Below are 72,089 nucleotides of genomic sequence, written 5' to 3'. Positions count from 1 at the left end.
ATGCGATCAAATACTGAAGCCCGTTATTTTATTTTCTTGTCTTTAACTTCCTTTGTCTCCTCTGCCGAAGTGTGTTGGGATGAAGCTATCTCTTTTTTCTCTTTGATGAAAGTCAAATAGGCTCTGCCAAACTAAATACTAACCCAAACTTAGGAGTGGCGATGTAGTGCCCTTGCTTTCTCATCCTCATTTAGGACTCAGTAAGACTATGTATCTTTTCACCAATGACTTCATCTTTGAGTTCTCCATTATTGATGGATTTGAGAAGTCGTAACCATACTTTTCAAGTAGTATGAATGCCTTAGGATCAAAGTGCCTTTTTATTCCTTAGGATCAAAGTGCTTTTTTATTTTATCACCGTGGAGGTTGCCTTTAGTAGACTCACAAGTCACGGATGACATTTGTGCAACTGGGGCAGTCATATGCTCATTAAAATGTTGGATAGCTTTGTGACATATTTTCTTATTTGGAGTACATTCATGTAACAAAGGTTTCCCTTTCTTTTGAAGCTCACGCGAAATATAGCGAAAACCTAGATGCCCCTTAGCAGTCTTTGTCAGTATGTCACCTTCAGACGATGATAGCTTAATGGACACTTCTTCAGTTCTCTTTTTAGGCAGCTTGGCGGTAGTCCATTAAGCTTCATTTTCTTATTATAACTTGACATTATCTTCCTCGATTGATGATGGTCTCTTCACACTCGGTTCATAAGAATCTAGGTAGAATTTTGCATCTGCAAAGTATGACTCCGTCTTAGTGAAAAAATTGATGTTTTCATCAATTTTGACTATCTCTCCATCCTTTCTGTACTTTAGACATTGATGCAAAGTATAAAATACCACTCCATTCTCATGAATTCAAGGATGTCAACAAGTTGTATGATGTTTTACCATCTATGATGTGAATCAAGGTGTTTGACTTCATCTCACCAATGGATAATCCTATGCGGATCATGCCTATGGCTCGTTGTGCTCCTTGGTTGAAACCTTGGATTGTTAGGTTACTTTTGGATAGATCATCGATATACATCCCAAGATTTTTAGCACCATCTTAGGCATGATTTTGATAGCCAAACCATCATCAAGTAGTATGCGATTGAGATGTTGTTCCCGAATGGCCCTTACAACAAAAAAAGGTCTGTTATATGGCTTAGACCTCAGTAGCAAGTCATCATTTTTGAAGGAACTTGTTGCACAACATGTGACAACATTTTCGTTATCACGATGTTCTTCTATTTTCATTAGAGCAAGATCATCGTTGATTTCCTTTGTTTCATCAGTACTAGAAACTACATGAGTTGCACCTACGTGACCTCCATGAATGAATTTTCCAGGAAAGAATTCATGCAAAGTGATGGGCTTTCAGAACTTCAGCAATAAGTCACCGTTAATCTTCATGCTAATAGAAGATTTGATAATACTTGGTGGTTGTAGCGTAGCCATGTTGCTCATCATCGCTCTTGGCTTAGGAATTCGTAGCCTCAAAACTGCTTGATACTTACGCTTCTTGCGAGTGACTAGAGTCCACCCCTCGTTGTCATTGTCTTTGGAGTGAATGTCTAGCTCGAGTGAACCTTCAAGAGTTTCCCTTGGAATATCAACTTCAACAGGCTCAAAACTTCCAAGTTGTAAGAAGGCATTGGACATGTTCTGCAACCTTGAACGTTTCTTTTCCTTGGGCGCTACACTGGCATGTTTGCTTCTACTGTTTCACCCATATCTATGATGAATTTTCCTTTACTTACAAGAGCCATGATTTTCTCCTTTAAGACGAAGCATTTCTATATAGGGTAGCTAATGACGCGATGAAAATTGTAGTATTTTGGATTGCCAACTTTACCAATTTCCTTAGACCTTTTTGATTCAGGGATATCAATGACTTTCTTGGCCAGCAATTCATCAAGGATTGTGTGTACGTCTGAATTTGGAAATGGATAAACCTTCGCCTCCAATTCCTTCAAGGTTGGACGATGTTTCTCCTCTTTGGGATATTGACTCGGTGTCTTATCCTCCTTCACCTTTTGCATAGTCGTGACTCTCTTAGTCATGCCTTAGATATATCACATGCTTATACAACAAATTTTCATTTACACCTTAGGATCATTTACATACTTCTCACACTATCCACATGTGCTATTCAAGCTTATATAGCACTTATCAATTCAATGGTTCTTTACAGGTGTTAATTATTTTTAACACTTTTCTCGAATAAATTATGCTCATGGTAACATGTACTTATCCTATATTCCCATACCATTCGTTCAACAAGATACATGTGCCATCTTCTTAATATTCATGCCTTTGCCAATTGGTCATGCCATATGACAACATTACTTGAAATAGACGAAAGAGCGTTTAAACTTATCTTGAATCTCAACGTACGAGTTAGAAGACAATCTTATAGTCAAGCTTTATCGCACGATCTGGAGTGTTGAAGAAGGGTAACATTCCTAAATGTCCATGTAACCTCCAACTTATAGATGTGGTCGACTACACACCGATAAGAAGGACTCTACTAGACACGGCTCCAAGACATCCTAGGACACTTTAAAACCTTAGGCTCTAATACCAAGTTTGTCACGCCCTAAAATCGAGGAGCGCGACCAGTGCCTGTTAGATTTCATTCTACCCAAATTCATCCTTGAATAAAGAGGAGATATACTCCACTATTCAAACTCTGAAAATATTTCATTAACAACTTTCACTTTGGTTCTATTAGCAGTTTCAACCATAATATCCAAAATATGACAGTTTTTATAGATATGAAGGAAGACATATTTGCCAAATACCAATATTTCTAATTTAATTCCCGATACCAAACACCACCCACAACCTGTCTACAGATCCTTTAAATACAACTGATGAGTAATAAGGAAATGCCAGCAACAAGGCTCCGGCTATACCTCAAAATACAATGTATATGATAAACAATGGTACAGGACCCCGAAATGAAGTGGGGCTCACCAAGTCAGCTGAAAGGATGATGCGGCACTAGCTGCGACCAACACTACCTGCTATAGAAACACCTACATCCATTTAAAGACATAGCGCCCCCGGTAAAAGGGACGTTAGTGCCATCGAATAGCACTAGTATGTATAACTAAACACCATCTAGTTAGAAAGAACTTTCATACAAGAATAAAGAGGAAATCATGAAGACAACAAAGTTTCAAATAAGCACCATGTCAACAATATAAGGAGGTTTACATGATTTTCACATAGTTTCTGAAATTTTAGATTGGAGCATCCCACACTGTTGCATCATTATTCACTTTGCCACCGCTTTATTGAGCGGAGTCCGATCACGGCCCGATCGGCTAAGCTGTCTCCCGGAGACGTTACCACTATTTCATTCACACTTTCCAGTTTCAATCATCAATACATTACCACCATGTGTATATATCATGACGTCCGATCACGGCCCGATCGACTAAGCCTCCTCCCCGAGACGTTACCATTTTCCATTATTCCTCTCACTCCAATCTTTGGTTACACATGTATTAGTTTACCATCACTTGGGGCCACAATTTCCACATTCCATGATTCACGTTTCACATTGTTCCCATTTTCAATATTTACTTTGCCACTTAAGATCATAGGCGCATACAAAGGCAATTTAAATCATAAGCATAGAGAGGAATTCGTCAAGTTTGGCATATGAGTCCAAAAGTAACCTTGGCATGACATTTAGGCATTTAGAACATAGATCATGTTCTCCACACATCCTCCATTTACAATGAATAACATATTAAACGTATGAAGAAGTACCTACCACATACATTTTCACAACAATAATCCACTTAACATAACAAGTACTGCATCAATCACGTTTCGAACTTACAACATTTACACGAGCACCATGGAAGCTCAATTTCTAAGAGACGAGGGTTTTAGCCATACATACCTAAAATTTTCCCCTTAATGATACTACAATGATCCAATACACTTAAGCAACTTCAATCTACAATACAACATTCAATAGGGCCAATATTAGTAATAAATTCCATAACTTATGTCATTTAGGCATATTATCAAACACATTGTAGGTGTAGATCTTTACATCTCATAACCGTAGTATTAGTTCATCCAACTATAACTATTAACCAACAATTTATTCCACCATCATTCCTAACCAATTTATAACTTCCAACAACATATGTATGACCATCCATTCACACCCAACCATCAACCTCCATAATTAACCCATTTCACAATCTCTACAACACCAACACAACCTAGGTTAGGCACTTATGGCTTCCAATCACCATCCTATGAGTTCTAACGTATATATCATACATAAATAATCACCATAGAGTAGTTACAGGTGATAGACATACCTCTTGTAGTAAGAATCTTGAGAATCCCCACTTGTGGTGTTCTTGATTAATTTAGGGATTTGAATGGGAATCTATGGATTTCCAAGATCGATCCTTGTTAATATAAGTGTTTAGGAGTAGTAATCAACTCAAAATACTCTAAAAACCTTACCTTGGATCATAGAAGGGAAGTATGGGACGGATTCCCCTTGATAGAGCAAGCCTTAACTTAAAAAATGACTTAGAGACTGTCCATACCTGGTCTTGAGGTATTTAGAGATCTGCTACTAGCATGCCCACGCTAATGGCCGCTAAGGCCGCGCTCAGAGGCAGAATACTTTCCAATATACGTGGCCGCGCTTCCGCCGCGCACTTGGGCGCGTATATGACATATTCCCAATAAAATGGTCGTAACCTTCTGTATATACCTCCACATGACAAACGGTTTGATACGTCGAAAACTAGACTCAAAGAGATTTAATTTAATAGGTTGTGCATCACACAACTCCTTATATAACTGGAGATATGAATGTCCAAAATAAGGTCTTGTGCGTACTCATTCACAACTCTAGTCCATTATAAAATTTTCCAACTTGGCTTAGACTTAGGCCTCTCTTTAGACCCCAATTCACTTATAATATAACTTATACGCTTATTAAAATATCCAATTGATATCCATTATATCATGAATCCGTACTTGCACACAAAATAAAATAATTAGCCTACCTTGGCTCCACGAAATTTTAAATTACTTAGCAAAATTTTCTGGGGCTTTACATTCTCCCTCGCTTAGGATCATTCGTCCTCGAATGATAATTGGAGTCAATCCGCAATTACTTAGTATAACTTATCTCCTTTCTCACATATCTTTAACTCCCAATTTTTGACTAACTCCCAAATTTTTCAGAAATTTCGGCAGAGTTTCCCTTGTAACTAGGACTATCTACCTGTTAGAGAACCCTAGAAACGCATCCTATCAACATATAAATAACCCAAAGATGCAACATAATATAAAATGATGTCAACCGTGGCCCCATAAGCAATGCATTTCTAGAAAAGAAACACTATTATCATCAACTAACCATGTGATACATAATTCATAGAATTAAGCTTTCAATATCTTCATAGGACACAAATACTTAATTACATAGCTATCCAAACAAGTGGGGGGTACTTCTTCTTCATTTCTTCCTCGGCTTCCCAAGTGGCTTCCTCACTTTGCTGGTTTCGCCATAACACTTTCACGGAGGCAATCTCTTTTCTCAACTTTCAGACTTGCCTATCAAGGGTGGCAACTGGAATTTCTTCGTACGATAATTATTCATTAACCTCAATAGAATCAACTGGCACAATAATGGATAGATCTCCCACTACCTAACATAGACACATGGAAGACTAGGTGTACCAATGACATCTCGGGTGGCAGCTCCAGCTTGTATGCCACCTGACCAATCCTCTGAATGATTTTGTACTGTCCGGTATACCTCAGACTTAATTTTCCCTTCTTTCCAAACCTCATGATACTCTTCATAAGGGAAACCTTAAAAAAATACCCAATCATCTTCTTTGAACTCCAAGTCTCTGCGGCGAACGTTCGAATATGACTTTTGGCGACTCTGAGCAGTTTTTAACCTCTCTTTAATAATCTTGACTTTCTCTATAGCCTGATGCACGAGGTTTGGCCCTATCAATTCAGCCTCTCCAACCTTGAACCACCCAATGGGAGATCTACATCTCCTAACATACAACACCTCAAATGGTGCCATCTGGATACTAACATGAAAGCTGTTGTTGTAAGAAAATTCTATGAGTGGCAAATGGTCATCCCAACTACCTTTGAAATCCAGAGTACAAGAATGCAACATGTCCTCAAGCGTCTGAATAGTCCACTCTGCTTGCCCATCGGTTTGAGGATGGAAAGCTGTGCTAAGATTTACCTGCGTACCCAAACCTTGCTGAAATTTCTTCCAAAAGTTGGCAGTGAACTGAGCTCCTCGATCTGAAATGATTGAGACTGGAGTGCCATGCAACCTGACTATTTCTTTGATATACAACTGAGCATACCGTTCCGCTGTGTCAGTAGATCTAACTGGCAAGAAGTGTGCTAATTTTTTGAGTCGATCCACGATCACCCAAATTGAGTCGAACTTGCGTGGAGTATGCAGCAACCCTACCACAAAATCCATGTTGATCATCTCCCATTTCCACATTGGAATTTCTATGCTTTAAGCCAATCCACCAGGTCTTTGATGTTCAACCTTCACTTGCTGACAGTTCAGACATCTAGCCACAAAGTCCGCCACATCCCTTTTCATGTCATTCCACCAATAAACTTCCCTCAGATCATGATACATTTTTGTAGAACCTGGGTGCACGGAGTACCTGGAAGTGTGAACTTCTACCGTGATCCTTCCTCGAAGATCGTCAATATCCGGAACACATAGGCGGCCTTGGTACCGTAGGGTACCATCATCCATGCCAAGGGAAAAAGCTGCGGTCTTGTGTTTATGAATCCACTCTTTCAGTTGTGCTAGCAATGGATCGTTGAATTGCTTCTCTTTCACTTCCGCCACGAGCGATGATTCAGCCCTATTCTGCATAGTTACCCCTCCTTCATTAGAGTCCGCAAGGAGAACTCCCAAATTATCCAACTGGTGAACCTCCTTGGCCAACGACCTCTGATATGCCTCCAAATGAGCCAAACTTCCCATGGATTTTCGACTAAGAGCATCTGCCACAACATTGGCTTTTCCTGGCTGATAGAGAATATCAATGTCATAGTCCTTGAGTAACTCTAGCCATCTTCTTTGCCTGAGATTCAACTCTTTCTACTTGAAAATATATTGAAGGCTCTTATGATCCACGAATATATCCATATTGACCCCATACAAATAATCACACCAAATCTTCAATGCCAAAAACCACCGCCGCAAGTTCTAAGTCATATGTTGTATAGTTCTTTTCATAATTCTTGGGTTGCCTAGAGGCATAAACTATCACCTTAACATGTTGCATCATTAGTGGAACATCTTTATCACATTTCTCTTACATAAAACCTCCCACAAATCGAGTTCTACAATAATTTTCCTGATATGGTTACAATCTCCTGTGAATACTTGCAACTAACTCTTCCAAATTCTAAACAAAAGACATTACTGAATGAGTTTTCTTATAGAACCTTCTATTTCAAAGGAATAACATCTTCTAGCCTACACACACACACACCTTAATATCATCTTTATGCACGACATTGCATCAAATCTAATGTAACATTGTGCTCAGACCTTTCCTGGTCAACCTCTTTCCTCCTTGTGTGCCTTATAGGATTTAAGAAACCACTCCACTTTCTATTGTGAACATTCTCATGATCTCTCTTTACTGTTCAACACTTCCCAAAACACATATCAACACCCTTCATGCATATTTAATTCAGAAAGCACCACTGGCCCGAACAATATGCTGGTACCATCTTTTCTTTCTAACTGGAATATTCATTCCCATTCTATTTTGCTCATAGTGCATAATTGATGGTCTTATTTTGACACACACTTGTCTACCTCCCGTGAACTTGTAATATCATTGTGCCTGGTTTAATGAGTTTATCATACCACAACTTCACCACTATTAGTCTCACTTTCCATTATATGTAGACATGAACTATCTCTAGCTCCTTTAGTTACCATTCAGTGTCACCCAAGTTGGTAGCATTACGGTTAGTCCTTTATACCTTCTATTAACACTTATGCTCCAGGCGAGTCCACCATTCTGATATGAACTATTTTGCGATAACCATGGATATCTCAATTTATAGATTTTCTTCCCATTTCTTCTCACCTCATTATTCCTAGCTAGTGAATAACCACACACTCTTCCACATGTTACGTGGTATTTTTCCTTAATGTTTTTTCATCCAGCTCACCTCTTAACTCTTGTTAGGATATCCGTGGGAAAGTGTGTTCATCATCATATCACTTAACACTTCTTTGCTTGTAAGATTCTTTAGAGGCTCTCCATCAAGCCCAAATGCCCTCTTGGGTTATTATAGCATCACATTTATTTCTCCCACTCGTTCCACATTTCTTAACACCTTGGTACTTTGGTTAAATCACAGATCTATGATTAACCCATTCTAAAAACTCGCAACCTTCCACATTTGACCAATAGTACTTCCTTAGGTTCCATTGTTCCTGACCCTCTAATAAGTATAAAATCCCTTTACAAATATACTCTTAGTTTCTAGGATCGTTGACCCGATTATCCATATTTCCATGTATGAAGAATTTACCTTCCTTAACCTTCCACCCTTTTTTTGAGGGGGTACTAGTGGTCTATCATTAGCATATCCTTTCAGATAATCACGTTATCCATTATCACTTTTCTAACTACGCATATATTCAACAAAATATTCAAACATCATAGCTACATGGTCTTACTCTTGTTTCGTTGTATTTAAGTGGCCTTACTATGGACCTTCCTCCCCCATTTAGGGCGAATGTCCCGGATTTTGACACAAGTCTTGAATTTAGCAACTTCAGGGACATATGTTTCATTTCTCTATCCCTCACATATATGTTCGACTATTAGGGAGATTGAAGTCACAATTGTATTAATCTCGTAAGTTCTCTGCTCTTATTCAGCCACACGGGTTTGGGATTCCAATTCCTTATATCAATATCCTTTAGGAGTGTAATATCAGTTCGTACACTTCTGGATTTTTATAAAGTTTGGTGTACATGGGTCTTCTCATCGGGGGTTCAATTGACTCTCCTTTCATAACTTCTTGTCTCCCATAAGAGACCTACATGTTTTTCATTACTCTCTTAGTCATGCCTTAGATATATCACATGCTTATACAACAAATTTTCTGTTACACCTTAGGATCATTTACATACTTCTCACACTATCCACATGTGCTATTCAAGCTTATATAACACTTATCAATTCAATGTTCTTTAGAGGTGGTAATCATTTTTAACACTTTTCTCGAATAAATTATGCTCATGGTAACATGTACTTATCCTATATGCCCATACCATTCGTTCAACAAGATACATGTGCCATCTCCTTAATATTCATGCCTCTGCCAATTGGTCATGCCATATGACAACATTACTTGAAATAGACGAAAGAGCGTTTAAACTTATCTTGAATCTAAACGCACGAGTTAGAAGACAATCTTATAGTAAAGCTTTATCGCACGATCTGGAGTGTTGAAGAAGGGTAACATTCCTAAATGTCCATGTAGCCTCCAACTTATAGATGTGGTCGACTACACACCGATAAGAAGGACTCTACTAGACACGGCTCTGAGACATCCTAGGACAATTTAAAACCTTAGGCTCTAATACCAAGTTTGTCATGTCCCAAAACCGAGGAGCGCGACCGGATCTCAACCGAGTAAACCCGACTGAGCAAGCCTGTTAGATTTCATTCTACCCAAAGTCATCCTTGAATAAAGAGGAGATATACTCCATTATTCAAACTCTGAAAATATTTCATTAACAACTTTCACTTTGGTTCTATTAGCAGTTTCAACCATAGTATCCAAAATATGATAATTTTTATAGATATGAAGGAAGACATATTTTCCAAATACCAATATTTCTAATTTAATTCCCGGTACCAAACACCACCCACAACCTGTCTACGGAGCCTCTAAATACAACCGATGAGTAATATTGAAATGCCAGCAACAAGGATCTGGCTATACCTCAAAATACAAAGTACATGATAAACAATGGTACAAGACCCCGAAATGAAGTGGGGCTCACCAAGTCAGCTGAAAGGATGATGCGACACTAGTTGCGACCAACACTGCCTGCTATAGAAACACCTACATCCATTTAAAGACATAGCGCCCCCGGCAAAAGGAAGGTTCACCATCTAGTTAGAAATAACTTTCATACAAGAATAAAGAGGAAATTATAAAGACAACAAAGTTTCAAATAAGCACCATGTCAACAATATAAGGAGGTTCACATGATTTTCACACATTGTTGCATCATTATTCACTTTGCCACCGCTTCTTTGAGCGGAGTCCGATCACTGCCCGATTGGCTAAGCCATCTCCCGGAGACGTTATCATTATTTCATTCACACTTTCTAGTTTCAATCATCAATACATTACCACCATGTGTATATATCATGGCATCCGATCACGGCCCGATCGGCTAAGCCGCCTCCCCGAGTCGTTACCATTTTCCATTATTCCTCTCACTCTAATCTTTGGTTACACATGTATTAGTTTACCGTCACTTGGGGCCACAATTTCCACATTCCATGATTCACGTTTCACATTGTTCCCATTTTCAATATTTACTTTGCCACTTAAGATCATAGGCGCATACAAAGGCAATTTAAATCATAAGCATAGAGAGGAATTCGTCAAGTTTGGCATATGAGTCCCAAAGTAACCTTGGCATGACATTTAGGCATTTAGAACATAGATCATGTTCTCCATACATCCTCCATTTACAAAGAATAACATATTAAACGTATGAAGAAGTACCTACCACATACATTTTCACAACAATAATTCACTTAACATAACAAGTACTGCATCAATCACGTTTCGAACTTACAACATTTACACGAGCACCATGGAAGCTCAATTTCTAAGAGACAGGGTTTTAGCCATACATACCTAAAATTTGCCCCTTAATGATACTACAATGATCCAATACACTTAAGAAACTTCAATCTACAATACAACATTCAATAGGGCCAATATTAGTAATAAATTCCATAACTTATGCCATTTAGGCATATTATCAAACATCTTGTAGGTATAGATCTTTACATCTCATAACCGTAGTATTAGTTCATCCAACTATCACTATTAACCAACAATTTATTCCACCATAATTCCTAACCAATTTATAACTTCCAAGAACATATTTATGACCATCCATTCACACCCAACCATCAACCTCCTTAATTAACCCATTTCACAATCTCTACAACACCAACACAACCTAGGTTAGGCACTTATGGTTTCCAATGACCATCCCATGAGTTCTAACGTATATATCATACATAAATAATCACCATAGAGTAGTTAGAGGTGATAGACATACCTCTTGTAGTAAGAATCTTGAGAATCCCCAATTGTGGTGTTCATGATCAATTTAGGAATTTGAATGGGAATCTATGGATTTCCAAGATCAATCCTTGTTAATATAAGTGTTTAGGAGTAGTAATCAACTCAAAATACTCCAAAAACCTTACCTTGGATCATAGGAGGGAAGTATGGGACGGATTCCCCTTGATAGAGCAATCCTTAGCTCAAAAAATGACTTAGAGACTCTCCATACCCGGTCTTGGGGTATTTAGAGATCTGCTACTATCATGCCCACGCTAATGGCCGCTAAGGCCTCGCTCAAAGGTAGAATACTTCCCAATATGCGCGGCCGCGCTTCCGCCGCGCACCTGGGCGCACATATGACACATTCCCAGTAAAATGGTCATAACATTCTGTATACACCTCCAAATGATGAACGGTTTGATTTATCGGAAACTAGACCCAAAGAGATTTAATTTGATAGGTTTTGCATCACACAACTCCTTATATAACTGGAGATATGATTGTCCAAAGTGAGGTTTTGTGCGTACTCATTCACAACTTTAGTCCATTATGATATTTTCCAGCTTGGCTTAGACTTAGGCCTCTCCTTAGACCCCAAATCACTTATAATATGACTTATACGCTTATTAACATATCCAATTGATATCCATTATATTATGAATCTGCACTTGCACACAAAATAAAATAATTAGCCTACCTTGGCTCCACGAAATCTTAAATTACTTTGAAAAGTTTTCTGGGGCTTTACAATTAGATACGACCAGTAAGGTCAAAACACCATTCCTTCGTCCTTTAGAATCAAACTTGCAGATTCGTCTCCTTTGTCCCTAGGAGATAAAGCCAGTGAGCCAGTTTCCATTCTAGTCGTTTGAATTCAAAATTCTCAATTCAAAACCCTAGACCTAATTTACGAACTTTTATTTCATCTGGTTTCCCCACTCGCTCTGCCCAAATCGGAGCATGCATGTGCGTTCTAAAGCTTCATCATGAATAATTTGTACCCAGAGGTCAAATGTAGTGAACTATGGTTTTTTAGGTTTTTTCCGATGGGGTTTCCTTCAACGATCAATTGCTCTCCACTCAGTAAAGACTATCACTAATTCCCCTCTGTCTTTATGATTTTTCACTCGATTTGCTATCATCATCGACCTTTCGTCACTTTTCATTACTGATCTGAATCTGTAAAACCCTAAGAGCCTAATATGGCACTATAAAAAGGGTCCTTTAATACTCTCAAAAGAAAAAACCTAACACTGAAGTAAAACATCTGCACAATCCTCTAAGAGTAGTTCTGATATTTCGAAACCTAGGGTTTCTTACTGATTATTATTCTTTTGTTTCTGAGTACTGTCACGGTTTCGAGCATGCTACTTTGTGGTTTTAAGCAACTAAGAGAAACCCTCATTTGGTCTACTACCCTCAAAAAGGTCAGTGCAGTCCCAATTTCTCTCTTTAGTCATCTTATATGAACGTTATTGAATATGCTATTTATCTATATACCACGAAATCGAAGGGTCCCTTTTCTCGTCATTAAGGCATTATAGAGGATCATTTTGAAGCCTCGAGGCTGTGGCCGAGTTTTCCTCCATCGAAGTTCGTCGATGCCTGACCTAGGGATAACATTGGCCGCAACCACGACAAATATGGGGAGTTCCCAAGGAGTGCAGCCAGGGCCGATAAAATCTGTCAGGCTAGTCTAAACCTGCACCATGACATTAGCTAGCTTTCCCATCCCTACTTCTTTGTCATTAATGTATTTTGTACTATGTTGGGATTCCCCTCCTATATAAAGGGGATCCTTGCTATTTTGTAGAACCCTGTTGCTTCACCTGCTCCACACGAAATAGACAAGAGAATCCTATTTGCTCTCTCACATATTCTCTTGATATTATTGATTTCATTTATTATATTCATATTTGTTCATCATTTATTGCCTATCATTGGCCATAAACAGCCTCCATTGATTTTATCATAACTATTAGTCATATTTCTACCCCCTCGATAGCTCCCTACCAAGCTCCGAAGTTGACCTCGAGGCCCCGAATCAACAGGTTCAAGGCCCTGATAATTGGCCCATCAGTTTGGTTATCACTTTCCTCCTTGCTTTTTATCATGCTTCTAAACTTCACACATAGCATCAATTGTTTAACAAACTAGCATAAAAATAGATCACGTATTTTTAGAGTCCCATCAACAAATTTAATTATTATTACCATTTTCACAGTAAACAACTTGGCGCCCACCGTGGGGCTAAAATAATAGTGATTATTTTTTTGCTGGTTTCATCCTATAACACAAGTTATCTTTCACGCTTTTTCTTGTCCAAGATCTTCGATTTCAGGTCGAAATGTCTAACTCGGTAAACGGAGGTGGAAACAACAATCTTGAGGACCATGTGGAAAACGATGTGGCTATTCCTGGTATTGGTGTGCCACTACAAAACCCTGGGAATGCACCAGAGCCAGTCCCCGTGGACACAATCTCACATGATGCCCAAGGGATCGATATAAGCTCTCATACCGACAGGAGCGTGTGTCAAGGAGATCCACAAGAAGCTCAGAAAACCCCAACTAGGGAAGAACATGAGGTTAGCCTCTATGATATTTTTGAAATGTTGGAGGCACAATAGCTAGCTATTGCTCAGCTGCAAAATCACCAAAAAACTCCCAGCACGATAGTACTGGGGACAGCTCCCCCAGTCGAATAGGTATCGGAGAGATCGCAATAACGGGTTGATAGCCGACCCTGTCATCGTAAAAATGATTGAGGACCTCACCATAAGGATCGAATCGGGCAAGAAAATGATATAAGATAACGACAAGAAGGTCGAGAGCTACAACTCCAGGGTCGATCAAATCCCGGGCGCACCTCCGGTCCTGAAAGGTGTGGATTCAAAGAAGTTCATACAAAGGCCGTTCCCCGAGGAAGCGTCCCCGAAACCCATTCCAAAGAAATTCAGAATGCTAGAACTCCCAAAATACAATGGCATCTCAGACCCCAATGAGCATGTTACTGCCTACACTTGTGCAGTGAAAGGCAACAATATACGGATGACGAGATCGAGTCCGTCTTGCTAAAGAAGTTCAGGGAAACACTCTTGAAGAAGGCTATGACGTGGTATCACAACCTAGCTCCTAACGCCATAGACTCGTTTGCCATACTAGCAGACTCCTTCATAAAAGCACATACCAGTGCCATCAAAGTAGCAGCGAGGAAGTCTGATGTGTTCAAAATCAAGAAGAGGGAGGACAAAATGCTGCGATAGTTAGTATCTCGCTTCCAAATGGAACGGATGGAGCTACCGCCAATCTTCGACGACTGGGCAATGCAGGCTTTCACTTAAGGTCTGAATGAGCAAAGCTCGGTGGCTTCAAAACAGTTGAAATGTAATTTGATCGAGTATCCAGCTGTGACCTGGTCGGACGTCCACAACCGATACCAGTCTAAGATCAGGGCCGAAGACAACTAGCTGGGAGCCCCCTCGCGCTCAATATACCCAAGCAGGCTTCCGACAAAGGAACCAAAGCCAAACAAAGAAAGGTATCAGCTATACACCGAAGATAGGAGGAACTCCCCAAGATGCAACCCACCTCGTAATTATTGAAGGATAGACCGAGGACAGGATCCTCGGAGACCCATCAACAGGGCCAGATTCGATAGGAATGAAGGGCCAATGAGGGCACCTCACTTATTAGAGTACAACTTCAACGTCGATGTATCAGACATTCTATTTTCCATCAGTAAAATTAGAGACACCAGGTGGACCAGGCCTGCACAATTATAACTTAGTGTGCGAATTTCACAACACACACGGCTACAGGACCGAGGATTGCCTTCAACTCCGAGAAGAGGTAGCTCGACTACTTAACAAAAGTCACCTCCGGTAATTCCTCAGCGACCGAGCCAAAAATTAGTTCTGAGAAAGAGAGGCGGCCAAGAAGAACGAAACAAATGAGCCACAACATGCCATCCACATGATCTTGGGAGGCATCGATGCCCCGCAGGAACCCGTGATGAGAAGGATAAAAATATCCATCACCAGAGAAAAGTGAACCCGGGGGTATATACCCGAGGATGCCCTCACATTCAGCGAAGAGGACACCGAGACCTTGTCTCAACCTCACAATGATGCACTGCTAATCTCTTTCCTTGTAAATTGTTTCAAATAAACCATGTACTCATGGATCCAGGTAGCTCGGCCAACATTATCAGGTCGAGGGTGATAGAGCAGCTCATACTGCTTGACCAAATTATGCCTGCCACTCGAGTCCTTAATGAATTCAACATGGCAAGTGAAACAGCGAAAGGAGAAATCACTCTCCCAGTCATCGTGGCCGGTAAAACCCAAAATGCTAAATTCCATGTCATCGAAGGAGGCATAAGGTACAACGCCTTGTTCAGACGGTCATGGATACACTACATGAGAGCAGTCCCATCCACTCTCCACCAAATGATGAAATTGCCGATAATTGATGGGATTAAAACCATCAACGGGGAACAACATGTGGCAAGGAAAATGTTCGCGGTACACGATGTGGTACCAGCACCAATACCTCCACCCACAAAAGAGCCGAAGGGTAATCAAACTACACCTTCGATTAAGCCCGATTATACAAAGTAAAGGACCGTACTGCATCCTAATCTCGACTAACTAGGACATATCGGTCCTCAAAACATCGCCGATACATCCCACACTAAGGTATAACCATCTCCCTTTTCATTTCATATTTCATACTAACCCTTATGCAGGTGCCCAACCGAAGCAGTCAAAGCGCTAACCCAGCTCGAAGACCTTAAGGTTTTAAAGCATCCATTGTACTCCTTTCCTTTGATCGGGTTTTTATCCCGAAGTGTTTTACTGGCAAGGTTTTTAACGAGGCAATGTCCGCATGCTACCTAAGGGAGACTCAACAAGTATTCGAGGTTTCTTTCGCAATCAACCTCGAACACTGGGGGGCATCCCCCCTGGAAGGTCATCCGCTCAGAAAAGCCAAGAAACGCCAAATAGGGCTCCAATAGGAAAATAATGTACCGAGCCAAACGGTCAAACGAACCGTGTCCGTATAGCCTAGTCCCCGACGGCGAAAATATGTACACTTGTACCACATAATTGAAGAATATCTTTTATCAAAGCATCTCACACTCCAAAAGAAGCTAAGCACCTTCACAAAAATGACTCCTCCGCCGAAAATGTCCCGAATACTTGGGGACTGGTGTCAACAATTCAAAATTTGAATGACCTCCGGGTCAAGACTCCGAAATCATAAGCCCTCAGATGAGGCAACATGAAAATCGCGAAACATCTCCAATGCCGAATGTACCCCGAATACTCGGTGACTTGTGTCAAATTCTCAAAAAACGTATGACCTCAGGGTCGGGATCTCCAAAATCGTAAGCCCTCGATGAGGAAATACAAAGTTTGCAAATAATGGCTCCCAAGTCAAGAAACCCTTGATGACTTGGGGACTGCCGTCAAGCCACCTCCATCGACGTGTCAAAACCCGAGGCCATAAGACCCCGAGCGGGCAGACTCGGTCTCGTAAGACCTACATAAGGCAACAACTATTTGTAAGACCTTAAGCAAGACATTAACCACACTTGTACCAAATGACAATATCTATAAGACCTCAAGCAAGGCATGAACAATACTTGTGCCAATTATCCAAAACTGTAAGACCTCAAAGGCATGAAAAACATTTAAGACCTTACTAAAGGCATAAGCCCGATCTCAAAGTTTCGGCTATATATTAAACTTGTAAGACCTCTAAAAAGGCATACCCTCGATATAGATGCCAAAACTATCTCACTCGGGACTCAAAGGCTCCGGCCGAACACAAGTGACTCCGGTCACACGGCTGTACCAGCCAAACCAATGCAACTCAAGGATGCCCTACTGTCGCTACAAAATCATAGGCCTTCAATTACTCTGAATCTACTTCGAAAAGAACCTGTTGAATAGGCTACCCTTGCTACAGGCAACTACTTCGAAAAGAATCGGTTAAATAGGCTACCCTCGATACAGGCAAAAGCGCTTCGACCATGTCAGCTCTTAACCATCGGCTTTGAGATACTCAGCCTCTAAGCCAAACCTCCTAAGGTGCTCGATCATCGCCAAATAATGACTCACAATCGAGGTTTTTAAGTCAGGAAAACACTATCTATCCTTATAGAGGAAAAAATAAAGCCCACATAAAAGGTCGCATCGACCAAGCACATAAGAGCCGTTGTCGCCAGCCTAATGAGCCTCAGGGCTACCCACATAAAAGGTCACATCGACCAAGCACGTAACAGCCATTGTTGCTAGTCTAATAAGCCTAGGGACACACACATAAAAGGTCGCTTCGACCCAAAGCGTAAGAGCCGCGGTCGCCAGCCAACACAAATACAAAACTTGAGGGTCGAATGAGCTCGAGTCATAACCCGATTCGGAGACTAAATCCAAAATAGTTGACTAAATATGCTTAAGAGCAAGGCGTAAGAGCCATTGTCCCCAGCCCACACTAAAAAAGGCCGAATCAGCCCAAGGCATAAGAGCCATTGTCGCTAACCCACACTAAAAAAGGCCGCATCGGCCCAAGTGTAAGATCCATCATCGCCAGCCCACATAAATTTTCACATCGACCAAGCGCGTAAGAGTCATCATCGCCAGCCCACATAAATGGTCACATCGACCAAGCGCGTAAGAGCTTACGGGCTAGCCTAATGAGCCCCAGGTCCATATCACGAATCTAAGGATTCCTACCAACCAGAAACCAACTCGCTTGGCCAAATTCAAGATAGAAAAAGATACGAAAGAAATAAAGCCGCAAAGTTTTCTTTCATACACATATGCAAAAAAATGCAATCTCCACCTACAAACATGCTACGAAAGTGCTACATACATATGACAAAATCTATGCCCCCCCAGGGGCTACGACCTGCTAGCCTCATCTTCACTTTCTTCGCCATCGGGCAAAAGCAACCGAGTGTCACGCTCGTCTGCCCTTGCTAGCATCAATTCCTCTGAGAGGGCGAAGCCCCTAGCACAGATCTCCTCGAGGGTCTTTCTTCGAGACTTGCAACAAGCATATTATTTAATCCCCCCTTTGTGGTCGAGGATCCTTCTCAACTCAGTTTGAGCATCAGCAGCATCCTTTGAATAGATCGCCATCTCCTAGTCATCCTTAGTCCGGCTTATTACAGCTCTAGCCCAGGCATCAATGACTTCAGCCCTGATCGTCGAAAGCTCAGACTTGAGCTTTGGAATCATTTTTGTCTGAATCTAAGCATTATCACGAGCTAAGCAAAGTTGAGCTTCAAAAGTAGGAACTTTATCCAGGGTGTCCTTCCCCTCTATAGCCCGAGCCTCCGCCCGAGATTTTAGCTCATCATGCTCATGCCTGGCCCGACCAACTTTATCTCAAAGGCACTTTAGGGCCTCCATATTTTTCTGCAACTGAAATAAACTAAGCATTAGCCTCAAGAACTAGGAGGCGGAATGCTCGCTCACCCAGGACAGAAATTTACCTGCTCCTTCAGGTGGTTCTCATAATTCAAGCTCCGGTCCACCTCATACTGCAAGTGTACCAGCTCGACTTCCTTTTCATCACAAAGGAGCCTAAGAGATCTCTCCTTATTTAGAGTTTTCCATAGCCTAGCTTCACAATGAAGCAACCCGGACTTAAGCTCGTCGAACGCCTGCAAAAGAAAACCCAATAAGGAAGGGAAGGAGCAAAGCTCGAAAGACCTATGCCGAAACTCACCACAAAGTGAAGCCGTTGGGCTTTCTCAAAGGCCGAGTGCATACCTGCAAATCCAATTCCTTCAGCCTTGAAAGAGTAACTCTGATCGAAGCATGGTTGTTCGGTGTATGTGACCCTGATTTTCTAGTATCTCCCAAAGTACTATCGATGGAAAAGAAGGCGATAGAAACGGAGAAACCCTCTTTCTAGAACTAGGAATCGCGGACACGGCAGGCCCAGATGATGCTTCCACTCCAAAGCCCCAGTCCCGTTCTGCCTTATTTTGAGCGCCATCGCCCTGTAAAAGCATCCCTCACTTATTGTTGTCATTTTTCAGCCCGGGAGTTGGCAACTCTTCCCTCTCACTAGAAGAGCGCAACCTCGCTTTGAAAGGCTCTTCAATGCCTACAATAGCAAGCTTAATATGCATATAGGGAAAATGCCTCTCCAAATAAAGGAAGGGAGGGGAAAGTATAACATAACGCTCACCATGTTGTTTTCACTTCCCATCTGCCCCGAGACACAACTTTCCATTTGCGCTCATCACAAGTCGAGTGGGTCACCAACTTTTGGACCCAATCCGACAAATTAGGAACATCGCTCGGCGCCTATGAAACCGACTTTTGCCATAGACAAAATTGAGAGGGCACGAAATGCACCACTTATGTGTATAGTTCCATTCCTCAAGGAATGGCACAAGCTCCAGGGGGATAATGTCAGCGGTCCGCACTCGAACGAAGCGACTCATCCACCCCCGGTCTCTATCTTCCTCATCATCAACAACGAAGGACGTGGTCGATCGGAATCATAAGGTTAGTAGACCTCGATGGTGGAAGGGCAGTTACAACCTAACAAGATGACTAAGGGTGAATTCAAGCCCCGCCTTCTCCGCGAAAAATCTCACCATCAATACTGTTCGCCAAAATGATGGATTGATTTGCGCCAAGGTAACCCGATACTTTAGGTAGAAGTCGAGCACAACCCTATCGAGGGGGCCCAGTGTGAAAGGATATATGTACACATTCAAGAATCCATCGATACGATCCATGATGCCCTCTCCCATGGGAAGTATCTGTAACATTACCTTTTTCCCCCCTTTCGCAGTCTTTTTTCACTAACACAAGATGTTCTTCTCCTATCGAAGAAGCAACCTTCAAGGAATACTCTTGTTGGTCCTGAATGTTGGAGGCAGAGCTCTCCCCTCTCTACTGGGCAGACCCCAATGCAGTAGTCATGATTACAGCAAAATTGGAGAATTAAAGCAGGAATCCGTGCAAGTAAGGTTTGAAGTAGAAAGAAAAAGGCAACTACTTAAAATGGTGGGATCTCCAAAAAAGCAAAAACATCCTTGTATATATACTAATGGAAGAAAAAACCGCAACGAGCCGCCTGCCTCAAAATTGATTAACAACATCTTCGCCAGTCCCGAGGTGGTACCCGACCTCGAGGATCTCCATAAAAAAGAAGCTAGGATCCTAGAAGCCAACAACGTCTTCGCCGGTCCGGAGGTGGTACCCGACCTCGAGGACCTCCATCAAGAGGAAGTTATGTTCTGAAAGGCCAACAACACCTTTGCTAGTCCTGAGGTGGTACCTAGCCTCGAGGACCTCCATAAAAAAGAAGTTAGGCTCTGAAAGGCCAACAACACCTTTGCCATTCCCGAGGTGGTACCCGACCTCGCTGACCTCCATCAAAAAGAAGTTAGGCTCTAAAGGCCAACAAAACCTTCGCCAGTCCTGAGGTGGTACCCGACCTCGAGGACCTCCATCAAAAAGAAGTTAGGCTCTAAAAGGCAAACAACATCATTGCTAGTCCAGAGGTGGTACCCAATCTCCAGGACCTCCATCAAAAGGGAAGGTTAGGCTCCAGAAAGCCAATGACATCATTGCGAGACCCGAGGTGGTACCCGAACTTGGGGGCTTTTGTCAAAAGGGAATCAGACTCCAAGGAAATAAGCATTTAAACTCCACCCGTATGGGCTTGGCCCCGGGACACTGTCTGAGCTTGGATAAACACTTTTCCTAGATCTATCTACAGCGCCTTAAGGCTATTTACACTATGTTCAAAGCAAGTTTCCAGGTGGTCAAGATTTGAATGAACTTCCACTCGGGGACTGCCCTCGAAAGATCAAAGAAAGTACCTGTCCATGGGCTGCCGAGCCAATTCCTTCTCAAAGGTTACCACAGAGCTTATGTAATAAATCATGGTATCAAGTCCTAAAGCGTTACTCTCGTTCTACTCGAAGTAAAGGTCTCAGCGACCCGAGTTCATCGGCCCGATCTATGCTCAATCCAAGGGATCGCAAAAGGTTCCGTGCGAAGCCGTATTAATCGATCAGAGGACATAAATAACACTCGCATCTAGGTTCAATGTTGGTAGTATCCGATAAAATCACGTATTCAGAGTCTCCACAAGTGCAGATGAAAGGAAATATAGCAAGCATCAAAGACAAAATTGAGGAAACATCTTCATATTCATAAAAGTTCGATTACAGAAGCCCACAAGGGGTCATTACATACAATTACAAAAGCCCACGAGGGGTCCTTACAAAAAAACAAAGAAGAAAGAAGGTGTACATATAGTAAAAGCCTAATAGCCTAGCCTACTCTCAATGTCACATCCTCGGCAGCAACATCTCCGGGCATCATCTCCTCGGGCGTACGTCCTCAATGACAATATCTTCCAAGCACAACCCTCTCGGGAGTCTTATCTCAATCCTCCAGAATGGCATCTTCGAAAGGGGAGACGACGAAGAGGAAAGCAATGGAGAAGAGAAAAGTGACGCGGAAGAGGCTAGAATGAGCGAAGAAGTGGCTGCGTGAAAAATCTGGCTAGTATGGATTTTGCCAGGCAGTATTGTAAAGCCACTTCTTGGGATGTTGCCCCGGTGCAGGATGCAACAGTTAGTAGATAGTGCCACCTCACTCCATGGGAAGCAAGGGGAGCGAGATGCCACACCGGGTAATGGGGGAAGGTGAGTAGTGGTGTATAGTCCGAGCTCCTTCTTGAGCAGTGGTGTATAGTCCAAGTATTCCCTTGGATGGACAGAAACTGGTCCTCTACTTCATCGTCCCGAGCCAACAACGACATCAATAACAATAACAAAACAATGTAATCTCGCTCGACCAGAGAAGGTCCAGAAGATAGGCCGCAACATGACTGATAAAAAAAAGTACTGCCATACAATCTTGAGGCCATGGGCCTCAAACATGGTGAAAGACAAAGAATAAAGATGGTGAGGAGGAAGGAATGGATAGATACGGGAGGATACTTTGATGAAAGATTGATCCCAGGAGGCTCCCATTTATAAAAAGGGAGGCAACGTAACCAATGCCGCCATTATTGCCCTTGAAAGACATAACATCGAGCACATTTAATGCGTCCTTGGGAGCTAAATCGACGATGACATTATGGCTTTGAAGAATGCGAAATCGTAATGCTTTGAATGAACTTGGAGAAGCGAAATGACGGAACGCATCGGTAGTCACGGAATCTTGTGTCATTAGTATGACGTCATCACGGGAAGTCCGAGGATTCGGATGTCAAGGTCATTTCATATCGCTCCTCTCCAAGAAACACGGGGACTATCTGTATACGGCAAAATCGAAAGGTCCCATTTCTCGTCATTAAGGCATTATAGAGGATCATTTCGAAGCCTCAAGGCTTTGAAGTTGTGGACGAGTTTTCCTCCCTCGAAGTTCGTCGATGCCTGACCTAGGGATAATATTGGCCACAACCACAATAGATATGGGGAGTTCCCAAGGAGTGCAGCCAGGGCCGATAAAATCTATCAGGCTAGTCTGAACCTGCACCATAACATTAGCTAGCTATCCCATTCTACTTCTTTGTCATTAATGTATTTTGTACTATGTTGGGATTCCCCTCCTATATAAAGGAGATCCTTGCCATTTTGTAGAACCTTATTGCTTCAGCTGCTCCACACGAAATAGACAAGAACATCCTATTGGCTCTATCACATATTCTCTTGATATTATTGCTTTTATTTATTATCTTCATATTTATTCATCATTTATTGCCTATCATTGGCCATAAAGAGCTTTCGTTCATTCTCTTATAGCTGTTAGCCATATTCCGACCCCCCTCGATAGCTCCCTGCCAAGCTCCGGAATCGACCTCGAGGCCCCAATAATTGGCCCATCAGTTTGGTTATCACTTCGCTCCTTTCTTTTTATCTCACTTCTAAAATTCACACATAACATTAACTGTTTAACAAACTAGCATAAAAATAGATCACGTATTTTTAGAGTCCCATCAACAAATTTAATTGTTATTAGCATTTTCACGGTAAGCATTATCTTTTGTGAATTATAGTTATTTATGATGCTTACACTTAGTATGGAAATATTTATCTTGAATATGATAATATGTTGTCTGCCTATGATCACTTGTCCTACCTATGGAATCTTTAATCAATTATTAATCAAGTTGTTGAGTGATTCTTGATGACTTTCATTTCCGAGTCTAAACAGTCTGCATGACTAAAGTTGTAATGTCCTTAAATGATTATTCATGTTTACCTAAACTTTGTAGTCTCTTTCACTAGTGATTCTGCTGTGATTTTTACTTCTACAGATTGCTTCTCTGTATTCTGTTAGTCCTGTGATCGAGTTTATGCTTTAATAATCCTAACTGAGATAAAACTTGAAAGTTCATAAGCTCATCCATAGCATGAAATTTAAGTGTTTTAATGCTTTCCTTCTCCATACCTGTATTTGCTAACTCTAAAGGCAACTCCTAGGCTGTCACTATGACATTCTCATAATTATACCTAATTCTTGGTTGCACTTACATGAAATAGTCTTGTTTGAATTAAACTTTCTTCTTTTTATGAATACCAATAGTTCTACTGTAAACATTCTGTTAAGATTAAGCTAACCTCTTTTTAATAGAACAAGTCATGATCATGTTTTGTTATGGTTAACTTATCACTGCTGTTAAGCTAAACTTAGTTGTCTCATGACTAGTTAAAATCTTCATTTACATGTTTAATTCAAAACTTACTTGATGTAGTATTTCCCTGTCTTTAATCTTTTTAAACTACTGTTGACTGTGTGAAGCGTACATGCATTTATCATTAAGTTATCTTTCATAAAATTAGGACTTAGGTATTCTGTTATAATCAAGTGATAATTTTTAAAAGTTGAAGCATGACTACTTCACATTTAGATACTAAGCTAGACTATATGTCTGAGTTAAACTTGTTTTGATATAATACTCCCTTTATCTGTAATCCCTCTCTTCATGACATGTTTAACTTGATTTTGTGTTATGCAAAGCTCTCCTATCTGTATGAAGTCATAACTTCACTTGAAATGTCTATGTGTAATTGACTGAATATCATATGGTCCCTGTTTGACTTCATGTTCTTGTGTTAAATTGTACCCAGTCCTTTCCTCATTGCAAATATGAACTAAATCTGATCTTTAAACCTTGTGAGAAGTCCTTGTTTGATACTGTCTGAACATAGTTGTATGCTTAAACTAATACTGTTAGAATATGATCCTGTTGAGCCCTTAGGTATTTTATGTTCAAATCCGTGAACCTGTAGCTATGTTGAGAGTTTGATCATGTTTTTAATATATTTGGTAGCTTCTGTGTTAGTTGTGACTATTTGTCTGAACCTTTATTAACACCTCTTAAAATTCCAATTAATGTTGCTGACCCATGTATGTGGTAGATTCAAACTAATCATTTCACAGTTAGTTTGCCAGGACAGGAGCATCTGTATCTTTGTGTTGTTGCATATATGAACCCTTTATAGATTACCTTCCCTTTGAGTGTGTTATTCTCTAATGTTTGGACCTTTAACAATATGTTTGTGATGTTTCTGCTCCTCTTCTATGTGTGTTCGAAAGTCCGACCTTTAGGCTTACCTAATATGTATTCTTTATTTGGTATCAAATATAGTCTATGTCCTCTTATGTTATTCTATTAGGAGGGAAAATATATTTTTGTGGTAAGGGATACTATACCACTTAGTTTACATTGAAATTTCCTTATTGGCATTTAAACCCACAAGGAAAATATGTTGTTAGTGGTTAAGGGTATTTGGGAGTGAAGTTCAAATCTAGGTTGGGCTGCTCTCCCCGGCATAAGCATTGCCCTGGGCCTTGAGTCCTTTGGAAACTTTGAAATGTAGGGGGATTTAAAGGGGGCATTGACCTTGAGTAGAACTTTCTCCTTAGCCCTTAATTCATTGACATTTTTGTTTCTTTAGGGGTTTAGTATTTAATGACAACAAAAGGTCGTCAATGTAAATTATTTGCCATGTATAACTATCATATTAGTATAACTTCCCATAGTATTTGAATATTGATATTTTCTTGTTCCAGTCATTTTCTTATATATATGTTCATACATGTTTGAATATGTTGAAAATATGGAGCATGTATCTAATGATTATTTTTCTCTTTTGGGCATGTACACATTTGGCCTCAGCCCCAATCCCAGCCTTGTTACATTTTTTCGGAGAGTCTAGTCAGCTGCAGCCGTATCTCTCTATTGTTGGGCCTACCTTCTTGAGGCCCCATCACCAGAGTCCAGTCCTTTTTCCCTTAATTCCATTGTTGTTATTTATTGCTTCTTTAGTTTAGTTGACTGCTTCATTACTTTTACCTACTACCTTATCGCTTTATCGTATTTTGTTATCATGTATTTCACACCCATATGTTAGAACACATACTTTATCTTCATGCTTTAATATCATATAAAACATAGGAAAACTTTAAATAATATAGGATTTAAAAGGAATTAGTTAGTAATTAATCTCTAAGCTTCAGAACTCTTTTTAACATATCTCAAGACACTCACATTCCTCTTAAGCCTCATCCCCTTTTATGTACTCTCTCTTAGATATATATAGTAAGCCGTACTTTTAATATTAATTAAGCATAGTACAAATAACCGATCCCTTAAAATTAGTCTAAGTCCTATGGAGCTACCTCACGTAGATTTTAAGGGGTACCTAAAACCTTTCCCTTGATGTAACGACCCGATCGATCATTCTGAGCAATTACACTTCGCTCGGTAGTTTTTGGCACGAGTAACTCCGTATGATGTGTTATAACTTATGTGAATCATCGGTTTTGGTTTTCAGGTTATTCAGAATCACTGTAAAAAATATTTTAGGTCAATCGGACGTGATTTGATAGGTTTAGGCATCAGTTGTGGAAGTTTGAAGTTTCAAGTTCATTAATTTCAAATTAAGGTGTGATTCATCGTTTCAATGTTGTTACGTGTGTTTTGAGGCATCGAGTAGGTCCGTTTTATGATATGGGACTTGCTGGTATGTTCAAACGTGGTCTCGAGAGGCTAGGGTGAGTTTCGAAAGAGGTTTGGATCATCTTCGTTTCATAGTGCATAACTAAAGGCTGCTGGTTATGGTGTTTCCACATCTGCGAAAGAATTCACACAGATGCGAGTCCGCAAATGTAGACAGTTGATCACAGAAGTGAAGGAAGGCTTGGTTGCAATGGATCGTAGAAGCGGGAATAGGGGTGCATAAGAAGCGAAGATCTTGAGCGCAGAAGGGAGAGTTAGCACGGAAGCGTGTTTGGTTTTGCACCTACGGTTTCGTAGAATCGGATGTTCATTCGCAGGTGCGAGGGATCAGTTAATTAGTGGAGTCCACAAAAGCGGAGCTCGTGTCATAGAAGCGACTCCGTAGAAGCGGCTAATTTGTCCGGAAATGCAGAAATTGCTGGGAGAGGATATAAATCGAGGTTTTGGGTCTTTCTTCATATTTTGAGATGTGAGACTCGGATTGAGGCGATTTTGGAGAAAATTTCATCACAAGGATTGGGGTAAGTGTTCTACACTTGGTTTTGATTTTATTCCATGAATCTATCTTCATTTTTGGCAATTGGTTGATGAATTTTAAAGAGAAATTGGCGGTTTTGGCCTAAAGTTTCATTATATGAATTTTTGATTTTTGAACACTGATTTGGAGTCGGAATTGAGTGAAACTAGTATGGTTGGACTCGTAATTGAATGAGTTGTTGGATTTTATGAATTTTGTCGAGTTTGAGGCATGGGCCTAGGTGTGAGTTTTGGCCGGTTTTGGGTTTTAATTAAGGATTTGATCTTTATCATTTGGAATTGTTTCCTTGGGCTTTATTTGATGTATTTGAGTTGCTTTTGTCTAGTTTTGAGACGTTCAGAGGTTACTACGCGCGTGAAGGCATTTGTGGAGCATCGTTTGGTTTGCTCAGTATTGGAATTGGCTTGTTCGAGGTAAGTAACTCTTCTAAACTTAGTGTTGAGGGTATGAAACCCTGAATTACGTGTTATGTGATTGGTGTTGAGGTGACGCACATGCTAGGTGACGGGCGTGTGGGCGTGCACCTTGTGAATTGTGACTCTGTTGTTTCCATGGCACTGTGTAGTGGTGCTATCTTGTTGATATCTGTGTTTTCACCATGTGATAAAGTAATTGAGCTGTTAATCATGCTGAATATCATGTTTAGGCTTTGTGCCGATACTGTTAGGCCCTATAGTGGTCATTTCTTGCTGTCATCTAACTGGTTTTCATTGATATTTCATACTCAGTCTCATTCATGCATTTATATCACATCTCAGTCTTACATATTATTTATTGACACATATGTCGCGCCCCCTTTCCTCATGAAATTGGGTTTCGACACATGAAAACTCCTTTAAACAAGGGTTTTAAAAGAGAGAGTTGCCACCTAACGGATTAAAGTGCGTTAGGGAACCTATTTGCAAATAACTTTGTTTGACCAATTTGCATCACCAAAGATCGGGTAAGGGCTCAAAATTACCTCGAAGAAAAGGTGTTGGGCACTCTTCGAGGTCCACAACTGTGGGTCCAGGCCAAACTCAATTATATGAATTAGTCTATGTGATCAAAGCTAAGAAACAAGGAATTACTAAACGTGAATAAACAATTGAAAGATAAAGGGGAGGGGGGTCCTAGGTTTTTTAGCCTAAAGGATCACCCCGTGCAACATAAATAATACTTCGTAACTCCCTCGAGATAGGGGTGTTACTCATATTATTTAGCGGGCACAGACTATCATCTCCTGCTACCTAATTACTATCTGTAAGTTGTTTACGTAAAGCGCACTAGTCAATTCTAAGTCGTGTCCTACCCGTGCACTAGTTGTCCCATGCTTATGGTCCAGGAGGCATTTGGACCTCTATCTCAGGGTGGTTCTAGACTTTAACTTAGGCTGCTTAAAATGTTAAAAAGCTAGGCGACATACAAAACACATTAGACTTTCACTTATAAGCAAGTAATGGCTCAAGTTGGCCTCTGCAATCAGACAAAAAATGCACGCAAGTCAGATTAACAAAGACAGTTGCTGATTTTAAATAGTTAAGATTGTAGAAACCTATATGCAGAATCTCTATATGACTCTGGATTTAATGGGCGAACAGTTATACGCGAAATCCATTTCCTTAATACGTTTCCCAAAACCTACATAATTTGCCTACTGATTTTAAGCATAAAGAGATTAAAGCTATATGCATAATGTCTAGGTGTTGACACGATAATAAATAGTGGTAATCACAGAAGCATATTCAGAATCACTTATTTGATCATATAGGCAGGTTTTATAATGATACCAATAACATAGTGTTTAACAACTCCTAGACAAGCGGGCAAGATGATAATTAAATTGACTCAAACCTATAGATATGCTTTCTACAATTTGATCCGATTTTAGATCCTATAGGCACGATTTCTATAATTTGTGAATAAGGCAGCATGTAAACAGAATATTGCACGTACATTGAATATATACTTCCCTATAGGCATAGTTTCTAACAAGTAGAACACAATTAAACCAAGTATTGGACCTATAGGTAGGGCTTCCCGTAAATGATGACTAAACATGACAAAATACCTATAGATATGATTTCTCACATACCACAATTAATAACACATTATTGGATGTATAGGCGGGATTTCTACCCAACTTGTTGCAAATATAAGCTAGAACCCCTTCCCAATTTTACTAACACCCCAAAATTGTTATTACAAAATAATTATTACAGATCAGAATAAATGTAGTAAATTACAGAATCATTATATCTATAGGGAGACTATAGCAGGCCTCAATACACCTGGACAGGCCAGACCTTCAACCCACAACAACTCAAAATTTTATGTTCATAGATACAAAATAACCAGTCGTTGAGTGATTCACACATATATCAAGGACGAGCCCAAATCCCTAGTGTGTCAGAGTTCCCAATGGCTTCAAGAACCCAAGGCATGCTCATACTAGAGAGATTGCTTAGAAACAGTTCAGGGAAAAGACTAGAGACCAGGTCCTAGTGTGTCAGAGTTCACAAAGATCTCACATGGACCCCGAGTAGTGCTCTCACTAGAGAGGTCAAAGGACAAAACCTAAATAGCCTTAGCTTTCAGCCGATCAAAAATAGGATTCAAAGAACTTAAGCAAGAGGTGAAAGAGAAAAGACTAAGGTTAAGGGACATGAATTGAAGCATTTAAACAAACACGACCAAATTGAACTTATTAGGCAAACAGTGGAACAAATCCCAGGACCCAAGATCCAGCTTAATGTAAACTAAAAAGTTCAAAACTTAGCACAGAAATAGTCACATGCTACATGGAGGTTGATAAGAGCATGTTTACAGGATTTACTAGGGTTATCATCACTAGACAAGTTAAAACATGATTGGGAATTATGCTAAGTATATAGGCAACATTGTGCTAAACCACATAATCACAGAAAGGAAAGGGTATCGTGTTAGAAAAGGGGGAGGATCACAGACACATATGCCAGGGCATTTTACAGAGATTTTAGACAGCAGGAAAGGTAAACAAATAACAGACAAACATTCAAACATCATTATAGAGGTCTAATTAACAAAATATGATTCAGTTTGTGCCAAAGGTTTAGCCTAACACATTTAAGTAACAATTCAAAACATGCTGAGATAACTGTTCTAAATCACAAACAAATACTAAAGGGGCTTGGGATGAAATGAGCATGCTGAGGGTCATAATAACTGATACTGAAAGCCTCAATGCAGATTACTGCAGGGATTCAAGGGAGGGTAGATGAATAAACATATTCATAGGCATTCAAGAGTCAATACACTAACTGAATAGGCCCTAAAGGAGTTCAAATAATTTCAGAACATGCAACATTGGGAGCAAACAAGTGTTAAGGAGACCAAGTTATACACAACTGATAAAGATAATGCCTAAATATCACTCGTACACATATTGGATCATGGATTTAGCAATAATAACATATAAAAATCAGGGGAATGTAAGAATGCTAGCACAGAAGTTAGGTGACTCACCATTTAAGTGAGAAATGCAAGAAAAGAACAAGGCCCACAGTGTTCTGAATCGTTAATGAGAAGCAAAACCCAAAATTTAATGGCCTTAGCTTTCAGCCTGCCAAGACCACAATATAAAATGAAATAACAGAGTAGAGCTTTAAATCTAGTGAAGTTATAATGATTTTTCAGTCTGTCCTAAAGGGGAAGGGGGGATGAGTTTATATATTGTAGAAATTGAGCAAGTAAATATGGAAAACAAATCGCTCAAACACAAATAAGGAAAATCTTATTCCGGAATTGATTAGAATAGATTTTAAGGCACAAATCAAAGGGATTCAGTAAATCAACAAGAAAATATACAAATAATACCAAAAACATTATAAGGCAAAGAATAAAGTAGAACATAGAGAAACATAAGGAAAAGAGTAGTTAAACGCAAAAAAGGAAAAGTATCGGTTGAGAATCGGTAAGGAACAAAGGGAAATTCAAACCCTAGTTTTAGTACAAATGAAAAATCGGTGGAATCCAAAATTAAAATCAAACATCACATAAAATAGGATGTATATAGATAAAATATCACCCAAAATCAAAGAATCGAACCAATTTTGGTTCGATATAAAGAGATATGAAAACCTTAGTTTAGGGTAAGTAAGAATCAATAGAAAATATTCATACCATAAAAGAACAAGAACGAATATAGACGGCATAGCAGGAAAATCAAGGTTTTGAAACGACTTTGGTTCGATTCTGGCGAGATTTGCTTGCCATATTTAGGCAAGCAACTAAGTAACATCATAAATGAGTAGCCAGTAGCGAGAGGTAGTCAACAAGGTAAATAAATCATTGATTGATTCCATTTTTGGGTCCGAATCGGAGGGGATAATAGGTTAATAGAGCTAGGGTTTCTTCAGAGGAGAAGAAGAATAGAGAGCATTTAGGGGCGGCGCGTGGTGAGAAATGGGCTAGGGTTAGAGGTTTTTGGGTAATTAAAAGGGTGGGGTTAAATGTGGGCCGTTGATCTTAAAAATCAACGGTCATGATTTTAAAGAAAGATTGGGTCGAGTTGGCTTGGTGGGTACCGAACGAGTTTTAGTAAAGGGATGTTTGGTTTGGACTTAGTGTAATTGGACTAGGTGTTTAGGTAATTGGGTTGGAGGGTTGGTCCGAAATTGGGGTAAAATTTGGGCTATTATTTAAATACCTAATATTTAATAAATAAATAATTTGTAGAAGCAATTAATAAAATAATAAAATATTATTTGTGCACTAAAATGATTAAAATAAATTTTTAACATTATAAAAATATAAAAAGTCATTTTCTGTATAAATAATGTAATTGTACATGCATATGGGCTATTATTGCAAAATATGCAATTTAGCCTTAAAAATTCAAATGTAATGCACTGAAAATATTGAAGACCTCATATTGGTGCAAACGAAAAGTTTAGATAATTAAATCATCATAAAATAATTTGGAGGGTAATTATTGGTTATTTATATAATAAAATACAGAAATAAATTTATTTAAAGCCTTTAAAATTTAAAAAGAAAAGGTAAAAATGCTCCTGTGTGTTCATAAATCAAATGGTGATGCATATGCACTATTTTGAAAGTATATGTATACATGATTAAAAATGAGAGAAAAATTAGGTATCAACAACATCATATCATTGTTCCTGGTTAGTCTTAATGACATTGTGAGCCCGTGGGTGAGACTAGAGAGATTGATGACTTAGTAAGGTCGAGAGCCTCATTATGAGTGACAATTATGGGATCGGGCTGCACGCTGCAACATGTTATATTGATTTATGCCTGGATCTGACTTGTGATAGTGCTTGGGCTACAGGAACCTCTCTGGATTCTGTACACACCCCAGTGAGCGCGGTTGATTATATTGAGGGATGGATCTTCCCTGGACATGGATCTTGTCTGAAGCATTTATATACCTGGATATGGATCTTCTCCATGGGGCCAGATTGGCATTCCTCTGTATTGAGTGACTGATGATCAGTGATGCATATATTTCGGGTTGGATCTTTGCTGGGCCGTATAGGCCTTATACATTACCGAGTAGTTGAGCATTGTTGAGTGGAAAGTGTGAGAAGTGAGATTGAGTACTCTGAGAGTGTGAGTACATGATTCATCTCTAAGATACACGGCATTGGCATGCACACATGACATACATGCATAGAGATACATTTTCCCCCATACTGTACGGTATCACGTCATTCATGACTTTTTACACACATTGATATGCGGGAATAGAGAGGTATTTCACACTTGCTATATGGAAAGAAAATGAAACATCTTATTTTTTATGGAAAGGATTTTTGGGAAAAATTACAGCTCTTTTAAATTATCTCATATTTTTGACGATTTCGGTAAAAGATTGGGTTTTCACTGATATTCTTGAAAGGCGGAACTATTTTTGGAAACAATGTGGGAAATATGAGCATTTCACCTCTCAGTTACTTCTTTATTTATAGGCTCTATGTTGTTATGAATTGTTGGTGGTTACTGGTGTTGGACCCAACCATGTTCCAACTCGTCACTGCTTTCAACCTAAGGTTATATTTGTTACTTACCAATACATGGGGTCGGTTGTACTGATACTACACTTCTGCACATTGCGTGCAGATGTTTGCTATTGTTGTTACTGTATTCGATGGTTGCTGGATTTGAAAATGTACATGTGTTCTGGTTGAAGCTGCCTTTTGTTCATGGTAGCCTTAGATTTATAAATCTCTGTTTATGTACTATTCAAATAGAAGGTGTATTTATTTCATATTAGCTTGTATACTCTATTCTTAGAAACTCATAATTTGTACTACCAGTCCTTGGGAAACGTATATTCCTTTATTTAATTGTCTTATTTATATTATTGAAATTGGATAGTTATTAGTTGGCTTACCTAGATGGTTGAGTTATTGCTATCACGACTAGTGGATTTGGGGTCGTGATAGATTTGTATCAGAGCTCTAGGTTCATAGGTTCTACAAGTCATGAGCAACTGTCTAATAGAATCTTGCGGATCGGTATGATGACGTTCATACCTATCTTCGAGAGGCTACAGGACATTTAGGATATACTTCGCACCTCTTTTTCATCATCGTACAGCATTGATTCAGTTTGAAGTGTAATCCTTTGAATTCCTTCCACGTATTCGTATGTGCACTTGAGCTCTCGGTATCAGCTATGCATCGACGACTTGTGATTCCCTGGATGAGGTGCGGGATGTGATTTGTGTTTATTGATGATGGGCCAGTGTGGAGGACTTGAGGCTGGGTTTTGATTGTAGCTTGAGCATAAAGGTGTTGATTGTGTGAGCACGTGTTTTTGGATTTATATGTCCGATTATGTCCCTATCAGTGGAATTTGTGGATGGATGACTACGTGATGAGTATGATGTGACTGCAAGATGTGTTAATATGGGTTGGATTTGACGAGAAGAGTTTGCTTGCAATGTAAAAATGACTATTGGGTGCTTGATTTCTACCTTGATGTGACGTATAGAATCGAGTTATGAGCACATTGGGGAATCTTTCATATTGTTTAATTGTGGAATGAATTAGATTCTCCTATCTTGTTGATGAGTTCAGAATCAAAAAGATTAAGTAATTTTGTAGTAATTGTGACTGTGGAAGGGTTTGGAAAGATGTCAATTTAAGGCTAAGCGAGTAGGTTATCTCCTACGGTGTGTCCTAAGGTTGTGTGCTCCCTATGTTGTTATGTAGTGAGTTATCCTTTACCAATGAATTATATGTGCTGCAATTTTGTGTTTGGATCACTTATGAGAGTTGGCTTGACTATTACAAGGGCGAATGCGAGATTTGTAAATGGTTTGAGATGCTAGATGGTTTGTGTTACATGAGCTTATGGAGGATTTAGTTGAATATCACTACGGTATTATGGTTGTAATAAAGTATGGGCATTGTGAGTTATGGTGTGTTTTGATATATGGCTTTGATCCAAGTGGGGGAGTCCGCTATTGATAAGTTGATTGCAAGGTTATGTGTTGTATTGGTTTTGGTTTGAGGTATACTTGTGAATGATTTATGTTCTGTAGATGGAGAGATCGATGATGACTTGAGTAAAGGAATTTCTAGGTACGAGTTGTATTAGGCTTTATGGGTATATGAGAATTACGGAATGATTTGAGTTGTTATTGGTGAAGGATGTAATGTGCATAGAGCAGGAATTTATTTGGTTGCATTAAGGTGGGGTTACTTCCTTGGGTATTGGTGTGCTAATAGGGCACAAGTCATTCAGTCCATTTGATCAATCTAATTAATATTTGAGCAAAGTGGATGACTCTCGAGAATGGTTCTAATGGGTTCAAGAATTATATATAGCAGTTGGGAATCTTCAGGATTTGCATATGGCTAGAAACTGCGATTTACATTGGATGATGTTGAGACTTGCAACATTTCTATATCCTTATGGGTTCTGCATTTCTGTATCAGAAAGGTAATAGGAACAACTTTACATTCGCAAAAGGTCTCTTCGGAGTAGGTATCTCGATTGCGATACTTTTGGGGTAATGAAAGGGGAGTTCAGTGGATTATAAGCCTTAGGGCGGTGTGGTCCTATGTTAGAATTTATGGGGCAAGTTTTGGTTAAGGGTAATAGTGTTCTAGAAAAGTGAAGTATCAAGTTAAAGGCAATTCGGGAAGAACTCAGAGAGTTTGGACAACTTGGTAGTAGGTTGGAGCAACACACCAATGGATATAATCGCTTCTTTGGGTACTTTTGATATGGCTAGTCTCTATAGGTGTTTTGTCATAATGCTCGTGGGTTTTGGCGACCTGCGTGGCTTGGTAGAGTTGGGAAGATTAGTTTCTGATAGCTTGGTTATGTGCAAATGAGCTTCGAAGAGTTCTCAATGGTTTCTGCCACGGTTCGAGGAGTATATTTCCTACTGGCGTGAGGAACATGTGGTGTATAGTGACTTTCTCCAGGATGAAATTGATGGAAGGTCCTTGGCTAATTGCATATGTAGTTGCTTGTTACTCGGAGTGGATTACGAAGTTATCGTATTATTCGTATGATGACATGGTATATGTGGTGTGTTATGTAGGATTGAGATTTGCTTGTGTAAGGACACAGTTCAGTTTTGAAGGGAAGGTCATGAATCCTTAGACAACATGGATAGTTTTAGATGACTAGGTAAAGATATTACTATCTAGTATGGCTTGACGAGAGTATACATATCAGAAGGGGAAATGTGTTTTGATTTATGGATACTTCATTGGTATTGCGACACTCTCCTAGTTGCTCGACTACTGATGTTTAAATTTTGCTTTGTGGCACAGAAGAATTATAGAAGTATTTCTCGTGGGATGATCATGTATTAGAGAAGTGTTAGATATTCAGGCGGTGGAGTTGCGATCAGATATGGTGATTCGTGGGTTTTATGGATTTGTAGACTGGGAGTTCTTATGAGTGGATTGTTTCATGGTTGTGGATTGTGAAAATGTAGCCAAGGTTAGTCAGAGGGTAGTATGTGTTGTAATTTAGTCATTGTGGACTTTCAGATGGTTATTTATCTATTGTGGGTGACCAAAGTTGATTTGGGGTTCATTGGTAGGCCTAATATGGATGTGCATTCTGCACTGGCTCGGATATGTTGACTCCAAACTGCTATTGTTGAAGGATGTGCCATTTAGTTGTTCTTGAGCTTATTTGTGTTCTGAAATGATCTATGAGTTACTCTTCTATGCTACGGGGGTTGTGATTCATTGGTTATATGCACATATGGTGCGGTTATATTAGGGTCTTATAACGGAATTTGAGCGAGAAGAGTATTGGGTATTGCTTGGTTGATAACGTATTTGTTATGCTCTTTCGGGTTTTGTGGGTTGTGTCATTTGTTTCTCCATGGTTATGGTAATGCACTTTGGGTACTTGATATCGAATTTCGCCTAGTTATTGCTTTTTGAGTAGGGTGGCTCGAGGTATATAATATGGATCAACGTTTGGATGGGGTCACACATTGTAGCGGAGTTGTATTGAGGTATGATCCTTTGTGTGAGATTCGTGTGTTTTGGTTCTACGGTGTGTGATGTGTTCTTAGCATTTTGTTGTGGTGGTACCCGTTGAGCTTGCAGGAGGGTTCTCTTGTTTGAGTCATTTTCCATGTTTGAGTACATTTGGAATGCTGCTTATTGGTGCACGGATTGCACGGGTTATGGCTTTAGATTGTATTGAGGTGCCATGCCACTGGAGTGGTCGTGTTGGATAAGATGAGGTTGTTGGACCTTCTATCGGATTTGATTATAGCATGGTTGGAAGGATAATATCGAAAGTCGGCTTAGAAATTTGCTATAGTTCTTGTTGAAGGAGTGAGAGCTCCATGACTGGTTAATCTGATGAATGGTTATGAGTTCTGCGTGTTTCTTACATCATTGGCAGTGTACAAAGGTTTTAGGATGAGGCTTTGTTTGGTATGAGATTTATTACCGGTATTGGATTGTTTTGAGCAGCTACTGTGATTGGAAAATCATCACTATGAGCATTTGAGTTACGCGGTATATCAAGTGATTACATCTTGGGTTATGATTGCAGCTTGTTCAGACTTATACAGTATGTAGATGCGAGATTCTGATCTTATAGAAAATTTCGGATGGGGAAAATTGGACAGGAGCCACACTAAGGTAATATTTAAACCTTCCAGGATTCCAATGCCTGTCTTTTTAGCCGTGTACCATCTAGGTGTCTCACAAGGAGATCCATTACCACGTTTACACTATCCTTCGGGAATGTCAACTGACTTTACCAATCCATCCCCTATTTTGGGTTATTCTAACCCCAGCCGGATCCTGATAACCCGTCCTTCTCTTAAACCATATCCGTTAGCTCCCATAAGTCATGACTAAGATAGGTGTGGCTGATTGTACGTACATCTGTTACTATTAAAGGTAACTCAAAATGCTTATATCTCCCTTCCTGATGGTAGATAATGATGGTCTTTATTAACTGTGTACCTCGTACCCTTCTTCACCTTCCTTCTTTTACTTGCTGAAACTTGTGTCTAATTTCTAATTCTGTGATTCCTTTTTTTTCCCCATAAGAGTGGATAAGTATTCTTTCCTTAAAGTATCTTATAAAGAACCTTACACCTTTTAGTACACATATGCTCTACTGAAGACCTCACATTTACTCATCATAAGCAAGATGCAAAATCGAGTTCCTCTAACTCAACATTCCACAGTTATATCTCTTACCGACCGTCTTTCTGAATGTAGGCATCGTCGTATTACGAATAAGGTAGAGTTTAGGAAATTGAGTTCTTACAACTGAGCTCTGCCACACGATCTAGAGTAAGAAGAAAGAGTGATAGTCCTAAATACCCTGTAGCCACATACTTATAAGTGTGGTACACGACACACCTATAAACAAGACTCTACTAGACATGGCTTGTAGACTCCCTAGGACAGAACTGCTCTGATATCACTTTTATCACGCCCTAAACCGATAGGCCGCGATGGGTACCTGATACCTTACTCAACCGAGTACCAACTTAACGTATCATACCATCAAAGATAACTGAGCCATAAAGGTTGCCGTGAAGCAGGTAGAATACAACATGTAATGCCAACTTATACATAAGACATATGGGTCTCTAAGACCAAAATAACCATTCATATACTGAACATAGGCCGACAAGGCCATACAATCGTTTACGTACATGACATTTGTCTACAAGCCTCTAAGGATACATAACTATCATAAAGGCTGGGACAGAGCTTCGCCATACCAAACAATACACATCTAAATCATACTGGCCAAAAAAGCAACTCCAGAGCAAATGGAGTGCACCAACATCTTCCGCTGAGCTGACCGCCTACTTGGAGGACTCTCAACCGGTCTATCTAGACCTACGTGCAACCAAGTATGTAAGGCACATAAATAAGAGCGTAAAAGACATGGAAGAAATATAGAGTACATGACTCGGCCTATAAGTATGGACAACTCTGTAAATCATGAAATACTTATCGTGTCATGCATATGCATATGAATATCATGTCATGCATAAGTACGTGGGTTCATAATATCATCAAGCCTCTGAGGGCATCCCATCATATCATCTCGGCCACTGTGGACAAAATCATCAATGTATACCAGCTGATCAGGTGGTGGTGCGTATATAACGCCGTAACTTTTTTCCCATATCCCATATACATATAATATACATATATATGCATATATAACATCATCTGGTCATGCGTCAATATACATGTATAAATGCATGAAATGCATAAGAAATACGTTAATAAGATTTTCTTGGAATGCCATAAAAATCAGTATGCCTTTCGGATAAACTTTATCAAATAAGTATTTTTCTGAGACCCATGAACATGAGATATAATAATAATAATTCATGTGGAGAATCAAGAATATGGACACCCCTAATATTTCTATGAATCATTTATGAAAGTTGCGTATTTTGCTCGTTTCATTTGTATTATTTGGATCATGCCAAAAAGAAAGAAGGGATGACCTTAACATACCTGGAGTAGGGAAAACTCCGTATAATATTCTTGAAGAAGATTGTACCGTACTCCTTTAGAACCACAAAATTTTACGTTGCTACGATTCTAACCATTCTCGTTGGTTTTGTTACAAGAATTTCGTTGGAATTGTTCCTGTTGGATTTTAAGTTAACTTGAAACAATCAAAGGATCATGTGTATACTTATGGAATTCCAATCTTTATTGGAATTGTTTGGATTTTTGAGATTAATTTGACATTCCAAGGCAAGCATTTGATAGCCTACGGAAGTGTCATGTATATGACACTTAAGTGGACTACATTCCTTCGAAGTCATGAGTCACTTAATGCATTACCAAGGGCTGCCACATTTTTTTGATTTAGTCTTTATCCAAATACTTCATTTAATCTACCACCATTTGTTAATTAACTAGGTAATATCCATTACCCAATAATTAACCAATTAATCACAAGATTAAGAATTATTTTCACTTACTTAAAATACTAATTACTTTTCACATACCTTATATACCTTACTATCATGGTTATGTGGTACCTTGTATGGCACTAGTCCATAAATATCGAGTATTTTAGCTCGGGCCGTATTTTACCCCAACATGTCAAACTTGGACGAAAATTCATTTTCTTTGACTTGCTTCCCCTCTCACCTTTACGAATTTACTTATCACTTGCTTGAAATAGAATAATACTTATAATTTCCAAATAATCGTGTTTATCGTAAAAATGGTAATAACAATTAAATTTGTTGATTGGACTCTAAAAATACGTGATCTATTTTTATGCTAGTTTGTTAAGCAGTTGATGCTAAGTATATGAGATTTAGAGACGAAATAAAGTTAAGGAGAGAGATATAATCAAACCGTTAAACCAATAATAGGGGCCTCGAGCTCGTCGATTTAGGGCCTCGAGGTCGATCCTGGATCTCGATTGCGAGCTATCGAAGACGGGTACTATGTGACTAACAATTATGAAATAATCAACGAAGGCTCTTTATGGCCAATGATAAGCAAGAGATGATGAACCAATATGAAGATAATAAATGAAAGTAATAATATCAAGAGAGTGTATGTAAGATCAAAGAGAATGTTCTTCTATATTTCTTATGGAGCAGCTGGAGCAACAGAGGGTTTACAAAATGTCAAGGACCCCCTTTATATAGGAGGGGAATCCCAACATAGTACAAAAGCATTAATTACAAAAATAGGGGGATGAGACAACTAGATGGCACCAGGCTCTGCTAGTACTAGCTGCATGCCTAGGGAACTCCCCATTCTCATCATGACCGTGACCAACATTGCCGTTAGGTCAGGCGCTAACGAATCTCGAGGGAGGGAGATCGACCACAGCCTCATAGCCTTGAGGTGTCGAGATGATTTGCTGAAATGCCTTAATGACGAGAAATTGGACCCTTCGTTTTTGCCGTATACAGATGGTCTCCGCGTTTCTTAGAATGAAGTAATATGAAACAATTTGAGCCTCCATTCTGAGGACATAACCACCATAACATCAGCATATCAGAGCATTAAATTCCATGCCCAAAAAATTGTGTAAGGGTCGCTGTCAAACGCGATTATCGAGAAGCTCACGAACTACTATTGGCTCGTCCCTTCCGCTGCCCATGTGGTTCCTATAAATATATCAACCTTTTGATAATCCTTATTTTCCCAACATCTTCAAATTTGCGAATCCAAACCCCTCTCCTTTTACATTCTTCCTTCTTATTTTCTTAGAGAAGCTTTTACCATCGCAATGACCAGAACTTCCAGGACGGTTCCTTGGCGGAACGAAGTCGCCTCTTTATCTCGATCGTCTAAGGGAAAAAAAAAGTGGTAACTACCCTGGGACAATGTACTCCCCCCCGATCTTGACATGTCAAAAGATTATACCATCGATAAACCCCCTGCTACACATGGCCGATACAAACACGTGTCCCGGTACATCAGTGTCGTGACCGATGTAGGGACGGTAAAAAGGGACTGCCAATGGAGGAAGGCAGTGGAGGTGGAGATTCCCGGACCTAATGAGAATATAATGGATTACAAAGCCGGTTTCCTCCACGTATATACTTATCCCTTTACTTTGGGTCCAATCGATCCTTCTGGGTCCCCTCCCCCGGAGATAGATCTGGTCATCTTCGACTTTTGCGATAAATATCAGGTGACGCTCAGTCAAATCTATCCCTTTTTTTGGAGGATAGTTTTGATGCTCCATTATTTCACCGACCAGGTTGGGGACGAGACCTTTACCCTGAATCACTTGATTAGGATGTACAACCCCCAGTTCTATCGAGGCTTGATTAGGCTTCGTCATCAATCCAAGAAGTAATTTTTCTCGAGAATCGACAAGGAGGAAGATCGAGGATGGATGAGTAGGTACGTCCGGGTTAAAACCTCGGACATCATTCCAGCTGGGAGGATGCTTTTCCCGGAGAGGTGGAACATGCAGTGTAAGCGTTTTTCCCTTCGGACATGTTTTGTGACCCTCCTTCCTTTCTTCCAAAAAAGATGACCTATTTTAGTTCTCTGCAGCTTCCACTTGGTATCCTGAAGCGGTCTCGGATCTGCCAGAGTGGATTGGGCGGTTGGATAACAAGTTTCTGTATCTTGCCTGATCTTGGACCGACCTGTCTAAGACCCTGTGGGTGGCCAAGAATCATGGTAAAGTTTCTCTTGCCGCCTACGTCTTAACCCTATGTTTATTCCTGTACCTTCTGATAAGTTGTGGCCACTATGCTTTTGCAAGCCTTGGCAAAAATGTGTTGATGAGACCACTCCCTAGAGGTGGTACGAAGGTTTCAGAGCCTGTCGAGGGTAATAAAAGGAAAGGCAAGGAGGCTGCCAACCCTTCTATGACGAATAAACCTAAGCCACACATGCATAAAATCACCATTGGGACCTCAACTTCTACTTCCGAGGCAAGCCTCTGTGCTAGGGACGAAAATGATGATGAGAGAGGATACCGTCTGGATGAGAGGCCGAGGCCGAACGTGGGAGTCTTGCAGATACTCCAACCGGAAGCTGCTGAATCGGGGATGGCTGACTTAGGTCGATCCGGTGCGACGGAGACCATCGAGGAGGATGCTAACGTGGTTCCCGATCATGCGGCCAGACGTGGTTTAGTTTCTTGTAGGGGGACCGCTGCTGCCGGTCCCGTAAGATCTGGGCTTGGAGCTTTTCAAGAGCAAACACTGCCCCTCATGGACATTAGTGACATAGGCGATTTCATTTTCGGCTTCCTTTTCTCGTTAGGGGAGCTAAGGGATGCTCAAGATGCGAACGCCGCCAAAGCTGAGGTTCCTCTCAAGAGGGGAGGCACACATGGCAATATTATTGACGATGTTAGCAGGAACGTCGATCTTGATGCTCCCGGCTTTGTCAAGGCTGCTGAGAGGTTCATGCAGCAGGTGATAGCTGCTTTAAGTATATTTCTTTTAGCCTCGAGCATCTTTCCTCATTCTTCTAACTCTTCTATTTTGCTATAGTGCAAGGAGATGTATGTTCATGCCCTTTTCAAGCTTAACGAGGAGCTTTTGTGCCGTGAGAAGGAGCTTGAGAAGCTGTCCTCGAGACTGCGAGAGTCGGAGCCTCATTCTGCCCGGAAGGAGAAAGAGTCAGACGAGCTCCGGGCTACTTTAGAGGGAATACTCCAAGAAAAAGCTGCCCTTGTTGAGCAGATATTTTGTTATGCATGAATCTTTCCCTTTCTCCCATAATTCGATATTGACTGGTTTACTTTTCCCTTTGTAGGTTGAGCAAAATGACTCACAGATTTCGAGAGACAGGTACATTGTATTTCATGTTGACGTATGCTCCTTCTTTCACTTTGGAGGTTAACGTTTTGATATTTTAGTTGGAGAGCAAAACGGAGGAGCTGGAGCAGCTCTGGGGCGAAGTTGGCAGGGTTAAACGTGAGTTCGCTGAGTTGCAAGCCCATGTATATGCCCAAGTTGCGGCCAAGGAGAGTGCTTTAGCTAAAGATTTCACCCTGGAGATGCAAATCCGGACCGCTCATATGAGTGATCCCGCGCGGGCAAACATGATCGCAAAGATCGAGTCTAAGCTTTCGAAGGCGAAGGCCGAGGTGGTAAATGTCCGGGCCGAGGATGTGATAAGCATCACTAGGGCGGATCAGAGGGCGGCGGCCCATTTGAAGAGTGCTACAACTGCTAGAGCTGAGATAAGGAGGACTCTTGGTTGTTTGAGCAGCAGTAAAGAGTACGCAAAGTGCAAATCTCGGAGGGAAACTCTCGAGAAAGTTCACGCCAGGAGTTTTAGTCTTTTGGAGGAGATTGAGCAAGCTAGGACGGAGGAGTATGATGCCAAGTTCCTTCTGTCCGATGCCGAAGATGGCGAGGATGGGGCCGTTGGACCGTAGTCCCCAAGTGGGACGTTTACTTTCTTTTTGTTCTTGTGTATATAGTTTTTGCGGTGTGTTGTAAACGGAGCTTGTATTCTATTACCTATATGTATAAGAGGGAAACCTGGCAGTTTTGTATCTTCTAGGTTTCTGTTTGCCAAGAATTTAGTCAGATCAATTCGACCCTTTGAGTTAGTACGACTCTTCAGACTCGACAATATGGCCATGGAGCTCATTAGGCTGGCCCGGGGGCTCTTACGTGCTTGGTCGATGCGACCTTTAGTATAAGCTGGCATTTGAGCTCTTATACTTTTGTTCAACCATTTTGTGTTTAGTCTCCGAGTCGGGTATCGACTCGAGCTCATTCGACCCTCAGGCTTTTACGTTTGCATGAGCTGGCGACAATGGCTCTTACACCTTGGATCGAAGAGATCTTTTATGTGTAGGGCCCTGAGGCTTATTAGGCTGTCGACAGTGTCTGTTACGCTTTGCCCTTAGGCATGTATAGTTAACTATTTTGGGTTCAGTCTCCGAGTCGAGTTTCTACTTGAGCTCAATCGACCCTCAAGTTTTCCAAATTGCGTGGGCTGGAAACAATGGCTCTTACGCCTTGGATAGAAGCAATCTTTTATGTTCATGGCCTTGAGACTCATTAGGTTGGCGACAATGGCTCTTACGCTTTGCCCTTAGGCATGTATAGTTAACTATTTTGGGTTCAGTCTCCGAGTCAGGTTTCGACTCGAGCTCAATCGACCCTCAAGTTTTCCAAATTGCGTGGGCTGGTGACAATGGCTCTTATGCCTTGGATCGAAGCAATCTTTTATGTTCATGGCCCTAAGGCTCATTAGGCTGGCGACAATGGCTTTTATAGTTTGCCTTTAGGCATGCATAGTTAACTATTTTGGGTCTAGTCTCCGAATCGGGTTACGACTCGAGCTCATTTTGACCCTCAAGTTTTCAAATTTCAAGTTGGCGATAGTGGCTCTTATGCTTTTGGTCGATGCGACCTTTTAGTGTGTGTGGCCCTGAGGCTCATTAGGCTGGCGACAATGGCTCTTATGCACTTGGTCAATACGACCATTTATGTAGGCTTTATTATCTTCTCATTAAGGGCTTTTGAAGTAATTTTTGCTTGACCAGTCATTGGTTCGGGAAGAATCTCGCTTTCGAGTAACTTGCGTTGATATTTGAGCACCTCGGGAGGTTTGGCTCAGAGGCTGAGTAGATCGAAGCTTGTGATTTGGAGCCGATGTGGTCGAAGCACTTTTGCCTATGCCAAGGGTAGCCTGTTTAACCTGTTATTTCCAAAGTAGATTCGGAGTAATTAAAGGCCTGTGATTTTGTAGCGACAGTCAGGCATCCCCGAGTCGCATTAGTTCAGCTGGTACAGCCGTGTGACCAGAGTCACTTGTTTTTGGCCGGAGCCTTTGAGTCCCGAGTGAAGTAGTTTTGACATCTATATCGAGGGTATGCCTTTTTAGGGGTCTTACAAGTTCGATATATAGCTGAAACTTTAGGATCGGGTCTATGGCTTTAGTGAGGTCTTACAAGTTTTACATGATGTTGAGGTCTTATAGTTTTACATGCCGTTGAGGTCTTATGGTTTTACATGCCGTTGAGGTCTTATAGTTTTCCATGCCGTTGAGGTCTTACAGTTTTGGATACTTAGTACAAGTATTGTTCATGCCTTGCTTGAAGTCTTACAGATATTGTTGCTGCCTTATGTAGGTCATACGAGACCGAGTTTGCCCGCTCGGGGTCTTATGGCCTAGAGTTTTGATGAATTGACGGAGGTGGCGCTTGGCGGCAGTCCCCGAGTCATCTAGGTTTTCTTGACTCGGGAGCCATTATTTGCAAACTTTGTATTGCCTCATCGAGGGTTTATGATTTTGGAGATCCTGACCCTGAGGTCATGCATTTTTGGAGATATCGATGCCAGTACCCGAGTGTTCGGGGTACTTTTGGCCTTGGAGATGTTTCGTGCTTTTCATTCTTTCTCGTTGAGGGCTTATGAGTTTGGAGTTCCGACCCTGAGGTCATGCGGGTATTGAATTGTTGACGCTAGTCTCCAAGTATTCGGGGCGTCTTTGATGGGGGAATCGTTTTAGCGAAAATGCTGAGTTTCCTTTGGAGTATGAGATGCTTTGACAAAAGATATCCTTTGATTTCTTGACACAAGTATACATAGTTTCGTTGTTGGGGACCAACTATATAGGCACGGTTCGTTCGACCGTTTGGCCCGATATATCATTTTACTGATGGGACCATGGGGGGATGCCCTCCAGTATTCGGGGTTGAATGCAAAAGAAGCCTGGAATACTTGTCAAGTCTTCCTTAGGTAGCATGTGGATGTTGCCTCATTAAAAACCTTGCCGGTAAAAACCCTTGTCGAGATAAAAAAACTCGGTCGAAGGAAAAGAGTGCAGCGAATGCTTTAAAACTTTAAGGTATTCGGACTGGGTTAGTGGTTTGACTACTTCGATCAGGTGCCTGCACGAGGGTTAGTGTGAAATATAAAATGAAAAAGGAGATGGCTATACCTCAATGGCGATGGCGCTTTCGAACCTTGGAGATGGTCTCGCGACTGCTATTTTTTTGTGTCAATTTATCTCTTCGTCCCTCTACTTGAGGGGGTTTCGGTGCTTCGGTTAGTGGCAGCCATCTTAAAAGATCGTGTGGATAACATGTTGCAGCTCGTCTGCCTTGTCCCTTTTGGCTGTTTCCTTTTCTCGAAACCGATTTTTGGCTCAGTCGCTGAGGAATTCCCGAAGATGGCCATTGTCGAGTAACCGGGCCACTTCCTCCTGGAGTTGCTAGCAATATTTGGTCCTATGCCCATGCGTGTTGTGAAATTCGCATACTAAATTGTAGTTTCTTTGCGAAGGATCCGATTGTACAGGTCTGGGCCATCTGGCATCTCTGATCTTGTTGATGGCGAACACAATGTCCGATACATTGACATTGAAGTTGTATTCTGATAAGTGAGGCGCCTCTATTGATGAGTCCCTGAGGATTCTGTCCTCGGTCTATCCTTCGATCGCTGCGGGGTGGGTAGTGCCTCAGAGCGTTCCTTATGTCTTCAGTGTATGGTTGATATCTTTCTTTTTTTGGCATTAGCTCCTTTGCCAAGAGTCTGCTTGGATATACTGAGCCCGAGGGGGCTCCCAGCTGGTCATCCTCGACCCTGAGTTTTGACTGGTATCGGTTATGGACGTCCAACCAGGTCACGACAGGATATTCGACCAGATTCTCTTTCAACAGTCTCAAAACCATAGAGCTTCGTTCATTCATGCCTTGTGAAGGCCTGCACCGCCTAGTCGTCAGAGACTGGCGGTAGTTCCATTCGTTCTGTTTGGAAGCGAGACACGAACTCACGCATCATTTCATTTTCCCTTTGCTTGATCTTGAACACGTCAAATTTCCTCGTTGCTACTTTGATGGCACTGACATGTGCCTTTATGAAGGAATCTGCCAGCATGGCAAATGAGTCTATGGAGTTGGGAGCTAGGTTGTGATACTACATCATGGCCCCCCTTTGAGAGTGTTTCCCCGAACTTCTTTAACAAGATGAACTCGATTTTGTCGTCCTTTATGTCGTTGCCTTTTACCGCATAGGTGTAGGCAGTAACGTGTTCGTTGGGGGTCTGAGTTCCCATTGTACTTTGGGAGTTCTAGCATTCTGAACTTCTTTAAGATGGGTTTCGGTGCCGCTTCCTCGGGGAACGACCTTTGTATGAACTTTTTCGAATCCACACCTTTTAGGACAGGGGGTGCACCCGAAATTTGGTCGACCCTGGAGTTGTTGGTTTTGATCTTTTTGTCATTGGCTTCTATCATCTTCTTGTCGCGCCCCCTTTTTCTCGCGAAATCGGGTTTATGACATTTGGGAGGACAACTCATTCCCTTTTGGGAATTGGGTTTTCAATTGAAGAGTTGCCACCTAATGATTAAAGTGCATTAGGACACTAGGAGGGGTTTGTTTTGAGTAACCAGAGATTGGGTAAGGACTTGAAATTATCACAAAGGAAAGATGTTAGGCACCCCTCAGGATCCACTAGTGTGGTTCCCGACCAAACTATTATTGTGACTTTAGAGCAAATAACACATAGGCAAATGAAGGCTTCAAATAAGAGAGGATTTTCACGTAATGGTTACAAATAAACAAAAAGGAACTAAAAGCTGATTTTTTCTTTAAAAAAAGAGTTTGAAATCTTTAGAAGAAACAAAGAAACAAAGGGAAAGGGGAGTCCTAGGTTTATTAATAATATGGATCACCCCACACAACATCCGGTAATCACTCCTCAGTGAGGGGCTACACGTGATGTTATCGCGTGGTCATCATATCCATATCTACCCTTTCCCACCCCGTTAAGGTATTAAAGCGCGGAATGGTCTCGTTTACTTATTGCATGCTATTACCCGCCCCAATCCTATCAGCCCCGGAGGCACTTGGGACTACTAATCCTAAAGGGAGGATGTATTGGGCTTATTTGTGGTTTCAAAAGGTAAAATACTAAGGCGACAAACAAAACACATATAGCAAGTTTGGGGAAGCATATAAACAAATAAAAATAGCTCAAATAGACCTCCTTTAAACCAAAGAAAGCACATAATATAGCATGACTCGCATGTACTATTTAGGGTCTGATTAAAACATAAAAGGGTTGAGGCAGACTGATTTATTACATAGTTCATATAAGAAGCCCGAATCAGGCCTGCCTGCTGGTTGTAGCATATAAAATCTGATTCAGCTTATAAACTTTCACCCTATGGCTTGCCTAAGTGTTAGACAAAGACCCTATAGGCATGATATCTACTGATTCCAGAAACAATGAAGTAAACATGAATACATACTAATTTAAGAAAAATCGTCTATTATTAAAGGAAGGCGAGTTTTAGCAAAAGAGCATGTGTCACTGTTACTGGTTTTAGACTTATAAGCGAGTGAGGTGGTTCAGAATCGATTAAAGCTCCTATAGGCATGCTTTCTATATGTTGTCGATTTTGGACACTTTTATAAACATAGTAAAAAAATGCTGAAATTTTACAGGCATGACATCTAGATGCTAAATTTTGTTTTAAGCCTATGAACATGATATCTAATTGTAGTTGGTTATTTAAGACCTATGAACATGATTGCTTAATGAAGAATGGATATGCAAGATTCAGAAAGACTTATAGGCATATTTTCTATATGCATATGCAGAATTCAGATTTCGGGTAATTGTAGACATGGTATCTAGATAAAAGAATGCAGAAATTTAGAAACCTATAAGCAGGATGTCTATATGAGAGAATGCAGAAATTTAGAAACTTATAGGCAGGATGTCTACTCCTTTGCATACATAGTTATCCCTCCCTTTTTCAGTAGTCATCCCCAAGAGTTTATTACAAAATTATTACAGCCTAGAATAAAGTAAAGTAAAGAAAATACATTAGAAATTAAATATACAACCAAGGAGAGCCTGATTCAGACTTCCTGTTTGAAATATGAAGTAAACCAACTCCAAGAGATCATGTTCCAAAGCCTTTCTCCCATTTGGATGTGTCAAAGTTCCCTAAGAGTCTCATATGAACTCCGGGCAGTGCTTACACCCAAATGTATCACCAGATTAAGACATAGTGCAGTGCGGAAGGGCCATCCCTCAGCTGTCCAAGTTCAGAGGGAACTCAAGGTACCAAGGTAAGGCTCACAAGAGGGGGGGGGGGCAGAACTTAGAGACTAAGAGAGAGTGCAAGTGCAAAAATAGAATGCTGAAAGGGGAAAAGGAAAAGGGAAACATCTTAAATCAGTACACATAAGGGTATAGGGGAATGAGATTTATAACAAAACAAACAGAAGGAAATCAGCATGCCACTTTAAGTGTTGAGATATACAGAAACAACAAGTAGACATGGACACAAAGCAGTAAATACACATTGTTGTGGTGCTAAAAATTGAATCCGGACATACCAGCTCTAAAGAGACAAATTGAGGAAAGCAGTAGGTCTTGTAGACAGGCCACATTGTAGATAAAAAGAGAAGATACTATTGTGTATAAGTGTGAGTTCAGAAAGACTGTGAATGGATGATGAGTTTGTGAAAGAGTTGTGCATTTATAGTGTGAAATCAGGCAGAAATAAGGTAATAAAACAGTTAAGGAACTGATTATCAATTAAGAATCAATTACACAAGACTTCCCTTAATTAGGGAATTCAGATTCAAATGGGTAAAAACGATTTAAGGAAAGAAATTGAATAAGCACTTTGTGCAAAGCATGCAATTAGGGGAAAATACATAAAAGGTTATTTAAGGACATGATTTTGAAGTACACGGTTGTATAAATAAGGTAAGAAAATCAATTAGTAGCCAGTAAATCAATGGTCAGGGATCTTGTAATTACTGATCCATGAATGAACCAAGTCATAAAAGCTGAGAAGGGTTTTAAAATTAAGTCGAGTCATGAGGAAAATCAGCAAACAAGGAAGGAAAATCAATTAGTCCTATTCAAAAGGAAGTTTGAACTAATCATAAATTTGAAAACCCCTTTAGAGGGAGGTTCATCACATATAAAGAGCATACTAACATGTTGAGTTGAAAGAAGATGTTGTGCCATTGCAAAATTAGTAGGTAGTGGTTCATCACATAAGTCAGTAATGCAGAAGAGAAGTAGCATTCTGATATCATGCAAAAGATCCAGTAAAAAATGTTTAGAATTGTGTGAAAACAAGGACAAACAAGCTCAGTTCAGAGACTCAAAATTGGTCTGAAAGTGTTGGGGGTTTTGAAATAAAACCTTAGTTCGAGCAAATCACATAGCCAAACTTGGAAGAACCCCCAAATTCTAGGGTTTCCGCCATTAATCGAGTGCAGAGATGAGATGGCAAATAATAAAATTCGAAACAGGTTCAGAGGTCCCAGAAAAGAACTGAAACTTCTAACATATTCCTTTCAGCAACAAAACTCATGAGAAAACATGATAGAAAAGTAACATGCAGAACACAACAGAACAGCTAAAATAAAATAGAGTAGGAGAAGCTAATACGAAACATAATGGAAAAAATTGATAAGAACAGTAGAAGAAGCATTCTAAGAAGTTTTAGAAGAAACTTAAACAGAGCTCAGTAGATGGAACTTAATAAGAAACACCTAAGAACATAGTAAAGGAAGATACGGTAGGAGAAACACACAAGAACACAGTATAGGAAAACACAAGAACACAGTATAGGAGAACATCGTAGAAGAAGCATACAAGAACACGGTAGAAGAAAATACAAGAACACAGTAGAGGTAGATACACAAAAAGAAAAAGAAAGTCAAAGAAACATTTAAATACTTTTCAGAAAACCCTAGATCGTAAAAGAAATGGTTTTGAAAGTAGTTTTTTGAAAGAAAAGCCAAAAAAAAATTTAAAAGCTTAGGGAAAACATAGATACACAACAGATCTAAAGGAATCGGAAAACCTCGAAGGGTTAGTATTTCAGAAGAAACCCAGTAGTGAGAAAGGCTTGAAAAAGTCACCGCTCTAAGTAGGAGAGGTCGAGGTCAGGCTCGAACAACCATAGTACACCAGAGCAAAGCCGGAGATGGCCGTAGAACTTGAATCAGACGAAGCCTGGACAAAACTTCATTGTGGTCAGGCCTTGAATCTTCAAAAACCAGGCGTGTAGGAGCCGTAGGAGGCCGATGTAGGATTCCGATGGCCTTGGAATCCATGGATTCCGGTGGCTTTAGGGTGGAAGTGGTGGGAGGCGGCTACGGTTTGAGAAGCTTCAAGAGAGTTTGAGAGAATGGGGGGGGGGGTTCAAAAGCGACTGGTAGGTGGAAAATGATTTAGGTTTAGGGGGGGTAATGGGTAATTAAAAATTGTAAGGTTGAAATGTGGCCGTTGATCATTTTGATCAACGACCTAGATTAAACGGGGGGTCGGGCGGGTCATTTAAACGGGCTGTGGGTCGGGTAATTTTAGGAATTGGGCTGGGTGATTTGAAATTTAAATTGGGTTGGATTAGGGGTGCAAATTAGGCTGAAATTGAAATCAAATTTGGCTAGATTTTAAATATCCACTTTTCCCCATTTATTTTATAAAAAAAAGCAAATTAAAATCTGGAAATAAATTGAAAGTACTAAAATTATTTATAACATATAATTATCAATTTAAAAATATTGGACTTAATGTTTATAAATATAAATGCAATCAAATCATAAATGAGGCTAATATTGCAATTACATGCAGTTGAGCTTTAAAAATACTAAATAAATTTGTAAAAACATGCAAAAATTATCTGGGCTGTAGTTTAGCATAAATATGAGAATTCAACAAGTGAATCACCAAAATGATAATTTTGGACACTTATTGGATTTTTCTTGATAAAAATAAGGCAATAAAATTGATTTTAAAAGCCTTTAAAATTAAGGAAAAATAATAAAAATATTTGTAAATACTTATATATGCATAAATATGCTATTTTGAAAGTATTTTTCATATAAAAATATACAGGGAAATATTGAGCATCAACAACTGCCCCTCTTTATCCGGGAAGGATGAAAGAGTTGTCGGGTAAAGATATGATGGCCAATTTTGACCGAACGAAATGGTTTGAAGAGGTTGACCGTGCTATAGTTCTTGAGTTGCTTACATATCCCTAGTCTTACAGAAATCAGGCCATATGTAGTTCGGTATCCATCAATGGAATATGCCGATGGAGATTTTTCAAGACGAACGCGATATTCGGGTTGGGATGGATGGTTAAAGTCTAATAGGGCTGCGGGAACTAAAGCGGGATTACTCCTTCTAAGACGGTCGCTGCTCTCCAGTTTAACTGCAAATAAGCAATACAAGTGTATATTTTGCGGAAATTTAAACGTGATGCAAGTTCCCGTCGGACCATGAATGTTGTCTTTGGACGGTTAGGATGACGTCCTCAGACCATGACGTCCTGGGCCATGAAGCGTATGATAAGGGATTCGCAGGCCATGAAATGATTCTCTAGGGATATGAGAATGATGCCTTCGAACTATGACGCCTTTGAATAATGATATGCAAAAGATAAAAGGGGTCCTCAGGCCATGACATGGCGTTCTCGGGCTATGAAAATGGTGCCTCCAAACAATGATGCCTTTGGATAGATTGGCGATATTTCAGCCCATGAAATGCAAAAGGTGGCGATCTTTCAGTCGATGCAAGATGTAAATGAAGTGGTGATCTTTCAGCGGATGCAAGATGTAAATAAAGTGACAATATTTCAGCCCATGAGACGCAGAAGGTGGCGATATTTCAGCCGATGCTGAATGTAACTAAAGTGGCAATCTTTCAGCCATGCAACATGTAAATAAAGTGGCAATATTTTAGCCATGCAAGATGTAAACAAAGTGGCGATCTTTCATCCATGAGGATGGAGGTAGAGCTTAACCTCGGAAGGCAGAACGATAGCCTTATGCAATGCAGATGGAGACAGAGCTTAGTCTCGGAAGGCAAAATGGTAGCCTTATGCAATGTAGAGAATGCAGATGGAGATAGAGCTTAGTCTCGTAAGGCAGAATGGTAGCCTTGTGCAATACAGGAAATGCAGATGGAGGTAGAGCTTAACCTCGGAAGGCATAATGGTAGCCTTATGCAATGCAGGAAATGCAGATGGAGACAGAGCTTAGTCTCGGAAGGCAGAATGGTAGCCTTACGCAATGCAGGAAATGCAGATGGAGATAGAGCTTAACCTCAGAAGGAAGAATGGTAGCCTTATGCAATGCAAAAAATGCAGATGGAGACAACGTTTAGTCTCGGAAGGCAGAATGGTAGCCTTATGCAATGCAAAAAATGCAGATGGAGACAACGTTTAGTCTCAGAAGGAAGAATGGTAGCCTTATGCAATACATGAAATGCAAATGGAGGTAGAGCTTAACCTCGGAAGGCAGAATGGTAGCCTTATGCAAGAAATAAAATGACAAGTGGTAATAGAGCTTTCTTAGCTAATATCAGGCTGCAATATTGTGACTGCTGGGGACATTGTGACACAAGGAATGTCATTGGTGTGTATGGATAGCAAATATGGGTAAGTGCAACGGTTTTGAGAGTTGTATTCCTGAACAATGTTCGTCTCGTGAGTGTATGATATGTTTGATGATTGCACAATCCAAGTGCCTGCATCCAAAGAAAAATTGTGAGTTTTGTAAAAAGGGGGGAGGTTAGTTCGTATCCTCGCTGGCTCTTCTTGACCTGCTCAGCTTTGATCTAGTGATACTGTGTGTATCATTAGGGTAACATTGCTAAACAAAGCAATTTGGTAACAGAAGCAAAAATATAACATAAATACATGATCGAGAATAGTTTTCTTTAGGTGAACCGACGACTGTGACGTGGTTCAAGAAATTGCAGCTTTTCTTGATCTGGAATTTTGAGGGTCCTCCTCAAAATTCTGCCCGAGTTTACTGGGCTGCGGTTTCTGACGGCAGCTTGCGGTGACTGGCTGAAATTACTTCGGAATTTTTAGGGTCCTTCTCAAAATTCTGCCCCAGTTTCCAATTGGGGGAGGGGGGAATGAAAATTTTATTGAATTGTGACCGAACCCATAGGGCTGCTTACATATCCCCTCTTAAACGGGAATCGGGTCAGGCGTAATTCAAATTACATCCTATAAGGAAAGCATAAAGGTTACACATAGTATCGCTTGACTGCATCTGAATTGATCGGCTTTGGACAAACTTCCCCATCCATTTCTGCAAGTATGGGGCTCCTCCTGTCAGAACCCAGCGAACCATGTACAGACCCTGCCAGTTGGGAGAGAATTTCCCTTTGGCTTCATCTTGATGCAGAAACATTTCTTTAACACCAGCTGCCCCGGTGTTAATTGTCTCGGCTTGACTCTTTTGTTGAAGGCTCTGGACATTCTGTTATGATAGAGCTGACCATGGCAAACTGCATTCATTCTCTTTCCATCTATAAGAGCTATCTGCTCGTAACGACTTTTCACCCATTCTGCGTTGTCGAGCTCTACTTCCTGTATGATCCTTAAGGAATGAATTTCCACCTCGGCGGGAATGACAGCCTCTGTACCGTAAACCAGCATATAGGGGGTTGCCCTAGTTGATGTGCGGACTGTGGTGCGGTACCCCAATAAAGCAAATGATAACTTCTCGTGCCACTGTTTATGCTTCTCTATTATTTTCCTCAATATCTTCTTGATATTCTTATTGGCAACTTCTACGGCTCCGTTCATTTGAGGTCTGTAGGCTGTAGAATTCTTGTGTTTGATCTTGAAGGTTTCAGACATGGCTTTCATCTGGTCACTGTTGAGGTTGGAGCCATTATCAGTGACAATTGACTCTGGGATCCTGAACCAGCAAACGATACGGTCGCGGACGAAATCTACCACAACTTTCTTAGTCATTGCTCTGTAAGATGCTACTTCAACCCATTTGGTGAAATAATCAATTTACTAGGATAAACCTGTTCCTGTTAGATGCGGCAGGTTCGATTGGTCCGATAACTTCCATTACCCAGGCAGCGAACGACCACGACAAGCTTGTTGCATTAAGCTCATTTGGAGGCACCTTCATTATGTCTGCGTGTATCTGGAAGCGGTGGCACTTTTAGACATACTGGATGCAGTCTGTTTCCATAGTCATCCAAAAGTAACCAGCTCAGAGTATTTTCTTTGCTATTACAAAACCATTCATATGTGGACCGCAAGTCCCTGCATGAATTTCCTCTAATAGACTGGATGCTTCCTTTGCGTCAACACACCTTAGTAATCCCAAATCAGGAGTCCTCATGTTCAAAGAAATTGTTGGATAACCTCCGAAGCGTGCGCTTCTGAGTAGAGTTTGCGAGTTCTGAGTATTCTCCTTTTGCTAAGTATTCCTTGATATCATGAAACCAAGGCTTTCCGTATGCTTCTTCTTCGACATGAGCACAGTAAGCTGAGTGATCATGGATCTTTACCGGAATGGGATCAATGAAATTCTTGTCTGTATGCTGCATCATGGATGATAGGGTAGCCAGTGCATCGACAAATTCATTCTGGGCCTTGGGAACATGCTCGAATTCTGTCTTTGTGAACCTTTTTCTCAACTCTTTCACATGATGCAGATAAGGGAGTATCTTGGAGTTCTTGGTCGCCCATTCTTCTCGGACCTGATGTATAAGCAAGTCCGAATCTCCAATTACTAGAAACTCTTGAATGTTCATGTCAATGGCCATTTTGAGCCCTAAGATGCAAGCTTCATACTTGCCATATTGTTGGTGCAGGGGAACCTAAGTTTGGCAGACACTGGATAATGCTGACCAGTTTCTGATACTAGGACCGCTTCTATGCCAACTACTTCGAAATTTGCTGCTCCATCGAAAAATATTCTCCAACCATCATAGGATTCTGCAATATCTTCTCCTATGAACAATACCTCTTCATCAGGAAAATATGTTTTCAGGTGTTTGTATTCTCCGTCCACGGGATTTTCAGCAAGGTGATCTGCTAGTGCCTGTCCTTTTATTGCTTTCTGAGTCACGTAGACAATGTTAAATTCACTCAACAAGATTTGCCATTTGGCCAGCTTGCCAGTGGGCATGGGCTTCTGAAAGATGTACTTCAAGGGATCTATCCTTGATATGAGATATGTAGTATAGGCACAGAAGTAGTGCCTCAACGTCTGAGCTACCCAAGTCAATAGATGGTGTGCTCCTTCCTCGTACAGGGTGAACTTCTTACTGAGGTAATAGATGGTGTGCTCCTTCCTCCCTGTTTTATCATGCTGCCCCAGAACACAACCGAACGCTCCATCCAATACTGCGAGGTAGAGTAATAGAGGTCTACCTGGCTCGAGCGGGATCAAAACCTATGGTGTTGACAGGTACTCCTTGATTCGGTCGAAGGCCTTTTGGCAGTCATCGGTCCATTTGGCAGCGACATCCTTCTTCAACATCTTAAAGATTGGCTCACAGATAATTGTAGATTGTGCTATGAACCGGCTGATATAGTTAAGTCTCCCCAAGAAACTCATTACGTCCTTCTTGTTCTTTGGCAGTGGCAGTTCTTGAATAACTTTAACCTTTGATGGATCCAGTTCTATTCCTCGACGACTTACAATGAACCCAAGTAGTTTTTCGGCAGGAACCCCAAATGCGCACTTCGTGGGATTCAGTTTTAGGTTGTACCTTCTCAGTCTATTGAAGAACTTCCTCAAATCTTCCATGTGATCAGTGGCTTTCTTGGACTTGATGATAACATCGTCTACATATACTTCAATCTCCTTGTGTATCATATCGTGGAAAATGGTGGACATGGCTCATGTAGGTGGCCCCTGCATTTTTTAACCCAAACGACATCATTTTGTAGCAGTACATTCCCCACGGCATAATGAAAGCTGTTTTCTCAACATCTTATTCATCCATCCAGATCTGATGATAACCAACAAAACAATCTACAAATGATTGCAACTCATGCTTGGCGCAATTGTCAATCAGGATGTGTATGTTCGGCAAGGGGAAGTCGTCCTTTGGACTAGCCCGATTGAGATCCCGGTAGTCGACATAGACTCTGACTTTCCAATCCTTCTTCGGCACTAGCACGATGTTGGCTAACCATGTTAGATATTCTACTAACCTGAGAACCTTAGCTTTGACCTGCTTAGTGACTTCTTCTTTGATCTTCAGACTCTTACAAGCTTGAACTTTCTGAGCTTCTGCTTTACCGGTGGACATGTCGGATCAGTTGGCAGTTTGTGAGCCACAATAGATGTGCTCAGACCAGTCATGTCATCATATGACTAGGCGAATATGTCCTCGTATTCTCTTAGAAATTCTGTGTACCCTTCCTTTTCTAAAGGTGATAAGTGAACGCTAATTCGTGTTTCTTTGACATTTTCTGCATCTGCCAGGTTAACAATCTCAGTCTTATCCAGGTTGGACTTCGGCCTATTCTCAAATTTCTCGACTTCTTTAACAATCTCTTCTGGTATATCATCTTCCTCTGAATCTATGTCCGTTTGTAGCGTTGTCTCGTTGCATGTCACAGCCATTGGTTCATCAAGATAGGTAATAGTATTGCTGTATAAATAAAATAATGAGAGAAAATAATAAGAGTAATATTTGTAAGGAAACCAAAATGCTTTGATAAATTTCATAACTGTTTTGAACATTGGAAGATCTTATTGCGAAAATTCAAAATGCGAAAGGAAAATCAACTAGTAAAAATAAAAGATAGTGCATGATGCTTTGTTCAGCCTTGCTACCCCGAGGCTTTCCGGGCTCTGGTGGTTCTGATGGTCCAATTGTTGAGGCATGCTCCTCGGCTTACGGCTTGTATAGAAGGGCCTTCCTCCCCATCCTCCATGAAAATTACACAGCAATCCATGTCGTCATCTTCCTCGAATAAATTCCACATTGCTGCCAGTGCTTCCTCTTCTTCCGACCCATATATAACATCGGCTGGCTGGAAAGTTTGTTCTAAATGGTGGTATTGGCTGCTCTAGCGGGTAGTATGGACCGCGACATGGTGGCGACCAGTTGTTGAATTCTTCCCAAGTGTACTCATATCCCAGACCAAAGGTGGTGCCATATTTCTTCAGTTTGATAGGCTTGGCGATTCCTTAGAGGTTCTTGCCAAGTCCCTTGCCAAGTTCATATACGCTCCAGTTCAATATGCTTTCAATTTTGTTGTCCCACCATTTGTCTTTGTCAATGGCGTTGACTCACTCGATGTGGTGATAGGTTTCCCCGCCTATCTTTCTTCTTCCTCCGATCGCTGGGATGGTTTGGCGACTGTATATGGGATTGCTACCGTCGCCGTGAATGATCACCTCTTAGTGATTCCACTCAAACTTCACTTCCTGATGTAGTGTTGATGCTACAGCCCCAGCGGCATGGATCCACGACCGTCCCAATATCAAGTTGTAAGATGTCGGCACATCTATTACTTGGAAATCGACATAGAACCAAGTAGGCCCCATTTGCAAGCACAAACTAATTTCCCCAATAGTGGACTTTTAGGAACTATCAAAAGCTTTAACGTTGATGGCCCCATCCTTGATCTCATGCAGCCCCTTACCCAATATTTTGAGTGTTACCAACGGACAAATATTGAGGCTGGACCCTCCATCAATAAAGATCCTAGTGATAAAACAATCTTCGCATTGCACAGTGATGTGCCATGCTTTGTTGTGACTCAATCCTTTTGGTGGCAGCTCATCTTCATAAAAAGTGATCTTGTGACTTTCCAATACCTGCCCTACCATGTTTGCCATTTCTCCTCCGGTGATGTTGCTTAGTACATATGCCTCACTCAGCACCTTCAACAAGGAATTCTTATGTGCATCGAAACTTTGCAGCTAAGCTAGGATAGAAATCTGTGCTAGTGTTTTGTTCAGCTGATCAATGAATGAGTATTCCTTGTCTTGTATCTTTCTCCAGAGATCATCGGGCCCAGTTTCAGTGATGGTCGGCCGACCAGAGGCCTGCTTACTCGACTCAGCTAAATTCTCTAGAGTATAAACCCTGCCGGTTCTTGTCATACCCTATTCCACAATCGTTTCCCCGGAATTAGTTTTCCCTTTCCTTATCGCCTCGGCTATGTAATCCCAAGGTATGACATTTGTATTAAATGGTGTTACAACCGACATTGCTACCGGAATCAGCACGGGCACCTTTACTCCGAATGGAGCATGTACTTTGGAAGGTAACACAACAACTTCAAATGGTACAAGTGCATTTGCTAGAGACCCAAACTCAACCTCAATCGGTGCTGGCATATTTGCCAAGGATGGTGCTTCAAACTCAAGTGGTATGGACATGTTTACCTCAGCATCCCCAAAAGGCTGAATTCAGACTACGATTGGATTGAGGGTGACTATTGGATTCTTTGGTTCGTCGCCTTTTGTGATCAAATCGATTGATCCGTTGGGGTCCCAATCATCCTCTATTTCAATCATGAGAACACTTCCACCCTTATGGTCTAGCAGAGAGTTGTTGCAGACATTTGGAGTAGACTTCTTTGCCACAATGATCTTGTTATCAATCAAAGTCTGGATCTTGTCTTTCAGAGAGCGACATTCATCAATGGTATGCCCTTTCATGCCGGAATGATATGCACATGATTTATTTGGATTAACCCATTGAGAAGGGTTTTCAGGGGTTATAGTAGGGATATGGGTGGCATAACCAACAGCTTTGAGCCTTTCGTACAGTTGGTCAATTGGCTCAGCAATGGCAGTATACTGTTTGGTGGGTCTGCGGTCAAAATTTGGTCGAGGTCTAGGAAAGTTTTGGCGTGCGGGATGTGACTGATAGTGGTATGGTTGAATATTGTAGGCTTGATAGACATGTGGAAGTTGGGAGTATTTGGGTGAAGTAGGTTGATATGTGGGAGGTGGGGGTGATTGGTAAGTAGGTGGTGGAGTTTGGTAGAAGGGTGAGGGTGCTTGATAATTCGGCGTAGGATGGTATGTGAGTGGAGGTGTCGGATAGGCTTGGTATTTGATATGGGATTTGTCTCTTTGTGCAACCTTTACAGAACCTACATCCCTTTTCTTAGACGTACCACCAGACTGTAAAGCCTTATTGGTAGCTTGCAAGGCTTTAAAGTTTGTACATCCCTTCCTCGATCCTTTCCCCTAGCTTGATGATGTCGGAAAATTTCTGGCTCTCAATCAACATCAGCCTTTCATAGTACTGTGGGTCTTGAGCCCGGACGAAAAACTTGTTCATTTGCTCTTCTTCTAAAGCTGGTATGAACTTAGCGCATTCTTATCTCCAACGAGTAGCGTACTCGCGAAATATTTTCATGGACTTCTTTTTTAAATTCTGGATGTAGAACATATCTGGCACATTTTCTGGGTTGAACCTGAACCTGTCCATAAAGTCAGATGCCATAATCACCTAGTTGGACCATTTCTTTGGGTCTTGGCTAATGTACCAAGACAGAGCATCTCCTTTCAGACTCCTCATGAGAAGCTTCATGCAAATCCTTTTGTCCTTCCCTACACCGACCAGCTTGTCGCAGTATATTCTCAAGTGGACTCTCGAATCCCCTATACCATCAAACATCTCAAACTTAGGAGGTTTGTACCCCTCGGACAGTTCAACATCGGGTTGTATGCAAAGATTTTTGTAGTTCAACCCTTTGATCCCCTTACTTCCTTCGATGTCCTGAATTCGGCTAGTCAATTTCTTGAGTTCTTCAGCCAGGTTTCTGATGAGTGAGTCTTTATCATCAGACTCGGGTGTGCTTGAGATGGGTTGGGTGGACTATGGCATGGTCTCCACATAGATGAGGATGTTATGGTGGGCGTAGAAATGGTCATTTGTGGAATTCAAAGGTTCAAGGATGAGTAGTGGAGTATTGTTGGATGTGTGGCAAGTATTGCAGTGGTGATGATGAGTGGGGTGGTTTTGTGGTTTTTGGGATGTTTTGTGGAGGCGTGGGGTTCTAAGCGTTTGGAAAATTGATATCTCGAGTGGTGAGGGAAAATGACAAGTTTGCCAGATTCCGAACCTGATCAAGTTCCTCCTGAAATTTTAGCAGTTTCTGCTCGAGTTGGGATGCACTTTCTTTGGAGACTTGAGCACCATGAGTGAACTCTACCCGTTCAGTTGAGTTTTCCTTTCTGGTGTTGTTCAAATCTTCCATCTTTCCTTTGTTCCTGCTTTTGATAGGACTAGAAGGAGGAGTGGGTGGAGGGCCATTTGATCTTGTGGAATATGATGACGATGCCAGAGTGCACGAACTAACCTTTGGGGAGGGGAATAAAAATGAAAAATAAAACAAAAGGTAACAAGTTAGTTAGGATTATAAGGAAATATGTTGCGATATTTAAACACATAGTGCAAGAATGTAAATCGTGTCCTAATCTGGGAGCCTCATTGTGCCCGAGGTAGGCCTAGCGACAAATTGATTTGGAGAACTTAGAATGCTAAATGCCTCATTTTATTGATAAAAGTAGACGAATCCCAAAACGACACTAAATAAAATGTCACTAGTGGGCATTGTCCTTATTACATCCATAAAGCGAAAAAACAAATTCCTATCTATTTGGTCCCAGCAGGACCTTTCTCAGGTTGAATGCTCTCATTAATCAAATCCTCCAGCTCGCGTAGGTTCACCAGTAGAAATGCCTTTGCCATGTGTTCTCCTTCGTTTCCTTCAGTGTTCTGGCAGTCAGTGACTCTCTTCCTCACTTTCCCTTCCAATTCCAGCAGACTGTACTCCAGATATTCCAACTTTTTGCTAGCTTTGGCGGCCCTCTCTTTTCACTCGTTGATTTGGTCATTTGATGGAAGACTCCTCCACCAGTCTAGCAGGAGTGAGGGTATGCTAACCATACCGAAGTTGGGGACCTCGTTCTTCATTTTCTGCAAAACAAAAGGGTTAAGACCCTACCCCCACCAGACTTGACTATTTAAATATCAATAATTGGCATAAAAGCATTTAGTTCTTCAAATAAATGCACATAACGTGATAGTGTCCATTTAGGTTTTAGAGAAACCCAGTGGACTTTGGACAAGGCCATCTTAAAGGGTAATTATGCGGACAACATAACTGACTCGGCTAGGTTTGACCATGATGCATGCACAATTTAAAGAGAGTAAGGTTTCTATGGGGTGTTAGACCGGTACCCTTGAGAGAACAACTCAAGGGGAAAAGGCACGGAACCTTTGACTACACCGTTGATCGACTGGTTTTACCGTAAATACGCCTTTTTCCGGATTTAGGGGTGATAATATCGGAAGAGCACAACCACTCATTATAAACGTTGCTATGGTATTTGTTTGGCACGAGTGGAATATGATGTTGAAAACATGCTTATGCAATAATTAAAACAAGTTGTCACGTACTTGCACGTTCATAAAGTAATAATTATAATAATTTAAAACATTAATAAAGGAGTGCAGTAAAGGAAAGCAGTAAAGAAATAAGGGAAAGAAACAAGAGACAAGTCAGTTTTTGCAGTAGGAGTGAGAATTAAATGCTTAAAGGTATTAAACAAATAAAGGCACATAAGAAATGTAAAGTCACAGTAATAGCTTGAAATGGTAAAAGCCTAAAAGAAAATCCCCAGTAGAGTCGCCATGCTGTCGCGCCCCCTTTTTCTCGTGAAATCGGGTTTATGACATTTTAGAGGACAACTCGTTCCCTTTTGGTAATTGGGTTTTGATTTGAAGAGTCTCCACCTAATGATTAAAGTGCATTAGTGTAAGGCCCAAGATATTTTTTTTTCAAGTAACTTAAGATTTCGTCGTGCCAAGGTTGACTAATTATTTTATTTTGTGTGCAAACGAGGATTCATGATATGATGGATATCGATTGGATATGCTAATAAGCGTATAAGTCATATTAGAAGTGAATTGGGGTCTAAGGAGAGACCTAAGTCTAAGCCAAGTTGGAAAATTTTATAATAGACGAAAGTTGTAAATGAGTGCGCACAAGACCTCACTTTGGACTCTCATATCTCCCGTTATACAAGGAGTTGTGTGACTCACAACATATAATATTAAAACCCTTTGAGTCTAGTTTCCAATTCAATACCGTTTGTCATTTGGAGGTGTATACAGAAAGTTATGACTATTTTACTGAGCCTGCGTCACTAGCGCACCCAGGTGTGCGATCGCGCTAGTGGACGTGCATATTGCAAAGCTTTCTGCCTTCGTCGCGCTGCTTTAGCGCGACCAGGTGCACGATCGCGCTAGTGGAAGGCTTTTAAATACACCTAAGGACCGGAAATAAGAGAATTTGAGATATTTCTCAAGCTTAGGGCTTCCTCTACACCCCCAACTCGACCAAGGCATCCAATTGCACACCTAAGGTGAGTTTTTAAGTGTGTTTTCATGGTGATTTCACTTCTCAATCACTAGTTACAACACGATTTTGATTGGATTTCATAGGATTTCTTCAAAATCTCAAGAACACCCCAAAGTTGTCTTTCAAGATTTGGTCTACAAGAGGTAATCTTTTACCCTTAGGCTTACATATATGGAGTTATTATGGAAATATGAGTATGAATTAAGTGTGGTAACTCATGGGATGGTGATTGGAAGCTATAGGTGCCTAACCTAGGTTGTGTTGGTGTTTTAGAGATTGTGAGATGAGTTATTGGGGTATGATTCTTGGGTGTAATAGTATTATGTATACATGCATGTACAAATTAGGTTTGTGGGAAGATTGTTGATCATAAATAAGTAAAGATTGGATTGGGGAATGAAGAAAACCTTGTAAAAGAGATTTGATATCAAGATGCTTAACTAGTGTTTGATAAAATGCTCAAATGAGCTGAAACCATGAATACCTTCCTAATTTGTGTTCAATTTTATTATGTCTCAAGTAGATTGGGATTGCTAGAATTTACGGAACGTCGTAGTAATTTAAGGAAATCTTAAACGAGGTATGTATGGCTAAAACCTTGTCTTTTAGAAATTGAGCTTTCATGGTGCCCGCGTAAATATTGTAAGTTCGAAACGTGATTGATGCAGTACTTGCTTTTGGTTATGTTTAGCGAATTAATGTTGTGAAAATGTATGTGGTAGGTACTTATTCATATGTTTAATGTGTTATTCTTGGTAAATGAGGATATGTGAAAAATGTGAACTATGTGCTAAAATGCCTAGATTTAAAGTCTAGTTTAAATTGAAAATATTATGCCAATACTATGTGAAATCCTCTATGTATGAAAATGTTTGAATTAATCAAACGAATTTGGGAAATAGAGTGTGGCCAATGTACTGATAACTTGAATTATAATTATACCTGGTGATGCCTATGACATGAGAAAATATGAAACAGATTATGAAATGAGCCTCGACTTTGCTTTCCATAAATGACTCCAATAATAAAGTGTCCTAAAGGCTTTGTACACAATTTATGCCATAAGTGGTTGAACAAGATAATGTTTTGCCTTATGAGTACATCTAATGTGATTCGGGTTGTTACATACTTCGATGTTGAAATTGTATATTGTCATGATTGGAAAAGAGTAATTCAAGAACAATTGGTATAATTGTTTGCTTATGCCTTTGATGTGTGTTTTATTGCGGTATGCTGTGTCCCCTCCTTTTTGGAAGAATCCGTTGTGTTTAAAGTTCCAATGTTAATAAACTTGAGGTGTATGATTTCTGAAATATTGTATATGCCCATGATTCATGATTCCCCTTATGTGTACTTGACATATTGAATTGAATAGCTTGTTGTTGAAATTGATATTGATGTGAAATATGTGGAAATAATGTGAAATGTGGGAGAGAAGAGATTGAGTTATGAAATGTGGCCTAGTGCCAAGTATGATGTGATAATTGTGGCCCAGGTGCCTATGAATTGATATATGTGAAATAAAGATTGAAATGAGATGATTAATGAGAAAGGAACAATGTCTTGGTAAGACGACCTAGCCGATCGGGCCGTGATCGGACACCATGCCGCACACATGGTGGTATTGTGCTGATATTGAACTCCGAAAATTGAGAATGATATTGTGATTGAGGTACATGTCTCAATAGGTGACCTAGCCGATCGGGTCGTGATCGGACTCCGCTCAAGAAAGCGATGGTATTATGAATGATGATGAACAATATCAAGTGGCCCGAACTAATGTCATGGAAATTATGTGAAAGATTACATGGTTCATTTGTTTGATGATGTGGTGATTGTTAAAGCTCTTAATTGACCTTTATGATTTCCTTATTCTTTTTTGTTAGTTCTTTCTAATGAGAAGGTGTTTATGATTTCTTGTTCTGGTATGATAGTTCTTTCTAACTAGATGGTGTTTAGTTATACATACTAGTGCTATTCGATGGCACTAACGTCCCTTTTGTCGGGGGTGCTACGTCTTTAAATGGATATAGGTATTTCTATAGTAGGCAGTGTTGGTCGCAGCTAGAGTCGCATCATCCTTTCAGCTGACTTGGTGAGCCCCACTTCAGTTCGGGGTCCTGATTCATCTGTTTATCATGTACTTTGTATTTGAGGTATAGCCGGAGCCTTGTTACCAACATTTCCATATTACATTACTCTTCAGTTATGTTTAGAGGCTCCGTAGACAGGTTGTGGGTAGTGTCGGGTATTGGATTTAAAATAGAAATATTGATGTTTGGCAAAGATTTATAAAACTTGTAATACTTTGATAATTATGACTTAAGTTGCTAATGGAAATGAAATGGGAAGTTGTTAATGAAAAATTTACTAATTCTGAACAATGGAGTCCATCTCCTATTTAATCATGAGTTGGCTTGGGTAGAATAAAACCTAACAGGCTTGCTTAGTCGGGTTTACTCGGTTGAGCGCCGGTCGCGCTCTTTAGATTTTGGGGCATGACAATTAGGACACTAAGAGAGGTTTGTTTTGAGTAACCAGAAATTGGGTAACCAGAAAATGAAACAAAAAAAATAGAGAAGGAAAGAAAGGGAGAAGAAGAAAGAGGCTAGAACCAAATCTTGAGAAATCTTAGATACACACTGGTTTTTACGGGTAATACTCGAATTTCTCATTTGGGTTCTTTTCTTCTGATAATTATTTTTATCTCAGTTCATATATTTCAAGGGTTTCACAAGGTATAAGAAATTAATTACCAATAAGAATTATTCTGGGCAAATTAAGAGTCAAACATTAAACCTCGAGGGTTGGGTATTCTAAAATAGCTATGAATTAGCCTAAATAAGAAAATTAACATGAGATCGATATTATGTAATTATAGATTGATTGGAGGAATTTGTACGAGTTGCTTGAGGTGAAGCAGTTGGTATTTCGGCACGAGTACTGTGACTAGTAATCTTACCGCAATTTTTGTTTTCATAACTTGCATGATTTACACATGATTTTTAATATGAATATGTTACCGATTATTTTGAGTTGCATGTGGGACAAGTCTTTTACTCGATATGATACCGAAATAGTTATTTGAGATGAATACCGTGGTTTTAAATATTTTCGTGTCACTAGATCTGTTTGACCATTTCTTGAATTTGCTGTTATTGAAAGGAAATTATATGATTTGATAAAAACTGAAATGCCCTATATTGTTTTAAAATAGTTTCTACGAGTATATACGGATTACAAAGACAAGTATAAATGGGAGTAGACATTGAAGGATCCCGTAGCTAACGTCGGGTTCGTTAGACCTGGTGCACCTTGTAATTACAGATTACCGTTATAGCCCTCGCTAGTGGAAAGGTAGAACTAGCATACCGTTATCGATTTCCCTCGAGTAGGGACTACCGTTATATTTCACTTCTTGCGAAGAAGTCCACAGTTATACCGATTACATGTTCCGTTCATTGAAACCTCTCAAATGTGAATATTGAAATTGTACAGTGGTTACCGAGCTTATTACTAAATTATTATTTGTATTATACTACAAGAAGAACATGATGAGACTGAAAATTATTTATTGTTTCTGAAAGGGCATTTTTATGTTATCCTCTATTTGAGTAACTAGCATGTTTTCTGACTTGTCTCCAATAAAAATGGTTGTGGTTAAGTGTTATTACTCACTGAGCTAACGACTCATTTCCCGCTATTTTTTTTACAGAGACAACAATTGATGCAGACGAGGATTCGTTAATTAGAGCGCATAGATTGATATTTCTCGGTGAGCCTCGCATTTGTTCGCGTGGGCAGAGATTTTATTTATTGTTATGGTCTTTTCTTTGAACTCTTATAGTCACTCCATAGTCATTATTTTAGTGTCATGAGTATTCTTTTGTTATTATAGTCTTATGTTGAGTATCGTTCTCATTTATCGAAGTTGGAGATAAATTATTATTTATAGTGATTAGTTGGCGGTTTAGTCATGGTGGAGACTTGTATTGGTTAATTGACATGTTGTCAATTGTTTGGTATGATATTAGGATGTTTGGTTGTTGATTTGAGAAAGTAAAATTTTTGGGATGGTCCAAAAACAGGGGAAACTCTGCCCGATTTTCTGTAAAATTACCAATGAGGCTTACTTGGGAGCACTTGCTCCTAAGAGCCGGTTACAATCCTAAATTGGGTCGTGACAAAGTTGGAATCAGAGCTTAGGCTTTAAGTCCCGAGTCATGGAGCAATGTTTAGTAGAGTCTTGTTCATGGGTATGTAGGCGCCCATACTTATGATCTCGAGGCTACTGAACATTTAGGAATGTTTTCCCTTCTTTCATTCTTTGATTGTGCGTTGAGATAACTTGAGATTGACTTTGGAATATTTCTTTCACAGATGGCTAGGACACGCACACCCTCATCTGCTGGACGTGGTGCTGGACGTGGTACTACCCGAGGTGGAGGTCAAGTTGGGGTTCATCAAACGAGAAGACAGACTGCTCCTCAACCTCAAGTTGGGAACATGGGTCAAACCAAAGCTGTTATGCCAGATCAAGTGCAAGAGCAGGGAGTTCAGAACGCTCCACCACCAGTGCCAACTGTTGTACCTACTGTTGCCTTACCTGCAGATGCAGTGGCAAGGTTATTGAACGTGTTAGAGGCATTGGTGCCTACTCAGGGCGGAAGTTCAGCTCCTCAGGCTACTTTACAAATACAAGCACCTACACAAACTCAACCTTTCGGGAATAAGGAAGTATCCCTACACGAGTTCCTGAAATTGAATCACCAAAATTCACAAGTTCTTTTAATTCAGCAGATCCTCAAAGTTTCTTGGATGGGACACTCAAGTCATTACGTGCTCTTGGATGTTCTAGTGAGAGAGCCGTGGAGCTCGCAACATACAAACTAGAGGATATGGCCAACACATGGTATGAAACAGTATTTCTAGGAAGGCCAGCAGGAGCACTACCACTGACATGGGATGAGTTCGCTAAGTTGTTCAAGAATCATTTTCTTCCATACAGTCTGATGCAACAATATGCTAGAGACTTTGAGAGATTGGTTCAGACTCCAGATATGGATGTGTCAACATATAACTGTAAGTTCTGTAAGCTGGCTATATATGCTCCTCACCTAGTGCCTACCGAAGAAGCTCGAGTTCAGAGGTTTGTTGATGGATTGGTTGGTTGTCTATACACTGCAGTAGCCCCATAGATGAAGACTTTTTCCTACTCTGATGTAGTCAACCTTGCTAGAAAGATTGAAAACAAATGATGTGAGCAGCGTGCAGCTAGTGATTTACGTAAGAAGGCCAAGATAGGAGGGGCTTTCAGTGATGGTTTTAGTGAAAATAGAAGAGCAGGAAATCAGGGACAACAACAACAATAGGGTTCTCAGACAGGGACACACATGTCTTCATAGTCCACATACATACCACATTACAGACAAGGTAATAGGGGACCATCATCTTCTGGACATCCTAATTCTAGGCAGATATATGCCACTACTCCAGTCTGCCAGACTTGTGGTAGATCACATTTGGGCCAATGTCGTGTTCTAACTGGAGAGTGCTTTCGGTGTAGCCAGTTGGGACATCACTTAAGGGATTGCCCTCAGCCTCCGAGAAATTTCAACCAGGCTTCTATTCAGTCAGCTACACCGACTCAGACTACTCATAATACTTCAGGTGCTACAGGTACACGAAATAGATGTAGAGGTGTTGGATACCGTGCTACTGTGAATCAAGGACAAGGCAATGCTGGTAGAGGTCAGGCGAGAGTTTTTGCATTTACTAGAATGGATGCTCAGGCCTCGAATGCAGTGGTTACAAGTATTCTTTCTGTTTGTTCATTTGATGCACTTATGTTGATTGATCCGGAATCTACCCACTCCTAGGTGTCTTCGTACTTTGCTTTGAGATTTAGTAGATAGTCTGAGCTATTGAATGATCCTTTTCTAGTTGCTACTCCTGTTGGAAAGTCTCTATTAGCTGAATACATATATCGTGCTTGTCAGATTCGGGTTGAGGGTAGAGATACTCTAGCTGACCTTATTATACTTGATATGATTGACTTTGACATGCTGATGGGAATGGATTGGTTATCTTCTTGATATGCTATAGTTGATTGTCATGCAAAGATAGTTAAGTTTGAGATACCAAATGAACCCAGTTTTATTCTAAGAGGGAGTCAGGTTCCAGAGACTTGCAAAACTGTATCTTTTATGAAGGCTCAACGACTTCTGAAGAAAGGTTGCTTGGGTCTCTTAGCTATTGTAAATGACACAAGAAAGGAAACAGTTAGTATAGAAAATGTACCGATAGTGAGAGAGTTTTCTGATGTATTTCCTGAGGATTTACCAGGATTGCCTCCAGTATGAGAAATAGATTTTGGTATTGATTTGCTACCTGACACACAACTCATATCGATACTCCCATAACGAATGGCACCAGAAGAGTTGAGGGAGCTAAAACAACAGTTACAAGATTTGTTAGATAAGGGTTTTATTAGACCTAGTGTATCACCATGGGGTGCACCAGTACTATTCGTAAAAAAGAAAGACGGATCCCTGAGAATGTGCATTGACTACAGGCAGTTGAACAAGATAACAATACGCAATAAATATCCTTTGCCTCGTATAGATGACATGTTTGATCAGTTACAAGGAGCTGCCCACTTTTCAAAGATTGACCTCCGTTATGGATATTATCAACTTAGAATCAAAGATGAAGATATTTCTAAGATTGTTTTCAGGAGTCGATACGGGCACTATAAGTTTCTTATGATGCCTTACGGACTGACAAATGCTCCAGTTGCACTAATGGATTTAATGAATATGGCGTTCAAGCCATTTCTGGATAGATTTGTAATAGTATTTATTGATGATATCTTGATATATTCTCGTAGCCAAGGAGAACATGAGAATCATCTCAGGACTGTGTTGCAGACATTGGGAGAACATCGGCTTTATGCTAAGTTCTCAAAGTGTGAATTCTGGCTAGACTCGGTAGCATTTTTGGGGCATGTTATATCCAAAGATGGAATTATGGTAGATCCCAAGAAGACCGAAGCTGTGCAGAAATGGCCCAGACCTACTTCTCCTACAGAGATTCACAGCTTTTTAGGCTTAGCAGGCTATTACAGGCGTTTTGTGCAGGATTTCTCCAGAATAGCAGCGCCACTGACTTAGCTAACATAGAAAAATGCAAAGTTTTAGTGGAGGGAGGAATGTGAGCAAAGCTTTTAGAAACTCAAAACGTGTCTGACAACTGCACCAATATTAGCCTTACCATCATGTTCTGGAGGATTTATAGTATTCTGTGATGCCTTGAGGGTGGGATTAGGATGTGTTCTCATGCAAAATGGTCGGGTTAAAGCTTATGCTTCAAGAAAATTGAAAAGGCACAAACAAAACTATCCTACACATGATTTGGAGATGGCTGCAGTGGTATTTGCTCTAAAACTTTGGAGGCATTATCTATACAACAAAACTTGTGAGGTTTATACCGACCATAAAAGTCTGAAGTATATCTTTCAGCAGAGAGATCTGAATCTTCGGCAGCGTCGGTGGATGGAACTACTCAAAGACTATGATTGTTCTATTTTATATCATCCTGGAAAAGCTAATGTGGTGGATGATGCATTGAGCAGAAAATCTATGGGATGTTTGGCACATATAGACCCTGCAAAGAGACTTTTGTCCAAAGATATTCAGAGACTAGAAGATAGAGACATCAGATTTAGTTTCAAAAATTCAGAGGTATTGTTGGCTTTTGCTCAGGCTAAGTCTTCATTAGTTGAGCGCATTAAGGCCACCCAATATGAGGTTGAACGATTATGCAAATATAGGGATGAGGTATGACTGTTGAAAGTGATGGTGTTCTTCGAATGGGTGAGAGGCTATGTGTAGCAGACGTAGATGGGTTGAGACATGCTATTATTAAAGAAGCTTACAACACTAAATACAATATACATCCTGGATCCACAAAAATGTACCATGACCTGAAGCAATTTTATTGGTGGGAAGGTATGAGGAAGGATGTTGCTAACTTTGTTTCTAGTTGTTTGACTTGTCAGCAGGTCAAGGCTGAGCATCAGCGACCCGCAGGACTACTACAACAAATTCAGATTCCAGAGTGGAAATGGGAAAAATTACTATGGATTTTTTCATCGGGCTACCATGAACCCTTAGAGGCTATGGCTCGGTATAAGTGATTGTAGATCGACTGACGAAATCAGCATGCTTTTTGCCGGTGAAGACTACATATGGTGGAGTCAGGTATGCACAGATATTTATGAACAAAATTGTCCGACATCACGGAGTTCCAGTATCCATCATCTCTAATAGAGGATCACAGTTCACTTCACGCTTTTGGAAATCTTTTCAAGAAGCATTGGGTACACGAGTAGATCTTAGTACTGCATTTCATCCATAGACAGACGGACAATCTGAACGTACTATTTAGATCTTGGAGGATATGTTGAGAGCTTGCATTCTTGAGTTTGGAGGTAGTTGGGACACTTATCTACCGTTAGCTAAATTTGCTTACAACTATAGCTTCCAGTCCAGTATTCAAATGGCACCGTACGAAGCATTGAATGGTAGAAGATGTCGTTCTCCTATCGAATGGTTTGAAGCTGGTGGGACTAACTTATTGGGACCCGACCTAGTACAAGAAGCTATGGACAAGGTCCAGTTGATTAGACAAAGATTGCTTGCAGCTCAAAGTAGACAAAAGTCTTATGCTGATAAGAGAAGAAGAGATTTAGTGTTCACAATTGGGGACAAAGTGTTCCTACGAGTCTCCCCTATGAAAGGTGTTATGCGGTTTGGGAAAAGAGGCAAGTTGAGCCCTAGGTTTATAGGACCGTATGCGATATTAGACCGAGTGGGAGAGGTGGCTTATCGTTTGGCACTCCCTCCTGAGTTGTCCTTTATTCATCTAGTGTTTCACATCTCAATGCTAAGAAAATGTATATCAGACTCATCTCAAGTGATTGAAGAACCGACTATACCACTCGATGAGAAGTTGTCTTACGAGGAGGAGCCA

Source organism: Nicotiana tabacum, chromosome 3 (genome assembly GCF_000715075.1).
Source record: "Nicotiana tabacum cultivar K326 chromosome 3, ASM71507v2, whole genome shotgun sequence".
NCBI classification, from domain to species: Eukaryota; Viridiplantae; Streptophyta; class Magnoliopsida; order Solanales; family Solanaceae; genus Nicotiana; species Nicotiana tabacum.
Note: the sequence above shows the minus strand (reverse complement) of the source record.